The sequence below is a fragment of the Tinamus guttatus genome, unplaced genomic scaffold, assembly GCF_059628265.1.
Source record: "Tinamus guttatus ecotype Peru unplaced genomic scaffold, ASM5962826v1 Tinamus_guttatus_pri_ptg000047l, whole genome shotgun sequence".
In the NCBI taxonomy this organism is placed as follows: domain Eukaryota; kingdom Metazoa; phylum Chordata; class Aves; order Tinamiformes; family Tinamidae; genus Tinamus; species Tinamus guttatus.
In genome coordinates this window covers 1,302,276-1,374,364 of record NW_028288581.1, presented here as the reverse complement: position 1 = coordinate 1,374,364, position 72,089 = coordinate 1,302,276, and the positions used below count along the sequence as shown (strand labels likewise).

Below are 72,089 nucleotides of genomic sequence, written 5' to 3'. Positions count from 1 at the left end.
TCAGCTGAATGCTAAGCACCAACAGTTGCAGCAGAAGTGAACGGGAACTGGGCTTGTACCTTACAAAGACCTAAAAATTCCTAGGCATTTTGAAAACCAGAAAGGCTAAAACAAAATTAGACTCTTTTTATTTTATTTCCATGTCTACACTCACAATATGTAAAAGGAGGACAATAACACCACCAGGGTGTCGAAAAGATCCTTTTCAATGAGGATCTCATTTTGGTACTCTTTTTCTCTGCAAATATTAATGAATTTGAGATCCTCATTGAAAAGCCCATGAGAAAATGAATGATTCTCTACTTAGCACAGCATTCAGATGGTGTGCAGTAAATAATGAATAGGGCACACATTGAAAGATGAGTCTTAAAAGAAATATTGAATAACTACCCACTCACTGAGCTCTGTTCATCCTTTCCCAACTCTGCATTCTGCTATCTGCACTTCCCTTGATGTGTGTTAAAGGAAAATAAATACTGTCTGACTTTGGAGCAGCTGAGTACCCTTAATCTCAACTAATTTTAGCCTATAAAATAAGATGTCCATTCTGTGCTTCCTCTCTAGTCAGTGAAAAGAGATAGGTACCTTAGGTAGCCATTCATCACGCTACCTCTGACATTTTTGTTATGATGGGATTATCACCGTCTGGTGGTGTCTGTCTCCTTCCTGGACACACAGCTGGGGAGTGCAGAGAATCAATTTGGCTTAGGCCTGTAGCACTGAGATGACTTCAGTGTTTATAGGAATCCCACCCTAAATTTCAATCTGACTGGTACTGTGTGCTGTCCCAAAGCCAGTAGATCATTTTAACTGCCTTGTTTTCCTCCTAGTTTTCTGTGAATCAGGATCTGTTTTGCACTGTTAAGTAAAGGTGCTGATATTGGCATTAGCCCATCATTGACAAGATGCTTCAGAGATGCCATTCATGTGGCAGCTGGAGAGTGATGGAGCAAAGCTGCGTTAGATGCAGAACAGCTGCTCGTGTTGAGTGGTATTGACTGAAGAAAGAAAGATCTTTCCTTTTCTTCATCTCCCTGTTTGTAGAGGGCTCCTTCATAGTACATGTGCTCTTTGGAGAAAAGTACATCATTTAAAGAGAGGTTATTCTTCATTAGTAAACAAGCATTTTTTTTCTTTAATTCCAGGCTTCATTCATTCATATCACAAACATGACCTTTGTATTATTTCAGGATGAGAAATCAAACATATTGCACAAACTGTCAGCAATCATGCAGAACTGGTAGAGAAATTTTATTTTGTGATTAATCACATATGTATCTTTAATCTAACATGGAAGGGAGAGATAAAACCTCAAAGGAAATAGACTTGGCTGCATTTAGACAGGAAAAAAAACAGCCTAACAAAAATTCTTCCAGGGATTAAATTTTTGTTATTTGTTCTATGCATTGTCTTTTTGGTATTAAAATAAAGCTGTGAGGGCTTACCTCTGGTATTATGAAGTAATGAGTCCGGATTTAAATATTTTTTGGTTCTCATGAAACCAATTCTGAGCTCAATTCCAGTTCTATAATATTTGCCGTTGGTTCTTTTGTCTTTCCTGCCTTGTTATTACCATGGCATCTTTTGTGAATGAAATTCATACTAGTATTTTTCTGACAGTAAAGTTGGAGAATTTATTTTCAAAGGACATTTCAGACGCTGTAGAAAAATATAGAATAAAGAGGTTAATTAATAGCATGCTCAACAATCAATCATCTTCAATTAAAATTTAGCTATAGTTAATGTAGGCATGCAGTCACAAGTCTCTGTCAGTCTCTGTACTCTAGGGACAAGTTGAATACATAATGCAAATCCACCCTCCTTCTCGTCGTAGTATTAATATTCATTCTATTAAATTTTCATAGTAGATGAAGTTCCACATTTTACTTTCTAACAGTAACTTAACATAGCAGGTTTTAAGCTGTTCCTTTCATTTGTTTCTTCATTCACTGAGCACTTAGGTTTCTTGTGTCCCTGATCAGGCAAATACTTTACCACTGCTTACACTAAGCAGGTCTAATGCATCCTATAGTCAGTGCTGAAAACAAATCAATAAATAAAATAAATGACCAAAAGAGACATTACCCTTGATAACTCCTCAGAGCTCACTGTTCACTGTGGCTTTAAAGATATTTTAATAAAAAGTGAGGTGGGTTCTAATCGACATCTCTGTTGCCTCTAGAAGTCAAGTTGAACTCAAGAAGGACATAAACAAGAATGATATTTTAACTGCTGTTAAGATACACCTGGTTTTATGCTTCTGTGGTGATCTGCAAAAAGTTATTGCTTGTAGAGTGGGATAACCTGTCGTGAATCTCAATAGACTGATTTGAAATGGTCACCACTTTCGATGGTCAAAATCTTTACTGAGGGTTAGTATTCAGGGATTAGAGTGGACCACATTAATGTCCTTCATTTGCTTCAGTGGAAAACTAGCTTGAACTCAACTACATGGCTTGGTGCTGCAGTGGTTGAAGAATCCTCATGCAGTTTGTCCTGCTGCACAGAGGGTGTCAGAGAGGGATCAACTGTCCATGTCCAGCTCTCTGGTGACAAGTCACCAGAGAGTCTTCAGGAGAAACATTTTCTAAATAATACCGTGCTTTGAATTTGTTTTATATCTTTCTGAAGGCATCTAAGGTAGTGAATGGCATAATGCTCAACCACCATCAACTTGTATTTACTTCACTGATTAATTAAACTAGCAATTTTACCCGCACATGCACGATGCAAACTTGAAGCTATGAACAGCCATCTTTTTCTGGGTTTTACGGTGCTAAAGGCAGCAGTGCCTACCACACAGATGCTTAGCACTATCGTAACACTGTCTGCAGAAGGAGTTGTGTGAGTGCTCTTTAACCTCCATCAAAGTCAGCCTGGCTGACTAGTGCTAACCACCTTCCGCTAGCAGAGCTGCTTAGACGATAAAACTATGAGTAAAAGGCAGAAATAATGAGCTGAGAAAGAACCACCTTTTGCCAGAACAGCTGCTTGGACAACTATCTGCTACAGCAGAGGATTTTAATGTGGAATGGTTGCAAGAAACTAAAGCACTCTCATAAATGTTGATACTCGATGATATTAGTTTGGATTCAAGAAGTTTTTAATGATTGATGGCATTCAGGAGAGTTAATGGTCAGTCACATACTTGCCATCAATAGGCAAGCAATAGGATTGCTACTCATGTCGGAGGCAAAGATTTATATAATGTATCAAAAAAACAAAACAAAACAAACTTGCTTTTTAAAACATGTTTTGATCAGAACATATTTTTTAATTTGAGCTTTGTGGAGTGGAACAATGGACTAATTGATTAACCTTTAGACGTAGCAAGTAGATTAGATTAGATTAATTTTAATACACTATAATAGTAACTCATCAGTCCTAAATTACATAATATACCCTTTCTAAAATGCTGTTTTAAATATCAGATATTTTCATTTACTGGCAATGGCTAGTTTGAAAAGAAATGTCGTATTATGTGGTTAACTTACTGAAATGCATGATGCAGCAGCAATAAATCAAAACTAAATAAACGATTTTGTTTATCACGTAAGACATTTCACTCCATGAGTCCAGGCCTTAATGCTGATTTCTTTCATGTTGACCTTTGCTCTGGTCAATTGATTCTGCTGTCACTATCTGCCAATTTTCCCTATCTGTTCACGCCGCATATGCTGTCCTCTCTGCTGTATTTTTCACCACGTGGGCTTCTTTGTCTTCATCAGCTCTCCTTCTGGTAAAGCTTTGTACTTAGCTCCAAGCTAAGAATCAGTGAACTCTCCCTTATTTTTTTTACCTTTTGCTGGGCAGGGGGTTCTCCTGAAAGGACTGTCAGGTTTTATACTGTGATGTTTCACTTTGCTGTTTTTTTTTTGATGTTTTCACTTCTTTCCTGCTTTTTCTTTCCCCAGCTCTGTTTCAGATTAGTCTACGGTAACATAAATTATTTTTTACTTAATGAACTAAAAACCTATGGACAGATATGTCGAGGACTTTATGAGATCTGGACTAAATTTTGAGCAAGAATGACTTATTGTTCTTGAGTGAAAACCAGGGTAAAGATAGCAGTTTTATTTAATTTGGTATTGCTAAAAGATAAGCCTAGAAATGAGAATTCTTAGAAACCAAACTACAAAGAACTTTGCAAGAACTTATGAGCTAAAACTCTAGTGTCATTTCCTTTCTTCTCTTCAGATTCTTCTTTCTTCTGAAACATTCAGATTTTTTTTTCTTTTCTTTTTGCCATCATCTCAAACAGGACTAAAGAAAATACACTCTCTTTTCCTGTATTGAAACAAAGTGTGTTTTGGGTTGCCAAACAGCACACAACTCATGCTATTCCGAAGTAGATTTCTGAGTGACATTTTGAATTATGTATTCCCACTATTGTGTCTAACCCTTTTCCAGTCTCTAATTGTGGGTCCCTTTTTGTGCATGTTAAGTACTTTTTCATCTTGACTGAATTCTAATTTTATCTGAACCTTTGCAAGTATGTATGCTAATTATATAAAAAAAAATTTTGCATTCATTTTGAAACTGGAACATGTTTTCAACAAAATGCTTCAGTTTCATAAATGTGAAATTGCAACTAGTTCCAGCTTTGTCACTCAAAAAGATTTTTTAGGTTCACTCAAAAAAAGTTTTAGATGTTATATCTTCAAATATACTTATTAAAATAGACATGAAATTTAATCTTTTTGGGGGTAGTCAACAGTAGCATTCTTGTTCATAAGACATAAATCACTTTTAAAAGACAAGCATGTATGCATTCCTAACACAAACTGCGGAATAAATTATAAGACAAACCTAGGGGAAAAAAAAGAGAGAGACACAGTATTCTGGAGTAATTTTAAGAAATCATTTTGAAAAATAGTCACAGTGTTCCCTCTACTAATTTTTAGGAACTATCAAAATGTAATTGAATTTTAGTTTTATATATTTTAAATGATCTGACTCTACTTCTGATTACACACATAATAATAGGTATTATTTTAAAATGAAAGGAGCTACAAGGAAGATAGCCTTCTAATTATTTCTCACCTAGTACTACAAAAAGGGACAATGAAATACAAACGATCACTTGAAGACTTAAGTGCTTAGTTATTAAATGATTGAAAGTATAAAGGAAATAACTAATTTTAAAGTCAATTTGAAATGTAATTGCCCATTATGCCATCAGTGATCCAGGCATACTATGATTTACTAATGAAAAATTCAGTCTTGTGTTAGGAAAGAGAAGACTTATGTCATTAGCTGCTACACCTCATTTGCATTGGTTTTCAATAGAGATAACTTGATGCAAGCTGGAGAGAGTGCATTATTTTGAACAATTCAAAAGTTGTTTAACTTTATTACAGTGGTTTAACAATGAAAAAAATTGACAAATACATTATGTTTTAATTTAACTGAATGTAGGTCTTTATTACAGTCCTTTTGTAGATAAACTTAAGCTAAAATTATCTTGTAAGTAAGTAAAATTAACAGTGTTCCTCATAAAAAAGACAAACACAGTAATAACTTTCTACAATTTCTACTGTGACAATATACAGCATTTCACTATTTCTTGAAATCAAACAGGTATCAGGATAATCGAAAAAGTTTCTAGAACAATGTACTGAGAGAGATTAATAGTCCGAACTGTTTCACAGAAGAATTTCATCAGTCTGTAGAAGGGATGGTAGTGTTTTCTTCATTTTTGATTACACACTCACACATGTATATACATACCATAAAAATATACATATATATATATAAAAATATATAAATGTGTGTAAGGAAAAGTATATATAATATGTGTGTGTATATATATAAATATATATATATATATTTAATGGTGATAGAGGATTCTGACATGAAGACTTAGACAGGTCCATCATTCTTGTATGTCTTTACTACCAGTTCTTACGCTGAGGAAAACTAAACCAAACACATATACTCAGGTAGATTGTATGTTGTAAAATTTTCTAACCACCGAAGAAAAAGGAGTAAGGAGCCCAAAAATGATTAATGCATGAACATCTGAGCAATGTTCAGACAATTAAGTAATAATCAAAACCTTCTTAAACATTTTCCTTGTGATATAATGGAACCTTTGAGCAATGCATTATTGACTTAAAATACTTTTGGCCAGCCTTACCCAGAGCCAAAGGGACAAGCCTATCTTGTAAATTGGTTGTTCCTGTCATGAAATTCTGATCTATCAGTGCTAAAGGAGTATTCCTCTGACACCACATACACAGGACAGAAGAATCGCCAGTCTAATTAGAAACTAAGTATTGATCTCGGAGCAGCTTAACATTTTTTTTCTTTTTCTTCTTCTTGCAGCCCATGCACTTTTTCCCTGAAAAAAAACTCAGGAAGATGTTGTTTTACAAGTGGAATAATGTCACTGAAATACCCAAATGTAAACTGTATGGGGGACATAATGCTTCCTAAGTATCTCAGTCACCCATGCTGCGGATAATGGTAGGACACTGAGACAATAACTTTATCCATATGTGTTATTTCTAGATTTTCCTCAGGCTCTGTTTGGATGGCACAGTCAGTTCTGTCTAGTACTGACCAAAAATACTGCTACATAATGCAGAATATTGATGTAGTAAAAGCTTAGTCCATTCAAATTCATTCTTAAAATATTGAGTGTTTAATTTATTTTATAATTTTATAATTTCATAATTTTATGTCAGTTCAGGTCTTCTCGCTCTATTCCACTCTGATTTTTAACTGAATTAAAGTCATCTGTCCTATTGCAATTAGCATAAAGCCAACATAAGTGCATTAAAATCCTCCTGAGTCTTACACTCTTCTTTTCTGGTAGCTCAATAGTCATGATCATTGGCCCACACCTAATTTAAATCTGCTCTCTTTCATTGGGCAATATAATAACAGGAAGACTTAGAATATTTAGCATAGGGCTTATGAAGAACAACTTAGATCAGCATACTTAAAAAAAAAAAATACTCAAAGAACTTTTTACTAAAGGGAGACAAAATTTCTTTGATCACAAAGACACTGCAGTCTTTCTGTTGGGGTATGTTTTCACTGTGAGTTGCAGCTGATCTTAGACCACACTACTCATGGAAATGTTCATTTTGTTCTGACATTGCATTCCCTTCTGCTTCTCTGTGCTCTGTGTGGCTGATCCCCCTGAAAATCAACCTTTTATTTAGGGTAGGATCAGCTTTTCTTTAGTGAGATCAGCAGACCGATCCAGATCACTGCATGAGTCAGAGCAGTAGGAGCATCAAGTGCCTATGACCAAGGGCAAGAGGAAAGAAAGAACTGCACTGCCAATGGCAGTGGCTTTTCAGATGATCTTAAGCTGATTGTGATATTGTGCATGTGAGGTGGTTATAATATCTTTCATTAATTATCTGAGGACTTTCAATCTGAGTTTTGATGCAGCAGTGAGCCCTTTTCCTGAAGCTGTAACGCGACCTCTGCCAAAAGAGTCTTTTGTTCTTCTTTACAGACTGCCAGTTCATTGGCTTAGGTTGTGACAATTTGATTGATTGAAGACTGAGAGGTTTAAGAAGGTTTTTGTCTGTCGTGATTTTAAGGAATATTGTTATTGATTTCTCTGAAATCACAAGTGAAAAGGACCCCCACCTAAAAACATAAAAATGCACCTGAAAATATTTTTCCAATCTCCTAAATGTAGAGGGATGAAATATGCTATATTTGCACCCAGGGAGCTAATAGTGCAAACAGATCAAAGGGGTGGAACATTCCTGGCGCATCAGGGTTGATCTTAATGAGACATTAAAGATAGAAAATTGGTGTGATAAAAGAACACAGGTTGGAATTATAAACATGTACAATGTTATGTGGGGATCTGGATGCAATGACTATATATTTGAGAAAGTAGGTAAATAAGACACAGTAAGGGAAGTCAAGGAGCAAGAGCGATACAGGAAAACTTCTGACCAAAAGAGGTTTATTTTTTAGCAGCTGCAATTTGCTTTGTTCTACTTAAGGGAGAAAATGCTCTGAAAACAACCAATAAAATAAGATTTTTGATAACAGAATATGGCAACAAATATGCTTAAACAATGATAATTCCATTCGTTCAACTTCTTTTTTTTAAAAAAAAAACTCAAGTCTCAGCATCAGTAAGTCATAAAAACTTTAACAATATGTTGGCTCCTGACAGACAACAACAGATTCAGCTGTAAGTCAGTCAGGAGTCCATACTCACCAATAACACTCATAGCGAAGAATGGAAATAATGCACAACTCCATGTTGCTGTGGTTACAGCAATAGCAGAGTACCAGAGCCACTTTCTGGCTCGAGTATGGCCACATGAGCAGCAATAGAAGTAGTTGTGTTTACCTAGAATTACTCATAAAAGTTAAGTGACATCAACTGAAAGTACAAAATAAAAGCAGATAAAAGAATGTTTTGAAAAGAGCACTACTGGGGCAACTTAGGATAGCATTTCTCTCGTCCCCTCTGCTTTTCTGAAAGAAATTGCTGTCTCTTCATAAACTTGGCAGAACAGATACTAAGTTTGTCTTCAGTTGCCATAGTCTCAGGCTTGACATATTGCCTTAAATGGCCACCAGTTCCAATTTAAGATAATGTGCTGGACTGTGGGCTGGTGTGGCTGAGAAGTAAACAGGGTGTTTTTGCTGTAGGCATGGTAACATCCATAAAGAGGTGCAGCAGAGAGCTGGGGGCCGTCACTTCTTAAATGGTTGCAGCATGAATCACCAAAGGTGTCCTGGTGGCACCCTACTTTAAGACATCTTTAATACAGTTTGTTTGCTGTTGTTTACAAGTAAAATAGCCTTTTGCTTAATTCTCTTTTGAGGATAAAGTTAGCAATAAGTATCCTGAACCTTAATCTCCAGCATCTCATGTGGTAAACAAATGCTATGTTATACCTGGACAATCAAATTCCCTTCACTCAGTGATCATAACATATTTTCTTAGCACCTCTGTTTTTCTCTTTCTGAGCCTTATCAGCACAATAGCTAAAATGGATCCTCTTCCTGAGAAGACTGGCATGTTCTCATAACAAGACCAGTAGTGCAAACGTCTACTGCTCAGTAAATTGCTGAAAAATATAAGGAATAGAATTAAAAAGTTAATTTTCCCTGGCAATTTAATCCATCCCATTCACATATTACCTCTACTATTAGGATGCTTTACTTGACTTGCTATTTTACTCTTAATTTCTAGATCATACAAATCTGTAGTGGTTTATCTAAAGTTACACTTAAAGCCTCATTACATTCCCATTAAATTCAGCAAAAAATACTTTAATTGTTTCAATGTCTGACATAAGCTAAGACAGTTCAAACTGGTTTATCTGCACTGGTGTAGGTATGCCCTGCAAGCCTAAAACAAAAGCAGAGATTGTGTACTTACAATGTAACACAATTTAGGAACTCTAGAAATCTCACACGATGTCCATTTGATTCTATTCTTGTCACTGAAAGTTTAGACGGATGACATATGAACACATAAGGACATAAGGAAGCACATAAGCACATAAGGAAGTTATCTTCTGTAGCTATTTGTTCCTTCACCTTTCTTTTTTTTTCCCCTCTCCAAGTTTATCACCTCCTCAGGATAAAAGCAACCCAGAACACATGAGGAATAATTCTCCATCAGTTTAGTGTGAAGTCGGGTAGCTTAGTTTAAATTTTGGTGCAGGTGAGATTAAGATAAACTGTGAGATTTGGACTGAAGGGGTAAGATGAAGTCTTGCATTCCCTCTGCCTAACTCTTGCCTGGGAGGCATTTTTTTGGTCAAGCAGATGTTACATAAGCCATGACACCATTTAGTGTGAACTTTGTTTTGGAAGCAGCAGCACCTAAAGCACGCTAAAGATGTTTAAATACACACACTTCAGTATCCTTGTGAGGGTGGCACCTTTCTGTTTTCCCAATTTTGCTTCCTTTATTCTTTCTTTAGCAAAACTGTCGGGGTTAACACAATCTGCCAACACATGCCTGTGGATAATAGTAGCTTCAGCCACCACATATAGACCCGGGAGGAGATATACAACCACCAGCTAAAGTATTTAACTGGCAAGCAAGGATAACTAACCTTGGAAAAGCTGGAATGTGTTATCCAGCCACAGCTCTCCTGTCCCACTTGCACTGCAGGGATGACTCGAGAGTGAAGTCAGTGAACTGCTGTGCACTGCAGAACACTGTTATTGTTGCTGGTTTATTTTTCCAGACCTAAAAAACCTTTGAGTTTACGGATGTTTCCCAAGAAATCATGCCCTTCTTGGAGTGGGGTTAGTAAACTCAGAAATGGGGAGAAAACTAGGGCAAAACAGGTGGCTGAGCAGGAAATGTTACAGCCACATGAGCAGAAGCCATTCCTGCTCTTGAGTCAGTCCTGTGTGAGCATGAGTCAAATCCCTTAATTCTGGCAGCAGAATCACAGGAGGATTCTGCTGTAGCACCTCACCGGGGCTTCTAAACAACATTTAAAACAGAAAAACAGGTTATATTAAAAAAAAAAAAAAAAAAAAAAAAAAACAGAACCTTTTTCAAACGAGAGCAAAAGCAAGCTAACATCGTCTTAAAAAAGTGTTATCAGTTTGCAGGTCTGATTTAGTGGGAGATACTTTGTTTAAAATCAGCCACAGTCAACTATGTGACATTTAGCTTTCAGGACAGCTTTTCTACTTTTCCATGTGTCATGATGCTGAAAAGTTCTTAAAGTTTTTGAAAAAAATGCATCAAAACAAGCCTTGTCAGTGGAAGTAGTTATTTCAGACGTACACACACCCTGAGAATTGCATGTATAAAATCTACTTAACCTAGCACTACGAGCACAGCACTGAAAGGGAGTGGTATAGAAAGAAAGGGAAAGAAGGAATGCAGTGATTTTAGTAGAACATGTATTTTATGTCAAATATGAGGGGATAAAATGTGAGGGGCAACAAGACATTTTTCTTGGTGACCGAGGGTCTTCTAGATGCTAATAAGTGTTTCATATCCTTACAATTCCATTCTCTGTATGCAAAACTGACAGTTCTTAAAATATATTTAAGTAAGTTATTATTTATGAAGGCAGGCTGGTCATAGACATAATGAATCCAAATAGCTTTAGCCTTAGCTCAGTTCAATGTTATTTTCCGAGCTTCTCTCTTCACATGCAAGAGTCATGCATTTAGAGCAGGCTGCCTGAGGTCATAGACAGGATTTAACGAGTGCAAGCCTGCTTAAGAAGATCGATTTGAACTGAGTGGATACAGAGCCTTATTTATGACACAAACATAATCTGAACGAAATTGGTTTATGTCTTGTTCATGTTTAAGAGCACTGTGTGCAATATTTGCATTGGAAAATGAGAGATTTGCATGGGAGTGAATCACTAAAATTATTCACAAGGCATTACATGATTTTACAGTGGATCTTTCATAAGGGAATCAGGACGGATCTTGTGGTGCTGGTTTCAAAATAAAATTTGGATGCTATGTGTGAATTATTTTTTAAATTTCTTTCAGTAAGAAGGTTCTCTCACCATCATTTTGAATATAAGCATAAAACCTCTTATATTTCGCATAATGTACTTTGCTCTAGATGATTTCCAACCCATCTATCTATATCAGAGTGTCAGCAGAAGGCAGCAAACATGGGGAAACATGATTTAGGCAGGATGAGGAAGCAGCACTCGGAGCACATAAGGTCATCTCTTGAATAGTAGGATTTTCTGCTAGCAGCTGGCACTGCTGAATCTGACCAGTGACTGGAAGGCATTTTGCCAGAAGCTAGGACTTAAAAAGATCTTCAGGCTGGGGGCCACAAAACTGAAATGGAGAGGAGCTGATCAGCTCTTTTCTAGTCTTAAAGATAGGTCAGGGAGGTGACTGAGGCAGTGATTGATGGAGTTGGCACTTCTGGGTTTGTCTACAAGGGAAAGCTGCACTGAGGTAAATTTAATTAGCTTTGGGGCCAGTGTAGTTACCATGGTGTCCATCCTTTTTGTGCACCTTCTCAGTACAGAGGGGGATTTTTTGGTTTTGAACTGTCAGGAATATATGAAAGATAAATGGCAGAAATCATTCTTGCACTGTCATGGAAGTGGGCCCATGGAAGTTCACAGAATTCGGGCCAGGGAGAGCAAGAAAAGTGCTTTACCTGTATAACATGTAACAGTCCAAAAGTGCAAAATAAGCGGTACCACTTTCATGCCAGGATAAGCGGATTCCCCGTAAGTTTTTACTAGTACAAAAAAGTTGCAAAACAAAGCACTTCACTGGCTCTATTTATAAAAAACAAAGTTACTAGTTATACCAAACTCTATGTTTGTTTAAATTCATATTGTATTTTAGACTTTGTCAAGACTAGCCCTACATAAAGCCACTGCCAGCCACAATGTTAGCACAATGTCTTGTCCATACTGTAGTTGCTAACCAAATTTTAAAATAATATTTAACACATTTAAGAATGCAGGTAACAAGTCTGTTGATTTGGAATTTTCTTTACTGTTGAAAGGAAAACGGTTTTAACCTCAAAGTAACCAATGTGCACCAGCTATCCTGTTGCAAAAACACTGTGAAAATAATATATGCTTTAATTTTACACTAAGTTTGGCAAGGTCAGTCCCAAGCAAGAGGATAGGGCTGACTGTGTTGAATGTAGCTTGTGTTAAAACTAAGGTGTCCAGCACCAGCACTTTGCTATGTATTCAGTTTAGCATCTAGCATATATTAGTTATTTTTATGGGAAAAAAAGAAGGCAGCAAAGACTTAGCCTTTATAGCCTGTTACCTCAGATGGAATTATATACTCCATCCTCCAAAGAAAGCAGAGAACAGAGCTTATCCGCTTATCCAAGGGGCATAGAGCCCTCAACTCTATATGATACGAAACAGAGAACAGTACGTCCAGAGAGTTTCGTTATCCCAGGTGACGCAACCTGTGTTTGGAATAATCATGTCTACACAGCGCTCTGGAATCGTTATGTCTCCACAGTTGTTACAAAACTGCCATTTTGCATTCTCGGAAGATGCCCTGGTTTATTGCTTTGCCCATCTGTTGTTTTCCATGGTGCTCATTGTGAAAGACGCCCCCAGAAGGTAGTGGAATATCTCCCGCGATGTCTCTCGTTTCATCGTGATGCCGGAACCAAGCTCAATCTTCAAAGGGCTGTTAGGTGAGAAACAGCAAAGACCGCTAGTATGTCCCTCTGGGACAGGGACATGAGGGGAGCTGAAGGTGAACTCAGTGGGCTTCTGACGGAACTAATGCGAGAAATGGGGAGGATCAACATTGGGGCAGAATGGGGACAGGCAGCAATTTCAACAGCATTTGAGGATATTACCTTCCATGAGTTTTGAATGGAGAAATTTCCCTGTGCTCAGAAGAATGAAGCATGCCATGAGACTTTCCCTCAGCCTGATGAAATATCCTCACCCATTTTCATCAGAAGGTTCACTGTTCTCGTTTGGTAACCATTTCTGTGGAGAGAAATCAGCTGTTGGGATTACTGTGAAGGAGTTATGCACGACAACTAAAAAAAAATGCCTAGTCATATGAGCTGTAAACACACAGGCACTTATTGATGAGTATATGTTTTTGGAGGTAGCTAATTATATTTAGATCACCAATGTGATTAATATGGCTATTTTCAGTGAGGATCAGGCCTAAAAGAAGGCAGCATTTATCTATGATGTAGCAAGGGCTTCATTTTCAGAAACAACAGGCTGTTTTATGCTGTTTTTTTCTTTGGCATACTGGGTTTATTTTTTTTTTTCTTTTGAAAGATTATTGTAGATTACGTGCTAAGAACACTGAAAAATTGGATGCTGATTGGCAATTGCTGCCTTTTACGAGATTCATTTCCTCTATTTTATACAGATTCTGTGAAGGCAAAGTAAACAGAGGAAACACTGTGAGAGAAAGTAGTGGCAGTGTACATTTCCACCTGATCAGAAACACTTCAGTCAGACATGCACGACAATTTAGTTATGAAAGGAATGCAGATATATGAACAAAATGAACCTCCTCTTAGGGTAGAAGTTATGACTTTTGCATAGAGAAAGGATTTTAATATATCACATGTGGGGATTTTATTGAACTCTGCAAGGATTTTCGTACAAATCAACAATGCCATGAAAATCATTGCAGAAAATATAAGTAAGTTAGAGCAGAAGACTGAGGAAAAAATATTCTGTGCAGCTACAAAAAAACAAACAAACAAACCAAAAACAAAAAAAAAACGTATTAATTTGGATAGGTTGATAAGTTTATGGGGTCTGTCTTACTGTCTTGTAGTGTGGAATTTGAAACGCAAATCTTGCACCTGCAAAGTGCTGTAAGAAGCTGCTATCTCAATAAAGACATGATTGGAGAAGGGTTGCAAGACACAGTCGGAACAAGCTTTTTTCTCTTAAAAAACAACCAACAAAACAAATAAAAACTTGCCTTCTCTTGCAAAAGCCATTCCTGAAGGGTCACAACAACTTTTTGTCCCCTCCCTCTTCTTTATTGTCTTAAATCTAACTTTTTCCTCCCCCCATTTCTCCATCTTTTTTATCACTCTATTCTCCATCTTTTTTATCATTCTATTGAGTTGTGTACATAACATCAGTAAATATACTATCCGCTGATTTCCTTTCCTTTTTGCGTAGATTGGACAGGTGTTCACCTAGTGTTAGCACCTGCGGCCACAGTTGCTGCAATGTGGCATGGGTGGGAAAGATAAAAATACAGGTAGTTATTGCCCAATAAATAACCTCCTGTGCCAAGAACGATAAAATGTTGCTTTTTCCTTAGTTGCGCAATAACCAGGCTAAAATAGAGCACTATCTTTGCCTGAAGTTTTCTTTTCTACTATCTGTAGGTCAATATAGAGTCGACTTGCTAAATAAATAGAATTTGTCAGCACCAAAGATGAAAAATGCCTAAAATTTCTGTATCTATTGAAGTGTTTGTGTGGCCAGAGAGGGGTGATTTAATTAGTAATAATGAAGCAAGAAGCTGATGGTAAAATGAAAATGAGCCAGAAAAGTTATTTTACCATTTTTTTCCTGTCTTGTACCTCCTGGTACAATAAACTTGCCTTCTATTTAACAGGCCACACAGAGCTGCCACGCGGGATATGTATGAATCTGAGCTAAATGGTAGTATCAGCAAGAAGGACGAGAATGACGAAGGGCTTTTCAGCAGATTCCCTCTAAGAAGTGTTTTACATTTACAAGAAGTAAGTGATAAGCAGTCTTTAACATCATGGCACTTTAGAACCCAGCTGCAAAGCTAAATACTTTGCTTCTGTTTCAGACTCCCCAGTAGAGATACAAAAACAACAACAACAAAACAGTGTTGACTTAAGCAATAGTGATGTTAGACCCTAGTCAGTTCTTAAAGAAGATGACTTTAGTATGGAGGCTGTACGTGTGTTAGAGCTGGGGCAGGCTGGGCATCTTTCTGCCTGTCGGAAGACATAAATTCAAGAGCTGCTCTCAACCTGTGCTAAAGGCTGCCCACAGTTAACTTAGTTATGAGCATGTCATTAGGATCAAAGTATCAAAAGTGACCAAATCCATGATGTAAATCACAGCCTCTTGCATGTTACTTGCTACAGAATTTTACTTTAAGCAGTTAAACCCAGAGGCCACACAATAGTGGAGGACTCTGCAGAATGGAGATGCATATGTATTTTGCAACCTCTAGCTAAGCACCTGCTGAGGTATAACTGTTGTATACTGCATACAAAGGCACAGGCCTTTATGAAAAATGGCGGCACATTTAATTCTGATCTTATTATTTCTTACTATACACATCAGAAAGGCAGCATAGCAATAACCAGATTAGCACAAGCAGGCTCCAATGTTAGGATAGTCAATACTACTTTGGAGCTGTGTAAATGAAAGAATTTTCTATTGCAGCAACTGCTGTAGAACCGCAGCAATAAATTCAGTTACTCTGGAGATCTACACCACTTATACAGGTAGGTAGCCGCTGGCATCATGCTTTATGCTTCAAAAGGTATCAGAGGTATTCAGGCATTTGGCATAGCTGCATAATTTCTAATGAGTGATACATGTATTAGAGCTTCTTGGTTGCTTAAAGTCCTTATTTGTTAGAGATACATTTACAGCAAGAAGCTCTGATGCTGTGAAAGATTAAGTCTTTGTGGCATTTACTTAAAGTCCAGTGTTTCATGATTTCTTTCCTCAAGGGATATGGTAGTGACAAAGTTTTGGTTTGTCCACAGGCTTTATTAGTAAAAAGAGAGAGAAACAGACTAATACTGCAAATGCCTTAAAATAAATTATTTTATTTTTAAAAAATCAACACTTGGAGGAAACTGACAATTATTATTCATAAGAAAGGTACTTTCTGTCATTGGAATTGTATTTATTGTTACTTCTAGGGATTTCCCACTTACTTAATAACTGGGTTGATGACTACCAGAAGTATTTTGAGGAATCAAACCTCTACTATGAAAGTTTCTATTGAAGATTTTGTCTCTTCATCTTGACAGCAGAATTCACAAGCACACACACAAAAATCTTCACCCACTACTCAAAGCCTTTTTGAAGCAATTTTTGCGCCTAAACAGCTGTTTGCACCAAGTTAGTATGTTGAATTATTTTGCCAAAGTGATTGGTAGGTGCAAACAGCAACTAACCATAATCAACTTCAACATACACTTTCAGATGGTTCACTTATGGATTAATCATGCCAGAAGTTTCATTATAAATGGAAGCAAATCCTTTAAAATTTTTAAATTAAAAACTCATTTTTAATGCTTAAAAATTTCAAAATCAACATTTTGAAATGGGATGAAAATATAAAAAAGCAAATTAAAAAGTTTTAAAAAAGCAAATTGAGTTGTTTTAACTTAGTTAATAGCTATCTGAATTAGAAAATGTTTTCTTAACATATTTACAGTCTGATTCATTTGACAAAAAATAATCTTAAAGATCAGTAATATCTACTTGTAATTACTACTTGAATGTAAAGCTACTTAGTTAAGCACTTTAAGTTCTTTCATTAAATGTAATTAAATACAATAAAAACTCAGAGACTCATAGTCTAGCTTGTAGGTCTTTAAATAAAAGGAGTGATTTTAAATAATTCTTGTACCTTGAAAATTCAGAGGCTCAGTCACTTCTTCAAATTTTCCTCATGATTACATCATTTTTCTTCAGTTACAAAAGAAAAAGGACAGAAAAATACAGGTATGGATGCCTGCAATTGAAAGAACTGCATCAGGTCTAATCACTCTGGACTCTACACTGTCTGTGCCAAAAAAAAAAAGGAAATAAAAAAAAATGGAAAAAGAAAAAAGTACTTTAAGTCCTGATTCAGTTATCCAAATGTAGGTATCTAAGATGGGTCAGTTTCACTGAGCTCTTAATGTCTGTTTTTCTCTATGGACTATTAAAGCACGGCTACCCTAGAGAATGACCACTTTAAATTAAGATATCTGTTATCAAGCAAGGTGAGATGATGATACACACCCCATATAACTTCTGTGATCAGGAACAAGTATCTTCAGAGAAAGAAATATTGCCTCTATTAAAAGGCCTCCAATACAGCAATGTGTGCTAATGTTTGTTTCACCTTCCCTACTGCATTCGCTGAAACGTATAGATTGAAATTTCTATCACAAAGAATAACGTAGTATAACACTGCATCATCCACTGTTCTGACTCATGAGTGACTGATCATTAAACTTAAAATTACCACTTGCCTAGGTGTGTGTTGTAGAGATTTGAAAAAAAATCAAGATATGAATACAGTTTTCAGTGTTGAATAGTGATATGTGAATTATAACTATTGTATGCAATAGTACATTAGTATATTTGGTGTGTACACATATACATATGTGTATACACATATACTAATATCATGCTTACAGATAAGAATTATAGTTAAGAAAGCAATTGAAAACTGTAACAGTTATATAAATTAATAAATTTCACACATTAATAAATACAATTTATTGAGCTGCAAACTGACTATATCATTGAAAATGTAGGGTTGAACAAAACATGAAATATTTTGTTTCATTTTGGATAGATATAGAATAAATAAGGATGAAATTAGCCCTAGAGATGACATAGTTCCATTACTGGCTGTGGAAAAGAACGAAGCATTCAATGAATAGTTCAGTTTTGCATTTAGAAAGGAAAATATAGGGTCTACATTGCTACGATACTATGTATTCTGACATTCTCTGAAGTGGGGTTGTGAAGACCACATATCAACTTTTTTAACTGGCAGCATCAGATAATTTTATTTAAAGTTTTTTAAACAGAATTTTGTACTGGTGCTCATTGACAAAAACCCTTAGCATAGTGACATAGCCTTAGCATAGAAGTCCAAAAGGCCTAGAAAAATCTAATCCTGGCCTGATATTTCAAAAGCATAAACAGGATGACTAGGGTAATTGTAGATGGATTAAACTGACCTTGGTTCCATGTGAAAGAATGGAACAGCTGATACGGGACACTGTCAATAAGGAAATAAAGAATCGTAACATAGTTACTGCCAGCCAACATGACTATGCAAAATAGGTCATGTTAAACAAATTACATAGTGTTCTTATGACAGCAGAGTTTTGATTATTAGATTTGGTTAATAAAAGTTGACAAAATGATATCTTTTAAACTTTACAAAGCATTGGTTTTACAGGTCAACTTGATCAAAATATTAATGTCTAGACAAAAACAAGGAAGCATATATTAGGTGAGATTAAAACTCAAAAATTCAACAATTTATCAAGTATTGCCAGTGTGGCCCTACAGAGCTCCTTTCTTTCCCTGGTGTTACTTACTCAGTGTTTTTACCTAAGGCATGAGAAAAAACACAAAGTTTTAGTAATGTCTGCAAATGAGGCAAATAAAAGACGGAGAGAAAGGACGAGAAAGACAGATGAAAAACAAGAACTTATCTAGTTTACTTTGTAATAGGACAGAAAAAAATATAGCTATTAATATTGCCCATTAAAGGCCACGGACTTTGTGAAGGGCAAACTTGCAAGTTTGAGGGGAGTGATGATTCTAAGAAAATGGAAGGACAATTGTTAGCAGTCATTTTTTTAGTGTAAAGATGTCATGAGGTTGGCTAAAGCAATCTAAATATTCTGGGAGCAGTCAGAGGTGGTCTTCTAATAGGTACCATGGTCAGGCCAAATAAAGCATTTTGCAGAGAAATGCAGAAACAATGAAAGCTACCACTGAACATAAATATATTATTGTGTTTTGGACCATATGAAGTAATGTTTCTGGGATATATTGCAAACACAGTGAATGAAGAAATGCTTGGAAGGACTTATGCACATCTGCATTAAATGAGGTACAGAAAAATAGTATGGAGTTTCTTCTTGTGTTTGGGGAAATAAACTTTGGCTCTATTACTTGTAAATAAGATTTCGTAACTTTACTAATTCTTATGACTTTTTGAATACTTCTTAGGTTTTTAGTAAGCAGACATCCAGTCCAGAATGACATAAGATGCCCTAGACAGTGATAAAATGTCTCAGAAGCTTAATGGGAAACCCACCCTAATAGTGTCCTGCTTGTATTTCTGTTTTGTGGCCCCCAAAGGTTTGCTGCTAAAACTCACCCTTCACTTTCCTTTGGGGCAGACATGATCATCACAAGAAGTCAGAGCAGCTGGGCTCCCCGATCAGGAGCACAGATAAAATCTCCCTGATTTTCTACTGCTTTTTCCCATTCTGAGGGGGAAAGAAGGTGAAGAACCTCTGTAGTTCTCGTCATCAATCTTTTAGTTCGGAAAAGAAAAAAAACTGTTGCTGGTCATCCCTTTCCACCTTTCCATCATACTAAGGATTTTGTGAACTTCTCGTTTTAATCCCCTTTCTAAACTGCCTGTAACTCTTCCCTTTCTAAAACAACGACCCAACAGCCGGTGTCTTTCTTTTTTTTTCCTTTACCATCACCTACAAACAGTCTGTGAGGAGGGAGAGGGAAAAGAATGAAATGTCTCCATTTTGCTCGCCTCTGGTTTGCTGGCTAAGCATCTCTCCCACAGCTGTTAAACAGCACTCAGCCCAGACAGCAAGCGCAAACATCTTCCAGTGTTCAAATTTTCACCAGAATCAAGATGTCTTTGCCTAATGAGAAGCATTTCCTGAAACCTCGGTTTTGTTTCTGATAAATTCCAATGCGGTCACATATCCAGACAGGCAAGCAAACAAATGCATATATTTGCCTTACTTGGCCATCAAAAACATCGGGGATAAAGGCAAGTAAGTTAGTTCTCTAGAGCCCCCTTACAGTGAATTGAGAGAGACAGTTATTTTCTAAGCAAAATGTGTCCTATCTATTTTAGACTGTTATTCTATGATCATTAATTTCAGAGCTGCACATAAAGCAATATTAAACATAGCTTGAACGTTTCTTTTAACGTAAGTTGAATGTTTCTGTTAAATAAGCAGAGCACAGAGTATCGTGCCCATGCTAGTATTAGGGTTTTATATTGCCTTCAGGAGTATACATGATGCTCGAATTGGGTTAAAGTTGAGTGCTGAAAAAGGGTCCCCTTTCAGCATTTTGATGAACATCTCTGTATTTGACTGAACATTTTGATGGTTTTCCACAGTTGCATTTATGTAAAATGCCTCTAGTCTATACAGCAATAAAAAAAGGATATTCTCTTAAAGCTTTTTATAATGAGGAAAGAAAAGGACTCTAATGAAACTAATTTGCTTGAGACAAACTTGAGATTTGCTTGTGAATCATATGGGCTTATTTTCAAAAAGAAGGGAGCCTCTTCAATTGCTGTGTGTTCCTGAGTCTTACTCAGGAAACCAATCCTAGGGAAGACTCAGTTAAGATTTTATGATTTCTTTTAATTATTGAAATTCAAAGATAGGCAAGATATTTGTTTACGTTAATTTGCTGTGTGTATGCAGCGCAGTTAAACCCGCACATGGAAGCAACAAATCAAAATTGTAGACAGTTTTCAAAAGGGAGACTGAAAAACCTACTTTCATTTTCCCAACTGAGAGAAAAATAAAAGAGTAACTAAAATCAACAAGTCAGTAAACTGGGCTGTAAAATTGTTTCAGTATTATCAGTCTAAGGAATTAAGAAAGGAAGGATATGGAAGTGTGAATGTTTCGGGGAGTGTGATATTTAACTTGCTGGTATTTCTTTAAATATAACCAACTTAGGAGGGTGGCAGACAACTGTTCTTTTTTAAACCTGATTATCCTGCAAGAAAACCCACATCACTTTCTCATGGGCATTTTTCAGTAAATGTTCAGTTACCAGCTGACAGCCACCCATTGACTTTAAAATTCTCCGATCTTTTCACAATCAGTAGATTGTGTCTGTGCAATTTATACCTCTGGGATATAGTTACATGTTTAGCACATTTGTTGTTCCGGTGCATTTCTAAATAACGTAGAAAGAATCGTTTGGTTACAAAAAGGAACAGCATCTCAGGAAATTGCTGAAGAGGATATAAACTATTGGATAGCTGGATCAGCTGGGATCCAAGGATCTTTCACGGGGTCAAAGTCACTTATGACAAAGAAGTTTTGTTAGCAAACAAACCCAGAACACTTTGTACCAGAAACGAAAGGTGCTTTCAGCTTTCTGGAAGGTATAAGAAAGGATGCACCCAGGAAGTTACATTTTTGAAGGTTCTGCCAGGTCCTCAGACAGCTCCAGCTGAAGCTGAGGCAACAGCTTTTTTGATTAGGTTTCTGTAAGGCCTCTGCCTCATAGAACTGATCCACATTGACCATAGCTGCTTTCTAGAGACCACAGCAACTCTTGCAACATCCAAGTTGGAAAGGGTTTGGAGCTATTCACCTTTAAAAAATCCCGAAAGCTTTCCCAAGTTGGCCATTCTTTAGCCAGAAAGAATCACAGTTCCTATCCCCTCACATAATGAAGTAGATTTCTAAGTTCAGAAATGCCCTAAGCTTCTGGGATGCAGCCTAACTCTCCTAAATGGATAATTCAATCAGTTTAAGAGTGATACAATGGACATTTCCTGTTCTCTGAAGCTTTTGGGGAAAATACTCTAACTCTCCTACTTCGCTGATCAATAAGACACTTGGAAGGAAATAATGAAGACCTGTGGAACTGAAGTGAAAGACCAGACTAGAAAAAATAGAAGCATGGAGAACAACCTGGGGTGCGTAGAGACATTCTCCTGTTATATGATTGAATACAACATATGAAATTAAAAACATGTTCATTTGTCATGATTGCTTCATTCTGTGCTGTTACTAACGCTGTCTCTTGTGCCTTTGCTTAATCAGCAGTTTAACTGAAAGCACACTCTTCACTTGTATCTGACACTGTGGTCTCCCACTTCAGTAATGAAAATGTAATGTCCACATGAATATTTTATTAACATTAAGTGACCATTTTGTTCTATGTTCATGAGCACTCAGCGACCATGCATGAAACCTTTCCTTATTTTTTCTTTGTTTTGTGCGTATTACTTGACAGAAAATATTTTAGCAAGTTATTATTATTCTTTAGACATAATTGCCTCCAACCATTGCAGTGCTTGCTACAATACGGCTATTGGAGATACCTGCTCCTCCTGCTTCTCCCTCCTCACTCCAGCCACTTGTGACAGTTTCTGTAACAGGGAGTGTGCTGTTTGGGCCATCACGCCCATCAACTGGAAGAAGGATTTATTGATTTATTTGTTTTATTTTGATCTGTTGAAGACACATGAAAGGGTGTCAAATTCTCGGGTCAACAGCTTTGTGCTTGTTTTGGTGCTTGATGCTGCTGAAATTAATAGTTGCATCTAAACCGCGGATCTGGAAGAGGTGCTTCCGAAGATGCACGGCAAAGGTGTTCCCCCTCTCCTGCGCATACGTGCTGCCCTTCATTCCTTCCCATGCGTATGAGCACACCCGAACTCGTGAGGCTGCCGCTCCTTAATTCCTCCTCAAACCCCGAGCCTGCCCCCGGTTTCCACCGGCGAGGCGAGGGCTGCTCCCGCGTCCGCAGAGCTGCCTCCCCGGCAGCCCGACTCCCCACACCGGCAGCCTGCCCCAGCCTCTTGTGTATGTACAATATATACATTAAACAGAGCCGGGGGAGGTCCACCATTAATTACTCATCTATACAATGTCTAGCACAATGGGAGCCCGAGGCTCCGCTGAGTTTCCCAGACTCTGTCTAAATAATGCAGATAGATGATAATGCTCTTTGAAGGCAGCCAGTCCACGGCAAGGGCAAGCCTTTCTCATCTTTTTCACATAAAACTTCCATCAAAGCTGTACACTGAAAAGGAAATAATAATAATATTAATAATAAAGGCAGGCAAGATTTGCCTTTATAGTCATTATATTCCCCAAAATGCCACTTCACCTCCCTGGTGGTCTTTGTGTGTGCACAGATTAGGTCAGTAAAACAGTAAATGTTTAGCATGAGTAAGAACTGCACTGAGAGCACATCCCAAATAGTAAGGACTGACTAATAGCCATAATATTTCATAGTTTTATACTCTTTATTCTGCACTGTTAAATAAGCCCAGGCAAGAGGAAAAAGAAATAAAAAACCAAAAGTACTCCTTTCAGAAGTAGCACTTTGGGGACTTTTTATTAGAAGCACATATGATAGAAATCTGATTAAATGGGGCTAAAAGTAAACATGAGATCATTTAGACTATCACACTGTCCTGAGTCAGGACAACTGTACTGGTGTCATTCTTGATAAATATTTGTCCAGCTTAAAGTCCTCGGTGGGGGGGACTCTATAAAAACCCTTTGACAACCTCCTCCAGAACTTCATTACCCCTGCTGTTAGGAAAATTATCCTATGTCAGAAAAAAGAGCAGAGGAAGTTAAGCTCATTTTCTGAAGTTAAAAAAGAAAAAAAAAAGAGAGAGGAATAAAGAGATACTACCTAAAGCAGATGCAAAGGCCGTGTGAAACAAAGGCAAATAACCAAAGAAATTGTAGGGCAGAGGGGAAATCTGGATGCCTGAGATTCTTCTGCTGCTCCCAAAGCAGCAAGAAACAAAATGGAGAGAGGCAGGAGTGACCTACCTAGGAATGGAAGTAAAAGAAGAGCCTTTTGGAACAGAACGCTACCTGGAAAGGAGCAGAATTGAAAGAGCAAATCAAACAAAGCCCTGTCCTGTGGTGTTTGGGAAATGGGGCTTTTTTCATTTTCTGTAAATATTACATCAGAGAAATACTGTGTTCTATCATCAATGCGTTCTCCAGCAGAAATACCCTGAAAGCCCTGGACCTTGGCTGTCCAGGCAGGTCAGACAGTACATTGCAAGGTCTCTTGAACAGTCCTTGCTACAGAAGAAAGCCGCGAAAAAAAGGCATCATTTTAAATAATTCTTAGATACTTAAACATTCTTCCTGCATACAACAGAGGTACAGACTTCAACTGCTGTTTGAAGGTATTGAGTTGAACTGCTTCATGAATCTTTTTTTATGTTAATTGATTGTTATATTTTAATCAAACACTTTTTCCCCTTCAGCAAGTATCAGTATTTTTTAGATACACGACCACTGCACGCGGAAGAGGATTGCAGTTTTCCTCCAAAGCTCATTTATGTGTATATATATATATGTATATATATACACACACATATTTATGTGCTGATACCCACCCTCATAGAAGAGGCTGTATGGGATATCAGCAACCTCTTGTTTTCCCACTCCCAACCCCTTATTTTTACTTTCAAGACCTGGCTTTAGGGGGAAAAAGGAGAAAAAAAAAAGGAAGGGAAAGGAAAGGAAGGAAAGGAAAGGAAAGGAAAGGAAAGGAAAGGAAAGGAAAGGAAAGGAAAGGAAAGGAAAGGAAAGGAAAGGAAAGGAAAGGAAAGGAAAGGAAAGGAAAGGAAAGGAAAGGAAAGGAAAGGAAAGGAAAGGAAAGGAAAGGAAAGGAAAGAAAAGAAAAGAAAAGAAAGAAAAGAAAAGAAAAGAAAAAGAAAAGAAAAGAAAAGAAAAGAAAAGAAAAGAAAAAGAAAAGAAAAGAAAAGAAAAGAAAAGAAAAGAAAAGAAAAGAAAAGAAAGAAGAAGAAGAGAAGGGGGGGAAAAAAATGAAGAAGCAGCAAGGCAGTGGGGGCGGAGGCGCCGTTATAGCCGTTATAACGCGCGGGGAAGCGGGGGCGCCAGCGGGGGGCAGCAGGCACCAGCTCCGGGCGGGCACCAGCTCCGGGCGGGCAGCTCCGCGCCCGCGGAGCGGGGCCGCCGGGGAGGGCGGGAGGGAGGAGCGGGGAGGACGCGCTTCGACGCGGGAGAGAAAGGGCCAGAAAAGACGTCCCGGGAGCAGCGCGGCGGCGGCTGCGCCCGCCGGCTGCGCTCGGTGCCCGCCGTGCCCAGCGGGGGCCCGCCGGCTGCGCTCGGTGCCCCGCCGTGCCGAGCGGGGCCCGCCGGCTGCGCTCGGTGCCCGCCGTGCCCAGCGGGGCCCCGCCGGCTCCCGGCCCCGCTCGCGGCACCTGCCGCATCCCGCGGGACGCGCGGGGAGTTGCGCGGCCGCAGCCCCGAGCGACGCAGCGTGGAGCCCTCCGGAGCCCGGGGGGCAGCGCGTTTACCCGGGAAAGCCATCTTCACCCGGCATCATCAACAACAAAGGGGTATTCTCAGGCTGTGCTTTCTGCGTCTCTTGGCCCCGTGTACAAAGCCACACACACATGTATGTCACAGGAGCAGGAAAAACGAACTAGCAGACCAGGATCTTAAAGAGGGAGAGGGAGGGAGATTGTAACTCCTGGAGTTATTCTTACTATAAAGAGATGAAGCATATCGTGAGGGGTTACTAGATGAGCAGTAACAACAAATTATCTCACAAAACTTCCTATAAAGACGGTGCGACCTCCCCTCCAAAGGACACAGACTTTGTAGCTGGGTAGTAGTGAAGTTATGGCACATTAGCACTCAAAGAAACTGAGAAAGGTTAGAGAGAACAAAGCTGACAGGAACCCGTGTCCCTCCACAGTAGGATTATGAAATATGTAACCGGAATGACACTGTATCACAAGTATGCACATAAATGGACAAGGGGATAAAGTGACTTCACGTATTTACGCAGAAGTTCAAGGACATCAAAATATAAATCACTCAAATTTGTTGGAACAGATAACTGTACCCTTGATAATGTAGGAAAGTGCTGCTGACGCACATAATCCTTCTCTACCTTTTTTTCCCATGGTTTGACTACCACCAGCTTTGCGATCCTGGCAGCAGGTGGACAGCAAGAGCCAAGCCAAACACCACGCACGGCCCTTTCAAGTGTTACTCCTTACCCTCAGAGTGAAAGGTGTTTCAAAATGAGATTTAGACTAAGAACAAACAAACAAAAAATGCATTTTCAAAGGGTGTGTCAGACTGTGAAGTTCAACCTACTCGTGCACCCAGCCCCTCCGAAAACGTTTTGGGTAGCCTGCCTGGGACTTTGGGCAATGTGCAAATACAGCAACATATTCATGGGGCTTGCACAGAATCAAGCTTCCACGTGTCAGCAAAAACAGTTGGATGTCCCCAGAGCTACCACTTCTATCTGACCAAGAACAAGCAGAATTTTTTAGCTACTGTTCAGTCTTTCCTAGCAAAATTCACTAATAGCTTGAGAGCATCGCCTAAAAAATCCCCATTGCTGACGATTTTTATCCTCCAACCCTCTAGATCAGTAGCCAAAACATATTTAGATATACTTTTATAAACAAATAATCTCACACTCATTCTTTTGTTACACAGCTAATGAATCCAAAATATTCTAAGCATGAAAAAAACTACTGAAATCAGATTAACTTTGTGCTAGCAAAACTACATGTGCTAGACCCAAACTAAACTTCATGCTTTTCATAAGCAAGGTATATACTTTTCTCAACATGTTTCTGCCAGTTTAGGGTGGAAGGAGGTAAAAAAAAAATGATATGCTGATATGATATATGACTGATATAACTGCAGGCAAATGTCCCTAACATAGATAAGAAATTTTGACAAATCTGACCATTATCCAGGATAGCTTATTTTTCTTGGAGCCATAAAGAAATGGCTGGAACTGGATATACTGGCAAAAACATAGTTTAGCAGGCATGAAAGATGTTAATACTAGCACTCCACTGCTGGTTGACTTCATTGGTATAGTTATATTGGCAAAGTATTGCCAGCAGAAACCTCATACGAGAAGATAAATGTGGTGAAATAGCGATGGGGCAGGGTGATATGGGACAAGGAAAGGAAAGGGAGAGGTAGAGCGAGCAGATCATTTTTTCTTTCATCATGGTGGAATTATTCCATAGGGACGATTTAAGCAACAGCATTTTAGGGCTCTGACAAACATCTTCTGGCAAATCTAATGCTGTTACTGAAGATGTTACTATGCCTAGTTGTCCACCCCCATGTTCTGCCCAAAATTACTTGGTAGAAGGAGCAAATGCGTGCTGTGCGTCAGCCACCCAAACTCACAGCCTGCCTCGTCACTGAAAACCCACTTACGTCGGAGGTGGATGCTGCTCTGTTGCAGTACGCAAAGGAACAGCTGAGGCAGAGACGCGCCAGCCTATGGAAACGGCGAACTGTGCAGAGAAGTGGGATGGACTAATGGGGTTAGTCCATTTAGCTTAATTACACGCCAGCATAATTACATTGGAATGACTGGGAACATTTTCCAGATGGGATACAGTTGGGAAAAACAGTTTGGAAGAGTTCAGAGAAAATTGTGAATGAAGAAGATCACCGACGCAAGCTAGGGTTCTTCCTTCAAGTGTCAGTCATGAAACAGCCGTAGTTTCTTTCTCTGAAGTTTATGGGCCCCACTTCTTCTGTTCTGCACTGAAGACATGCATTGAAAAACAAAACTCATAACTGATTATAGAAAAAAGATCCTTGTTATGAATCATCCACTGCTAAAAAAAAAAAATGCTACTCCTTACATAAATGCTAGTAATATAAAGTATAAGTGTCCACCTAGAATTTTACTCTATGCTTTTGTCATGTCAATTGTTGGCTAATTTGATTTTGCTGCTATAGTCAGGATATCCGAATGTTTATTATTTATCATACAGTGATGAGTAACATTAAAATATCATTGAAACTGATTCATATTCGTTTTCACATGTCAAATGCGAAATGTTTTCCCAAGGTCAACAAGCATGTATCTTAAACTTTGAGCAAAACCTTTCCAAAGTGGCAAGAAGTTTCCAGACAAATGGCTCCTCTTGGGCCCGGATTGCTCGACTGGGATAAGTTACGTAACTGATTCAGTTACTTAGGTCTTCAGTAGTCTAAATACAGGTGACAGACACAGGTAGGGAGTCAGCTACTCCTGATTTCTCACAGTAAGGTTTTGTTTTGTTTTGTTTTCTCATGGAGGTCTGGTATGCAGTTGTGACACATAATCTAAATTTACTGTCTCTTACCTGAAAAAAAAAATACTCCATGCATTTTTCACATATAGAAATTGAAAAAGGTTACCAGGACAGTAAATACTGTAAATACTCCCTTTTCCTGTGAGGAGTTGTCCGGGCACAGAAAGGTCACAAGTACCTTGCCCAAGGTTACTCAGGGAAGGGGTAGCAGGGCGACTGCAGCGGCCCCTTCCCTGCTCCTGGAAAAATGTCAGCGCCGCCAATCTGTAGCAAGGGCTTCGCAACCCACCCCCTCGTGTATTTTATTATCGTTACTTTTTTACTATTTATTTACAGGTAACTACTACTACCTTATATGTAAATGTTAGCACTTCCCTGCCAAAGGAAGAGCTCTTTCTTAACAAATACTAAATAAATAAATAAATAAATAAATAAATAAATAAATAAATAAATTTAAAGCCACTTTTACGGCGGCGCACTGCTATTTATAGTGAAGTGGTCCTCTCCACTCCCCGCTCCCTCGCTCCCGGTTACAGACGCTGATTTCTAAGCGGGTTTTTATGACCCAAAGCGCGGGGATTTGCGCGGCGCCGGCAGCGCGGGGCGCGGCCTGCGCGGGAGCCACCGCCGCCACCCCGGAGCGCGGGGATCCCCGAGCCGCCGCATCATCTTTTTTTATTTTTTTCCTGCTCATTTTTCTTTCTTTTTTTTTTCCCCCTCTATTTTTTCTATTCTTTTTCCTCATTTTTTCTCTCGTTTTCCCACCACTACCATCGCTTCCCTTCCCGGCATCGCGGTGCGTTTCACGTCGCACGAGCAGCGATTTTCTCCCCGGGCGGCAGCCCGCGGGGATCCCCCCGCTTCCCGCCCCGACGGGGCGCCCCTGCCTCCCGCCGCGTATCCCCCCTGCCCCTTCCTCCTGGTTCGTGACGAGGGGGAGCCCATGGCGATAAGCCTCCTCCTGGTAAACAAGCCCGAGCGCTCTCCCTGCGCTGCAAAAGCCGCCGGGAGGAGGGAGGAAGGGGAGGACACGGACACCTCAGTCACGGGAAGGGGACCCAAAAAGCCAAGCCGCCGCAACAGCCTTTTTTTTTTTTTTCTTCCTCCCAGATAAATAAATAAACAAACAAGGCACTGAGCGCTGCGTGTCCCCCCCCCCCCCCCCTTTCACGATTCATTACTTAATTGCCTCGATGTGCCGTAATCCCCCAGTGCGGCGGGGTTCGTTTCCAAAGGAAACGCGAGCGCTGCCCTTCTTCACAGCTAACGCAAAACGCCGCGATAAATTAATTTATTTAATTAAAAACGCGTAAAGCTCTCCCCGCTCCTCCCCTCCCCTCCGAGGTGGCCTTTCCTCGCCACACACAACTAACAGCGGCGGGGGAAACGAGCCGCTGATGGATGAGGGACAGGAGCGGCGGCGGCTGCTCCCCCCGCCATGCCGGGGGGCGGCTCGCGAAATGGCGGGCGCGGGGGCGACGCGGAGGGGGAGCCCACGCGGGCTGCGGGGCGGACACACGCAGGGAGGGCGGACACGCAAGCTGTGCTGCGTGGGTGTGCGCTGACACACTCCGAGGCGTGGGAGGACACGTAGTGCCGGCGCACGGAGGGAGGCGGTTCGTGCGCTAACGGGCGGCGGCGGCGAGGGGGTAGGAAGATGGATGGTGGTTCCGGCCATCTCGGCGACCCGGCGCCTTTTGTGCCGCGGGGACAAAAGCGCGGTCGTGCCGCGCGTGAGACATCGTGACTCGCCGCGCCATGGCCGCCCGCTCCATGGCCGCCCCCCTCCTCCCCGCCAGCAGCGCGCGGGGCGGGCGGGCACCGCTCAGCCCCCATCGCGCCCCCGCGTTACACAACGAGGACCCCCCTCCTTGCCGCCGCCACCTCCAGCTCCACAGCCCCCTCTTTCCGCCCGCCGTTCCACAACCCTTCTCTCCCTTTTGGAAAGAGCCCTGGAAGTGCCCGTCCCCCCGCCACAAGGGAGTGCGCTGCGCTGCCGGCTCGCGCTGGGCTGCGCGGCCGTATTCGCTCCTCCTGCGCTGCTCGTGTTTTCGGCACGCGCGGCGGCAGCGCAGGGCCGCGCACGGGAGCCGCGGGGAGGGCGGGGCAGGCAGGAGGGGGCCGCGCCGGCCGTGCCCGCGGCTGTGGGCGGGAAACGCCGCCGCCGGGCGGGGGGAGGCGCGGCCAAGCGCTCCGAGCCGCCCAATGGCCGCGCGCCGCCCCGCCCGCGGGGCCCGCCCCCGCGGCGCCATTGGCGGGCGCCGCTGTCCCTCGGGCGGCGCGGCGCCCAATGCGGGGCGGTGCCGGCGGGCCCGGCTCCGCGGCCGCCCCCCCGCCGCCCGCCCCGTCTCGGTGTGTGAGCGTCTCGGTAACTCGGCGGGTCACGTGTTGTTTTGCTCTTTAGTTCAGTCACTCGGTGCGCGATGTGTTACTTACTGCTAAACTCCTACCGAGGCAGGCAGCAGCCGCCGCCGCGCCAGCACCGCCGCCAGCACCACCAGCAGCACCACCAGCAGCACCACCAGCAGCAGCAGCGACGAGACGCGCCGGGGAGCGCCCGCGGCGGCAGCAGCAGCAGCGGCGCCGCTTCCCGAGCCGCCGAGCGGGCACCGGCAGCGCCGATTGCCTAGAGGCGCCGCCGGCAGCAGCAGCCGGCGCCGCCGCGCTCCCTCCGCGGTGGTCGCCGAGGGGGGAAGCCCCGCCGCGCTGCCGCGGCTCGGCCGGGCCGCGGCGCGGAGCTCGCCCGCCGCGGGGCCGGCGATGGCGAGCCCCGCCGTCCTGGGGCTGCCGCCCGCCGCGAGCCCCCCCGCCTGCCCCAACCTCAACAACAACAACAACAACAACCAGGGCGTGCGCAAGTGCGGCTACCTGCGCAAGCAGAAGCACGGCCACAAGCGCTTCTTCGTGCTGCGCGGCCCCGGCGGCGGCGGCGAGGAGGCGGCGGGCGCGCGGCTCGAGTACTACGAGAGCGAGAAGAAATGGAGGAACAAGTCCGGGGCGCCCAAGCGGGTCATCGCCCTCGACTCGTGCCTCAACATCAACAAGCGGGCTGACGCCAAGCACAAGTACCTGATCGCGCTGTATACCAAGGACGAGTACTTCGCCGTGGCGGCCGAGAACGAGCAGGAGCAGGAGGGCTGGTACCGCGCCCTCACCGACCTGCTCAACGAGGGCAAGGCGGCCTGCCAGGGCTCCCCGCACCGCCACCTCTCCTCGCCCTTCGCCGCCTCCTGCAGCGCCGCCTCGCTGGCCGCCGCCGGCGAGGACCTCAACTACGGGCTCATCACGCCGGCCGCCGCCGCCTACCGGGAGGTCTGGCAGGTGACGCTGAAGCCCAAGGGCTTGGGGCAGAGCAAAAACCTCACGGGCGTGCACCGGCTCTGCCTCTCGGCGCGCACCATCGGCTTCGTGCGCCTCAACTGCGAGCTGCCCTCGGTCACGCTGCAGCTCATGAACATCCGCCGCTGCGGCCACTCCGACAGCTTCTTCTTCATGGAGGTGGGGCGCTCGGCGGCCACGGGGCCCGGCGAGCTCTGGATGCAGGCGGACGACTCCGTGGTGGCGCAGAACATCCACGAGACCATCCTGGAGGCCATGAAGGCGCTTAAGGAGCTGTCCGAGTTCCGGCCGCGCAGCAAGAGCCAGTCCTCGTCGTCCTCCTCCTCGGGGGGCGCCGCGGGGCCCGGCGGCGGCGGCGCCTCCGCCACGCACCCCATCACGGTGCCGGGGCGCCGCCACCACCACCACCACCACCTGGTGAACCTGCCCCCCAGCCAGACCGGGCTGCTGCGCCGCTCGCGCACCGAGAGCCTGGCGGCGGGCAAGGGCACGGCGGGCCGGGTGCGCACGGCCAGCGAGGGCGACGGCTGCCGCCTCGGCTCGGCCGCCGGCAGCCCCATGAGCCCCGGCCCCGTGCGCACGGCGCTCAGCCGCTCGCACACGCTCAGCAGCGGCGGCAGGACGGCGGCCAAGCTGCTGCCGGCGCTGGCCGGGGGCGGCGCGCCCGGCAGCCGCTCCATGTCCATGCCCGCCGCGCACTCGCCGCCCTCCGCCACCAGCCCCCTCAGCCTCTCGTCCAGCAGCGGCCTCGGCTCCGAGCCGGCCCCGCTGCACCAGCCGCAGCGCCCGTCGAGCGGCAGCGCCTCCGTGTCGGGCTCCCCCAGCGACGCGGGCTTCATGTCCTTCGACGAGTACGGCTCGAGCCCTGGGGGCGATCTGCGGCCCTTCTCCTCCTCCTCCACGGCCAGCAACCGCAGCAACACGCCCGAGTCGGTGGCCGAGACCCCGCCGGTGCGGGAGCCCGGCGGCGCCAGCGACCTCTACGGCTACATGGCCATGGAGCGGCCGCCCAGCGGCCGCCTCTGCTACCGGCCCTGCCCCGACGCCGCCGACAAGGGGCACCGCAAGCGGACCTACTCGCTGACCACGCCGTGCCGGCAGCGGCCCGCGCCGCCGCCGCTCTCCTCCGCCTCGCTCGACGAGTACACGCTCATGCGGGCCACCTTCGCCGGCAGCGCCGGCCGCCTCTTCCCCGCCTGCCAGGCGGGCGCCTCCCCCAAAGTCACCTACACCCCCTACCCCGAGGACTACGGGGACATCGAGATCGGCTCCCACCGCAGCTCCGGCAGCAGCAGCACCAACCTGGGGCCGCTGCCGGCGGCGGCAGGAGGAGGAGGGGCAGGAGGAGGAGAAGATGATGGCTACATGCCCATGACCCCCGGCGTGGCCGTAGCCCTAGGGCAGGGAGGCCGGGGCGGCGATGACTACATGCCCATGAGCCCCACCAGCGTGTCCGCCCCCAAGCAGATTCTGCAGCCCCGGGCCGGGGTGGGTGACGGGTCCCCCGGGAATGGGAGCAGCTACAAGACCAGCTCGCCCGGGGAGAGCTCCCCCGACGACAGCGGTTACATGAGGATGTGGTGTGGCTCCAAGCTCTCCGTGGAGAGCTCGGATGGCAGGCTGAGCGGCGGCGACTACATCAACATGTCCCCGCGGGAGCCCCAGCACGGGCCCCAGGCTCCTTCCCTCACTCCTCCCGACTTCTTTTTCGGCCCCTCGGGGCACGGGGCCAGCGAGCCCGGCAAGCCCAGCTGCTACTCGTACAGCTCCTTACCCCGCTCCTACAAGAGTCAGGGCCCGGCTAAGGACAGCGACCAGTACGTGCTCATGAACTCCCCGGGGAGGATGATCCCCGAGGAGGCGGCGTGCGGGGCGGCCCGGTGCCCCGCGGGCGCCCTCGCTCCCTCCAGCCACACGGTGCCTTCGCCCCTGCGGCACAGCCGCACCGAGAGCTTCCTGAGCCAGCGGTGCCAGCGCCTGGCGCGGCCCAGCCGCCTCTCCCTGGACACCTTGCGGACACTGCTGCCCAGCATGAACGAGCACCCGCTGCCCCCCGAGCCCAAGAGCCCCGGGGAGTACATCAACATCGACTTCGGCGACGCCGCCGTCTACTCTCCCCCCTCGCTGCCCGCCGACAGCCCGGCCTCCTCGCTGGGCTCGGGCACGGGCCAGCGGCGCTCCCCGCTCTCCGACTACATGAACATCGACTTTGGGTCGCAGTCGCCCTCGCAGTCGGGCACGGTCTCGGTGGGCTCCCTGGAGGCGCTCTCGCCGGGCTCTTCCTCCAGCACGAGCCAGCATGACGGGCGCTACCTGAAGTCGGCCGTGGGGGTGGCTTGCCTGTCCAGCCCGTCCGACAGTGGGGATTACACTGAGATGACCTTCGGCATGGCCACCACGCCACCCCAGCCCATCGCTCAGAAGCCAGAAAGTGCCCGCGTCACGAGCCCCACGGCGGGGGTGAAGAGGCTCACCCTCTCGGGGGTGGAGGCGTTCATCCTCTCCAGCCCTCCCCCCGACCCCAACCGGGGGGCCAAGGTGATCCGCGCAGACCCCCAGGGGCGACGGCGGCACAGCTCCGAGACCTTCTCCTCCACCACCACTGTGACCCCCGTGTCCCCCTCGTTTGCACACAACCCCAAAAGGCACAACTCGGCCTCGGTGGAGAACGTGTCTCTCAGGAAAAGCGAAGGCCTGGAGGAGGAGCAGGGCAGCAGCCCCATGTGCCGGGAGACCTCGGCCGGCTTCCAGAACGGCCTCAACTACATCGCCATCGATGTGGTGGACGGCACCCTGGCGAACTGTGACAAAGCCAGGTCGAAAGGCAGGCACGTGCTGAACGGGGGCATCAACGGGCTGGAGACGAGCGCCTACGCCAGCATAGACTTTCTGTCCCACAACCTGAAGGAAGCAAGTGCTGTGAAAGGTGAGTAGCTCTGTCCCACAGCCATGCATCGTGTCGCTCCCTACGGCATTACATGCTCCCATGCAGGGTGCCCCCTTGGCCCTTCTTAAGATTTCCCAGACGGGCCCCCTAATAAAGAGTGTTGGAGGATCCCTCTCTCTTTGTACAAGAGAAAGTTTAATTTGGGGCTATTTCCTCGTATTTAAATTCTGCTGCTGCGCTATTTTGAGTGTGTGCACCTGGACACTCCAGTAGAAGGTAATGTTGGCACAGCTACTGCGTTTGGGTGACTTGAGAGTTTTCTTACGTGAGATTTTTGAAAAATGTTTGGAAAATGTGGCCCAAATAGTTTATGTTAATGCAGCATCCAGATAAAATGTGAAACGTAAAAATGATTGAGTTGAAAAGAGTGAGGGAGATCAGACAACAACAACAACAACAACAACAACAAAAACCAAAACACCCCTTGGCTGTCTAGCTGGGTAGGTCTATTATAACAAAATGAGAAGGATTCATTTAATATCTTTTTAAATATCTCTTGCAAAAGTTTAACAGAAGATCATATTAATCACGGTGAAATGTTCTATCTAAAAAAGAAAAATCTTTCCAGAAGTCACGGCCCCTTGTTTTGCACATTTTACTCAAAGGCCTGCCCCACCGTGGTGTGTAACCACGTTCCAGCTGGCAGTTCAGAATGTGAATGACCAGTTGGTTGGCTTGCTTTTAAATGGACTGCAAATGCCCAGCTTTTCAAAGACAAAAACAAACCCAAGAAATCTGCAACTTAGGGTGAGAGAGAATTTGTATTTAAATTCTGTAGCTGTTCCTTTGTTGAGGTGCTAGTTTTGGTGTAAAAAAAAAAAAAGGAGTAAAAAGAGAAAGAAAGAAACAACCTCCACCCCCGAACTGCAAGCCACCTCCCCTAACAAGTGAGAAATTATAGGCAAGTGAAGAGCACTAGCTGAGGAGGGCACAGAGCAGGCAATCTGTCAAGGATTAAAAGTTAATGACGAGGCACTGCGGGGATTCTCGTTGCTTTTGCATTTATGCAAGACCTGGTACTTTAAGCCTGTGTGTATATAGAGCTGTAATGTATGTTTATAGCTGTAGCTAGCTGAAACGACATACGATTTAGAAGTAGCTGCTTGGAGGTGCTACAGGTATTGCTTCTGTATTCATGGTGCTGATAGGGGACATGAGTTAAAAGCAAAAAAAAAAAAAAAAAGCGCCGGTTTGTAAGTTACTTACAGGGTCTTTTTTTCTCTCTGTTTTCTTACTAGCTAGTTGATTTTGAAGAAGAAAATATTTTCTCTTTTGATAGGAAGTACAGGAAGATGGAAAAGATGAGAGCTCCACCGTTTGCAGAGCAAGCTTTGAACCTAATTAAGACGAGAGGATTGTTGAATGAAATGTCAAAGCTTTAAAGGATGAACACTTACTCTGAATGACTTGGAGGGCTGAGGGCAGAGCATTATTTGTTAGTCGTTTTTAGCTTTGCTGAAGTCAGATTCAGGATTCGCATGGCTCGACTAAAAACCACTGAATGCTGCGATTATTGGTTACTTTTGCCTTATAAAAGTCAAGCCTTGGAATTCTGTTCCAGGACACATAACAAACTATTCTGCACGTTTCTTTGCAAATTGTTTCTTTCTTCTTTTTTTTTTTTTTTCCAGAATAATTGATTTTTTCTTGAGCCACCTACAGCCCCAACTGCAAACCAAGCCCATGTTGGGAAAGAGCTATTTCCACAACATTCTCCAAACTGCTGACCCTAAGGCAAAGGGGGGGAGCAGGGGGAGGGGAGGCAGCTGCAGAGAAAACCTGGAGTGGATACGAGTTCTCTCAGCATCCAGGCTAAAAGCAGAGGGAATAAAATAGTCAATCAGTGAGGATAAGCAGGAGGAATTGACTCCCATCCTGCTAATGAGGTAAACAAAGGGGTAATGCAGTAAACACAGCGATGTTAATTTGGTGCATGGCGTACAGAGGAGAAGGTTTAATTCTATGAAATATTTGACAAACAGTGGTTATAGACTTGCCTTATTTTAATATTCAATCTCTGTGAATATTCATCCTCCCTGTTTCCCTAGGAAGCTTATAAATGTAGACCACAATCAGAAGTGTTCTGGGTAAACTCTTTAATCTCTACGTAGGAGGCAAAGCTGTCCTCTCCACCACTCTGCTTCCCTGAAAAACGTGTAAACCTATTGCGCCTTGTTACAGCTATTCTGCTCGGGGATTACTGTAGCCAATATCAGGGCACGGTGGTAAGAAAACAATTCGCACAAACATAAGTCAGCAGTGTTCTGGGTTGCATTTTAAAAGCAGGATTTCGTGTTAACAACAATATTTGTGGCAGGCTAACCAGAAAATTAACAGCACGGGAAAATAGAAATATAAATAATTCTATCAGTATAAGTAGAACCAAGCCATTCACTTTTGCAAATACCCATGTTTCTGTTTTGGTTTTCATTAGGATTTCGCACTGGAGTTTGTTTACAGAACTGCTACTGCCACGGTTAAAAGATCGCTCGGTTTTGTGCCAATGCATTTAAAGTCCAAAACCAGTAATTTGACAGATTACTAAGACTCTCTTGTTTTACAAAGAAACACGTATGCAATTTAAAGAAAAATGTATTTTGAGTGTAAGCAGGAGTAAACTCTGTTTACTATTGTAACACTGTAGTAATTCACGTAGATTTCAGGAAATCTCATTTAGCAGAATGAATTAATAGTTTGCACAAAGAGAGCTTTGCCATGTATGATCAGCATTGTTTATTTAGATCTTTTCACTTCTTCTGAATTCTGTTGTATTATCAGAGTTACTGAGTGGGAAGTTCTGCTGCTTCAAAACTAAAGAAAAGTTCAGAGCTATTTTACAACAGTGGAGAATGCGCTTTTGTTGTTTAGTAACGGGGACAAGAAAAGCTCTTTCAGAGATACTGGGTGTACAAGTAAGCTTCTTGCGGGGGGTTTATCGGTAAAATAATGTTTCCATGAGTGTAAAATACTTGTTAAAAATCGATTGGAATTCTTTCTAAGGGTCTGTAGCAATAGAAGTGAATGTTTTTCATGTGGGTAACAAGACTTAAAGGAAATTATTTATATCATTTGAAGTAATAAGGTGGTTGGCTTTCATGTGTGGCTTGTCTCTGCTGTCAGTAACTTATCTCTGCTGTAGGGAATGCTGTACTTTGGGAATTCTCTGTCCATGTTATCCTGTTGTGACAAGGGCAAGCTAGTACAAACAAAATAGCTGTCAAAACAGAAAAATTAAAAGATTGCTTAAAATTATCAGTTTGCTTAGTTCTACTGTACTCTGAAAGTATGCGCATATTTAAATTAGCGTCTGAGAAACACTTGCCTTCATCTGATATGTAAATAAAATAAAACTGTGACTGGTCAGTGGAAACTCTTGTTACATGCTGATAATTAGTTTTGTTCTAATATTGACTGCTTTTTTTTTGTTGTTTAAAGAGGTGTGAACTGTATATGGTTTTTATTATTTATGGAGACATTTATGCTAATTTTCTTATATAATGTAAATTATTTATTTAAATGGATTTTCGACAGAGTATACCACTGAACGATCTGACTTTTTATGGTGAAACTTAGCTCTAGCTGATTTAAATGAGAGTTTTACCTTGATTTCAGCGGTTGTAATCTTGACATTATTGAGTAAAATTCCCTTTAGATATAGTGCTTTTTTTTGGAGCAACTTTGAAATCGGGAATTTTGCCTAACTGTTAAAACATCAGACTTGGGTGTGATATCTTCAGTTTTTGTTTGCTTGTTTGTTCCTACAGCCACAGTGCTCTGTAACCTTTAAAGGTTTCTGCATAGTCTAGTAGTTCTGGTCTAGTTTTCTAGAGCTGAACAAATACTGTGTATAATGATGAAGAAAACTGAGGGTTGTTTTCGTCCTATTCAAGTTTCTCTTCTCTTGGTTTATTTAAAGAAGACTTCATCTGTAATGCATCTACTTAAGGTAGTAATAAGGTGATTTGGGGTAATGATAATGAACCCTCCCCCCTTGTCAATTAGCTCTTGCTTTTGTGAGGGTTCTGTGATTGCACCTAACCAATAAAAAGCCTATCTTAAGAAATCTCTTCCTGTGTCTTTCTAATGGCAATTTAGATTATTTAACACAAAACTCGGTTCCTCTTTTTTTTTTCTGTCTGAATTACTTTGTACGGTGAATTATATCAAGATATTTTTTCTTTTTAATATGACAACTGCCGTAAAGTTTTGCTTTGCAGTGCAGCATGAGAGTGTATGATTGCCCCTTTTGCAAGACTTGTATTCATTTGTAAAAGACTTGTTAAAAGTATTAAAATAATTTTACGTTGTGTTAGGAATCTATGCATCTTTTACAGTCTTTTTTTTTTCTCTTTAGAATAAATTATTTGTAAATGCAGTATTTTCTCTTACTGATATATTCTGTGAAGTGAAATGATTGCATCAAAACCAGAAGCTGAAAGAACTCGACTACTCTGAATATCACACATAACTTAAGCTTAGAATTAAAACTGTAGGTTCTCTCTTAACAGCTCTGGAAATGCACTTTTCTTTCAGATTGCATTTTACAAGTGACCAATTCTAAAGGGTTAGGTACCAATCTGGCAATACTATTCATGAAGCACAAAATACTAAATTTATCTAAAATTAATTGAAACCTTTTATATTTTAAATTACGATGATTATATGGATCTCAGCTTTTTACAAGCTGGTAGGATGTTAAAACATGTAACGTGTATTAGACTTTTATTTTGCTTTATACTTTAAATTATGTGCAACTATACTGCTCGTTTAAGGAATGTCATGGTTACTTTGAGTCATTTAAGATAAATTGTTATAGACTAAGTTGAATGGTGGGTTTGTTCTAAAATGAGCCAGTACAGTCATTGCTCAAGGCAGAGGAAATGCTTAGGTTGATGATTGCTTCTGATTACTTGATTTCTTTCAAGATAGCTACAGAGACTAACGTTCACTTGCAAGTAAAATGGATAAAGGAATGTTCGAACAAAAAGAACATTAGCACATCCTTTATATGGTGTTTTTTTCTAATAAGGAGAGAATAACTTGCATTTCTTTATACTGGATTTAGTACTATTCTTAAATAGCATTAATTACCCTGCCATGCTGAAGTGTTTGAAAAGTTGAAACACAGCAAGTGTTCACAGAAAAGTTGTTATCATTAGGGTCTATAATGAATCTCTCCCCCCTGCTTGGCAGTTAAATTACAGTAGAGATTCAGTTCAGGTTATTTTCCATTTAAGCCAAATCTTCTCTAAAGCGAGGACGCAATTTTATATGTGTATAATATTAGGTAACCAACATACAAAGAAATGTCTATATCTAATTTATTTTCAAGCAGTTGAGTTATGGCATGCCTCTACACTGGTGTTTCAATTGCCTGCTCTGCGTGTCCAGGTATGCCCCTATTCGGCCCTGCCTGGTAGCCATGACTGCTTTAGCAGAATTCTTGGAAGTTTTAATGCTACATTTGCAAAGCACGTTTAACTCGTACAAAGAGAGTTTAGCAGCTTACTTGGTAAATGGGGTGTGTAATTATGAGGGTTTCAGGACTGCCGTTACTTTTTTGTTGATGTTTCGTACAGTGTTTGTTTAAAAGTGATCTGTGTATATCCATGGAAACCCACGGTATCCATTGGTTTTTGGAAGTTGGTGTACTGACCCCAGAGTTCATGTGTGTTTTGTTGGCCTGCTTGTTTGGTCTGTAGTTACTTTTTGTTTTTTAATTGTGTATATGTGTACGGGGTCAAGAGTGGCAGTCTTGAGAGCCAAGTTGGGTTAGGTAGTTGTCTTGCTGCTGGTTGTTGAAACAGCTGGGTTTTGTCCTGGAGGCTTTCCAGAAAGAAAACATTTCTTTTTTCTCCTTTGGTGGTATTTGCCTCAACTGGCTTTAGCTGCCCAAAATGTAGGCACCTCGAGTGAGATATCTATGGCAGGAATTTGCCTCTGCAATCGACTGTATCTCTGTCAGCACAGGTGGTGTTCGCAGCTTTTATGCTAAATTAGTCAGGATCAATCTTCCCCTTAATTATAGGGATGTATTTGTATTTAAAGCAAAAATTTTAGGGCTAGACATTGTAAAACCTGACTCGAAATTTAGTGAAAATAATGTAAAGGTTGCCCACGTCTTTACAGAGGCCTGCTTATAAACAAACCCGTACGGACCTTTTTGAGCGTTAAAGCGTTAGCACAATAGGGTAACTTTGGGGGCCCATCCACAGAGCAGCAGCAGCCGTGTGGTGTAATCTCCGCTCCCCAGCCACTTAGGCACTAGTGAGTGCTTCCCTCCACAGTAAGTGCACGTAGATCCGCGTGGAGAGGCCTTGCTTCTTGACAGAGTAGGTGACAAATGGGCTGCTAATACTGGTTGGAGGGAAAACTAGCAACTAGCAAACTGAGAGAAGATTTTCAATCTAATTAGGAGAAATCCACTTGAATATCTGTTTAAAAGTCCAATGGCCAGACTCCAGGGCCTGATGCCTATCTGTTTTTTCTTATTTTCAAAATTTGTATAATCTTTCCGGAACAAGTGTTTTTATTTATTTATTTTTTAATCGGCGATGATGGCTCCAAATAGTATATAGGGCTGCCTTAAAAAAGCAGTCAAAAAATCCAGTTCTTGTGCAGTGATATCCCACACCTTTTATAAAGAAGCAGATTTTAAATTGGAAGTGGGGAAATATTTTCTAAAATAACTATAAGCACTTTTTTTTCCCCCTCAAATGGAGATTTTCTCTGTTACCTCAAATACGAACGCTGCTGGAGTGCCTGTTTATTTTTATTTATTTATTTATTGAAACTTAGCCAACCAAATACAGAAAGACTTAATGAAAACACCCGAACCCCAGAGCTAAGCCCCCAACTCGGATCACGATATCTACATTGCAAAATAGTAACGTAATAGCTTGGTTCCGCAGATGAGGAATGATTCAGTGTTTTGTTTACATTATTTGTCAATCTCTCCAGCATCCTAGAGGAGAACACTTCCTTCCTGGCAGATGGCAGCCCCAGGGCCATGCACCTGCCATTACAAGCCCTGCACTAGTAATCTGCCCCAGCATCACTGTTGACAAAAGGCTAATGATTGGAGACGGTCTGCCTGGCAGCCTGAACAAAACAGGGACGTAGTTGTCCTTCAGCGAGGGATCTTAGGAAGGACGGACGAGATGCTATACCAGAATTATAATGGAATTTAATTTAGACTTCCTCGGGCGCGTTTGTAGCATGAGCCGCTGGTAAGGTAATTATGTTGCAGAAAGTGAGCTGCATCTCCAAGAAGGGATTTTCTGTTGCTCCAACACAGTGATACCCTATGCTGTGTTTGTAGCTCTGTGCAGATGTAAGAGCACAGGCATCGTTTAGCTGGGGGTGCCACAGTGAGTGGGTATATTGCATTTACTGGAGGTCTGCAGTCCTCCTGCAGGGTCAGGTCCAGTGCCCTTAGATGAGTCCAACGCTGTTAAAAAGCAGGAATGTCTCTCATTTTTGTATGGATGCTGTGTTTGGTGGTTGCGCAGTGCCCTCCTGTTTCAGTGACTTGATTGGTAATGCTGCATGTTGTTATTATGTCAGTAGGCCAGGATCTCTTAATTTGTCCTGTGTTAGCCTCTCCTGTGCATTTATGCTTGTTTGCTCTTTTTTGTTTGTTTGAAATGAAATTGGGAGGCGTTTCTAGGGGACGCTACCCAAGGCAAGGATGTCTCTGAAGTAGGCCAGGATGTTCTTTGCTAAATTTAAAAACTACCCAAATATTACCCAGAGTTTGTAGAGTATTAAGCAGGATTACATGACGCACGGATTAGACATTGTTGAGCAGCTTGTTTTTGTTTGAAGGGGTCAGAAATGGAGGCACTGGGGCTTTAGTGTAATGCCGAAATAGCAAACTTGCTGATTCCAGAAACAGCAGAAGTTTCTTAGAAACAGCAGAACAGAGTGGCCAATTTTCATGCTGTATAATTTCTCCAAGTGATGGAGATGCTTAAAGAAAAAAAAAATAAAAGTGCTGTGGTGATGAGTATAAGATGTGAAAGTCCTTGTTCTGTTTGGTGCTCTCAGTTTCAGATCAGTTACACAGTTTAAAGTAGATGAAGAATCATGCTAAAAGTCAGACTTAAGATAGAGGACTTCACTTCTTGTAAGTCAGAGACGAATCATAAATTATATGAGTAACAGTTGGAAATTGTGTCAATGAAAAATGTTAAATTGAAAGGAATAAGCTCTAAACAGTTTTATGTTTGGCTCTTGGAGCGTGTTCTGCCAGGCAACGTACTATTTAAAAAATGGTATTTCAGCCAGTCCTAATGTCCAGTTTAACCCCTCATTAAATTGGATACCATTGTTAAAGGTCTAATGTGTAGAATGATAACTCAGACTTTTTTTTTTTTCTTTTAGATCTAGGCTTTTGCTCAGCGGGAGAAGCTGAAGAATAGATTGAACAGGACATTCAGATGAAAGTTTTCTGGGGGAGAGTTAAGCTTGACTTTTACTTTAGTGTAGGAGACAACATACAGTTGAGTGGTGGCTTAAGAACAAGAAAACATTAACAGTGGCTGAGTTGGCTTTCATTTATGGAGATAAGTGAGACTATAGAAAGTACTTGCAGTAACCATCAGTCCTGCATTTCAGCATTATATGTAAGAAGTAAGAATAGAATTGACACATGGATGCCAGCGTCATCTGATTTCTGTTCCGTTCGTATGAAAACACTTCACATGACCAAGCTGCCTGCTTAAACTACCGTGTTCTCCCAGTGCTTGAATCGTTAAGAAATTATGGCACATTTCTCCTCCAATTCCTTCGGCAGTTTTTATATTGCTGCTTCTTTTTATTCCCTTTCAGTGGAGGTTTGTTTTTCTTTTTGTTTATAGTGTTGTAATGACATCTGTAGAGACAGTTGTGGAAGTATCTCACTTCCAAGTGAGAGGGTAGATTTACAGGGATGAACAATTTCCTATAGAGAAGCAGCAGACACTCTTGAAGATGCTGTTCTTGAACTAGAACCTACAGGGAAAGAGAGAATACTGAGTGTCATTTAAAAGGTAGATAGATCGAATCTGGGATCACTTGTTTAAGGAAGAGTTTTCACTGATTCCAGAGGAAGACATTTGACAAGAGAATTGTGAAATCTGGATCTGTAGGGTGGAAGTTCTTAACAGGCAGTTCCACTCAGTTGGGCTGGAATACCATTCATTTGTACGACATAAACATTTGAAAGTGATTGCATTTAATATTAAAGTTTGTGAAAACTCTGAGAAGGTCTCTTTGTAATAAAATTATTTGCAGTTAATTAGTTTTGATCTAGTATTGCAAAAACTTGGAACGTTTTCTGCAAGTTTGATTCCTTATCCAAGTGTAATTAATGAAAGGGTACATAATTTATTGAGCAGCAAAGTCATACTGGCAGTCACAAAATTAGTGCTCTACAACTTTAACAATAGTTACAGAGCAATGGGCACGGGGAGGAGCATTAAGGAAACATCTATATGGTCTGGAGGCACAGAGGACTTGAGGGAGCTTGCAGTGAAGCTCAGGTGTGAAGGTACTTCTGAATGTGTAATCTCAGTATTGCACCAGTCATTGCACGGGTGTCAGAGACCCCGGCTCACACGAATGAGTGCTGGGGTGAGCGTGTTTTCTTCGTGAAACTCCTCCCTAGCAAGGTAACTTATCATTGCATTGCTCTGTTTTTCATCCATAAATATCAAATACATAAAATCAGCTTCTAATTGGAGTAGTAGCTGGTGTCTTCTAAATAAGTAGTAAATTGTGTGGGTACTCAGCAAACGAATCAATAGTAATCAGTTGTTGAATGATGGCCAATAGGGTGGTTTCCAGATACAAATACACCAGTTTGTTTCAGCAGTGAAAGTGATTTCTAGACCAGGTCTTCTCTAATTCTTTTCCATTACTATGAACGTTCAAGGGGCAGTAAACTAAAAGCTGTTTACAATATTAGATGGTGCATCTACGAATAATAGTAATAAAAAGAAGAGACATCATGAAGTCACATAGCAAAAGTTGTAGCTTTATTGGTATTGATCTTAGTTGAACCAGAATTTGGCCCTGAAGAAATAAGTTGCTAGACTCCATTATTTTTATAAATGGATACTTGGCCGCCCTAGGAAAAGGAGACATTGAGTGAGCACGGTGAAACTGGTGCGCTTTGATGCGGAGATGTTCAGAGACCACGCTGCCGTTTCACAGCATCGTCACAAAAGGTCGCCCGTGGAGCGCGCTCTGAGTCTGAGATTATCCCCCTGGACGTGAAGCGGCGTCACCCGTCACGGGCATGGCGAGCTTTAACTTGCCATGCTGCCCGCGTACGCGCCCAGGCATCACGAGGAGAGAGAGAGAAAGTACTGCACAGATTTCTGCTCTGCTCACCTCTCGTTAGATTGTTTTTTTTCTTTCATTGTGGCTTTAGAAGGAGACAACATTTCAACCAGATGATTTTTAATGAAGAATTCTTTGCATGATGCTTTTGTATACTCTGGCTCCTATTGTAATGATTGTCCCCTTGCCGTGGTGGCAGTGATGGTGTAGAATGTGCAACTGGGATTTAGCTCTGGGACCTCAGAGGTGGGAGGCATGGCTTTGCAGGGATCTGGGTTTAGAAAGGTGTAGAAATCATGCTTTGCTGGAGGCAATTGTTTTAACTGTTCCCTACTTGGTGAGTTTAAAATGGAAAATACTGAGCTCTCTTGAGGATGGATGGGAAGCATTTAAAAGGAAGAGACAACTCTGTACTTTCCATCCTGAGTAGAATGAAGCGTCTTATCGTTAGTCAGGTATCTCAACTCTGGAGATGATGTGAGCATGAAGAAATATTTCTTTGCTTAGTGTTTCCTGTTTGTTTCAGATCTCGTCTCCTTTGTCAGGCACACACAGGTTTTGTTTGTCTCGTTCAGGTGCTTTCCCATGCACTCTGCAAAGAGCTGGCTCTTCTTCACTCCGCTTTGCAGGCAAAGGGCTTCCTGGTCCTGCAGAAGATTGAAGAGCAGTAGGCAGATAGGTCTGTTATTCAAACTATTTAAGTTTTTTGTTGTAATCCTTTTTCTTTTTTTAAATTATTATGTAAAATTATCACTTTTTTGAACTATGGGTAGCTTTATCTTACTCAAGTGTGTGTACACGTGCGTCTGCTGCACTTGCAGTACCTGAGTAAGATTTTGTTTTGCTTCTGTAGTCTAAGAGACAGTTGCCATTTGATAGATGGGAAAGACATTTTGGTATGCATAACAAAATACATTAGTTGGCTATCCACATCATACACAAACATGGCAAATTCTTACCTGAAAGCACATTTGATAAATGGCAAACTGCTTTCCAATCTGTTGAAGAATAAGCACAATGCTACAGTGAAGTGCATTCAGTAATTGCCAGCTAATCCAGGAGCGGGAAACACTTGCCAAACTCCATGATGTAGTTTAGGAAAACAATTAGAAATACGGGGCATCCTGTTAATGCAGAACGTAGCATCCTGGGGCTGTGACAGAGACTCTTGGAATGGCCCTTGTAACTCTCAAGTTCCCTTTCTTCACTGGGTCAGATGCTACTAGAGCTTTTATGGCTAACATATATGTTTGTATGATGGGTATGGTGACACCTTTCCTGAAACTTCTCATCTTACTGTGACAGAGTTTCCAAGATTTTTTCATGGCGGGATAGCGTATCACTCGGGAAGTTTGGGGCCATTTCTCTTCTTGCTCCCGGGTTGTCGTAGATCTCTTTTTGGACCATTTGTGGTCTTTTGGAATCATAATAATTACTTGGATTAGTCCCTCCTCCCCCTTTTAATTTCAATTAGCTACTGGAAATGAGGGTTTGTAATTCATATAAACTGCCAACTCCAGAGTGGTCTGTGAACTATAATTTGGAAACATCTGATATGGGGGAACCTGTTGTTTACATGCTGTTTGGATTGGCTTTATATTACGTGTCTTATGGAAATGTTTTCCCACTTAAGAGATTTTGTCCATGTTTTATACCTGCTGAATAGGAAAGTATTTCTGCGGTCTCTTTTATCTTAAATGTTGGCTGAATCTGCTTTTTTGTTGTTGTTGTTAGAGACTTTTGATGGCTGTGGGCGAGGCTGAGGCATCAAGCTGGAAAACATTTTTTAGAGCTGCTCTGCCTTTTATTATGCCCTGGGTCGGTTGGTTTGCTTGTGTTCCTGCTTGTAAACAGGCATCCTGTGAGGGCTACCGAGAGGGTTCGCTATGATTGTGTCGCATAGGCTGTTCGGGGCTGTTTGCAACCAAGGGAGCATATTTGAGAGGAGACAGTTCAGTCCTTGCAGGTGTGGTGGAAGCCAAGAGGGCTGGGCTGTGTTTGAAGGACACAGGAGTGTAATTAATGGACGGAAATACCTTCTTTTGAGGCCAGTTTATCAACAGCCACATGACTTCAAAGTTTTTTGGGGGTATTAACATATACATTCTGCAAGTAGAGTAACTGCCTATTAGAAAACTGAGTGAAGCTCCTTAGTTCCTTCAGTGTGAGTTTAGTAAGCACATCTCCAGTACATAAAAGGAGTAGCTATTCTCATTTTAGATTTCCATATATATGCGGGTTTTCTTGTCTAGCCAGAGTTGTTGCACCACATATAGCACTAATAGGTTTGGCCCACCCTGTAGGCACCTTGTTTGCTCCTCGTTACATGCCTACCAAAACAATCCTCTTAAAATGAGGTGTAACTTCCACAGGTAGCCACTTTAAAGCCTTTCCACTACTGAAGAGGCAGGGCAGACCCAGTCTCCAGTACTGAAGACCCAGGGCTGATATATACCGCTTTCTCCTCCCTGGCTATAGAGGGAGCCTATACTCTTAGCATACATGGCATAGCGGGCTTCTGGACGGCCAAGGTTTGGTGAGATGAGTCTCGTACTGAGTTTAGTCTATTTTAAGCAAAAGGTCTTGAAACGAGACTGCTGCTTGCTGTGTATCAGCTGGATGTGGCTAAGTGTTTCTGCCTGACCTAGGCCGTACTCTCACTGGTTAGTTTATGATGTATTGTGCTTGTTCAGTAAATGTGAAATTAAAAGGGATTTGTGTTTTCTCTAGCTATGCAGCTGCTGCACTGTTGACTGAACGCTTTTCAATATGTTTCCTGGTCAGTCACAATACATGAATTATGGAAGGAGATCGTGTCCTTACAGCTTGGAAACAGCCTCTTGACATCTTAAAGGCATAGGCACCTCTGGGGAAACACTCGTGTTTTGCAGAATATTTTGTGTGGGTTCTGTGTGCCTCTTCTGTTCTTTGCAAGGAGCGTTTCTCAGACAGCATCCTGGCTTTCCTAGGGCCTCACCTACCGCACGCTCTCCCGCAGGAAGCGCTAGCTCTTTATTGTGATTTCCTGAAATGATCACAGCACCTACTTGGGATGTTCTCAGCATCTGCAGAATGCCGGGATCTTGGCAATGGAAAAAAAAATGCATGAGAGTCTCTGTATGCTGGAAACTCTCACTGAAGTCTAGGGGAATTCTCTCCTGAGCATCAGTGGGACTGAAGCCAAGCTTTGTCAAAGTGACAAAGATGTGTTTTAATCTGTTTGTTCTACAGAAACTGTCCTGGCAATGTAATACAATGGTAAAAGATGATGATTCAGTTGTTTAGTCATGTGGGCAGATACACTGCTGTAAGTAGAATGTATTTTTCAAAATGTGAGGTATCGGTGGACCTTTTTAAGAGAAGTAAGCCACGGTGGTTGTTTATAAACATAAATACACTCCATCAAGTTAGACCTGCAATAAAACAAAACAAAACCGAAATGCATGTGTGAAGGGCACCATGAGAGGAGGAGAAATAGACCTCTTGATGGAGTACAGCTTTGTTTATGTAAATATTTAGTGAGAGCTCTGGTAATTACAGAATAAAGTCCATAATGTGCTCTGGAGTTGGCAATATGGAACATAAATGATATTATTTTTCGTCATTCTAAAAAGTGACTTTGAAGTTTTGAAACAAATGTTATAGAAGCACCCAGTGCTTTGAGAACATAGTATATTTCATATTCAAACAATAAGCAAACTTTTTTTTTTTTTTAAACTTAGGGAAGCTCACATATTTTGTGCTTAAGGTCTCACAGTTAGACAACAACACATATTTTGTTGTTTTTCACGTTGGGATTTGTTGCGTGTCTCAGTATTCTTGCTTGTGCCTTAGGGTAGGTTATTTTATATCTGCTTTTCTTAGCTGCTTTTCTTAAGAGTAAAGCTTTGGCATCTATTTGGTCTAGCAGAGCAGATGAGTACAGGGTTGTTTCACTTTATGTCTCCAGGTAGCTGTTAGATAAGGAGGATTCAAGATGCGTGCAGTGGAGCCAGGGACAGTCGTCTCACTCATTCAGTACAATTTGTGTTTCTTGCTTGAGAAAGAAGTAAAATGTAAGACAGAAGTTATCATTCTGCATGCTTTCCACTTTCACAAATTAGTGTAGGACCAACTTCCAGTTCTTAAACTGGTGTTCTCCAGAGATAAATTTTACACACCAGAATTACTTTCTGAAACGATTTCCCCCCTACTTTCAAATGAAGTATCAGTTAGCCTCCAGGTATGATATGTGGATGAATATTTGTGATGCCAGTGTGCCAAAAATACCTCCTCTCCTTCCATATCTTAACAAAACATTAGCTTCTGTAGGCAATATGTCCCATATCTGCTTCAGAAAGAAGTGCTAGTTCATCTAGAGATTAATATTTCAGAGCATGTTATAAAGGAAGTTACAGGTGCTCTTTAAACAAAGTCTGTTTTTAAAAAAAGAACACAGCATAAAAATAACATTTTTTTTAGTATTCTTTTCAGTATTCCTCAGAAATACAATCATTGCAAAGAAGAATACCATCTAAATCGAAAACCAGAAATTTAACAATATGTTCTTTGAGACATCCTTTTGCTCTGATTACTAGAGGTGTTTGCCCGTTTACTGAAAGAATAGTCGGAGAAATCTGATGAAGGGGGAATGAAAGTCTGTTTTCAAGATGACCTTGTGGCTCGCTGAGGACTGACAGGTATTAGGCGCCTCGTGAACCTACCCTTGAGACAGCGGCCGCGGGCCGCTCTCCTGCTCTCACAGGCTGGGGCTGCGGGGCTGTCGGTGGAGCCCCCCGACTCCTTTCGGATACAGCCGTAGTCTCTTCACACATAGCAGTGTGTCCTGCTGTGGCTGTTTTCTCTCCCTGGAAAACTGTTTCTAAGGGTTTTCTGACTTTCATTTGGGGTTGTATAGATTATGTTTAACAGCTTCCAAAGTTGTAAAGAATAACGGGGATACAGTAAAATGCATAAATGTTTGTAAGATATCACTGTTGTACTCGAATGAGCAGAGAGAGAGCAAAAATGTGTTTGACCAGATAAATTAAGCTTCTAGTTCAAAAGATCACAAATACTTCTCCTGCAGAGGTATTTTTAAATTGTAAAAAATATGCTCACAGATCTAAATAGGTTCTCCTCTTTGTGCTGAGAAGTGCCGAACCTGCTGGTTGCTTCACAAGCCAATGACCCTCTGTAACTTCTGCTTGGAGGAAAATCTGCTGGTTATGGTGGAGCCGTGCTCCTTATGTGTGATGAACTGGTAAAGTTTTGCTTTGTTTTTGTCTGTATTTCTGCCGTCATGAACGAATTGAAGATCATCTGGCAACAAGTAAGAATATGTTTTTACAAGGTTTTATTATATAGCTCTTTTTCTTGCGAGTTTAAACTTCCCAAGCATTTTGGGGAAGTGTTTTAAAGGCTTTGAAAATAGGGCGACTTTAGCTTTATTAAAAAATTATTAAAAAATTATTAAAAAAATTATATTATATATTTTTTTTTGGTGCAAAGTTTATATATGGTGGATGGAGTTACCAAAGACAAAAGATTAAGGGTGTAAGCTGATTTGTGTTGCTGTATTCACAAGTAGACTCATATGAGTGTATTTTTAAAAGAACAGGAATACTATTACATACAATTAGATTAATTGCTGATGAGAAATATTTAGCCATTTAAAGATTCTCAGTATTGGTACTTTGAAAAATTTGAAACTGTGAAAACCAACTGCTCTTTTTTCTGTGCTACAAAACAGATCAGCTCAATCTTCTTTAAGTGTGTGGAAGAAGGATTCTAACTTGGTCTCATGAAAGACTTTAAACAGTTGGACAGAAAAATCCTCAAAAAAGGAGGAAAAAATATATAATTTGTGTAAAGACCTGGTTAAAATCACAATAAATTTTAAATGCTGTGTATATATCAAATGAAGACCCGTTAGGAGCCTATGGAAAAAGAAAACATCTCTTTTCACCTGTTTTATGTTTAATCCGATAAGTATATATTTTAGATCAATGGGCAAAGTAAATAGTGAGCTTTGAGAAACACTGGGCATCTACCTGTAGATACTTTTCTCTTTTCCTCCCTTAACCATCATCTATAAATACTGTGTAATAGACTTTCCAGCAAAGCGCTAGAAACATACTGTGTAATTTTGGTTCTCTCAAGAATTTTGCAGAAAATGTTGGCTGGTTGTACAGAACTTTCCTTCCCAGTTTTACGGGATTCTGCAGAAATGTTTAGGAGTGTTTATAATGTACTCTCAGAGTGTAGATGGGAAACACTCGTATGGAAAGTTACAGTTCCTGTTGCTGAGTGTCCCAGTATGTAGAATACATAAAGGACATTGTGCGATGATACTTGGCACAGTGACTCCTAACTGAACAGGAGACAGCAGCTTTACCGGGGCTGTGTGGAAGGTTCAGAACGCACAAGAGGAAATTATTCCTCACGGAGCACAAAGAAAGGTTTCAAGCTCTGTATTACAGGGTGCTAAAAGTTTCAAGGAGGGGAGGCTACACACAGTGAGTCAATAACAAATATGTTATTGGAGGCTGGATGAGTGCTTGGGAAGTATCTCTGTATTGTCTTGTTCTTATACTCCTGCTTAGGCTTCTGCTTGTAACCACTGTTGAACAAAGAAACTGGGCTAGAGGAGTCTTTACTCTGCTTCGTTATGGGTGCTGTGGTGTTATCTTGCTCCTTTCACTTCATGGTTTTTAGGAGGGTGTTTTTTTTTTGGGGGGGGGTCTCTTCTTCCTGGAAGATGAAACTTGGGACTTCTTGCCCAGCTTCATCTCTCTCTTGCTCCTCTGTGATTAAGTGATTAACAAAGGTGGTAACAGGAAAGATTTGTAGAAAATCTTTTTTTTTTTTCCAGCTCCGAGGCTGGTTTGCTTAGTGTTCATTTATATCATACCTACCTGTCATTCATACCAGATTGTTCCTCTTAGCATCCTCACTTTCTGTCTTCCTTCACTTCCCATATTTTTCTGCTGTGCCAGAGCAAGGAATCACCAGCATTTGTCTGCTTCAGCAAGGACATCAGGGCTCAGGGAGGCTTCTTCAAGAAGCATCTCTCTAGACACATATCCTGCAATGAAAATCTAAGAGCTGTAACAATCACCTACCAGTTAGTGCATGACCACCCGGTGAGTTTAGATGCCAGGTTGGAAGCATAAGTGAGGCATATAGTGCAAGGGGTATTTCAGTCTAAATGGCAAGTAGCCTAAAAAGCCAGTTTGCACAACAGGTGGCAGCTGGTTGTGAAAGCTGAGGAGAGCCTTGTGTTTTAAAACATGCCACTCTGAAGATAGATGCCTGCCCTTATGATGCAGGGGTGCTCCAGCCTCCGTACGGACTTTGTAAACCCGAAACCTCTTTCAGTATTAGGTGCCTAAGCCCTTTTGTCAGTGATGGAAGCAGGGATCAAAGAGCGTGTGGAGAAGTGTTTTTGTTCCCCTGACCGCAATATTTCAGTGGCCAGACCACTCACCCAGTACTGACCTGCATCCATTACCTTTCTGCCTGAAAAGATCTAAATCCTCTTCCTTCCTGCCCCTAGCATGTTTCAGCCGTATATTCTTTGGCAGAGTGCTCTCATTCTTCCTCACTGAAGCATTTTTTTATGGAATAATTAGATAACCCATTGTAGTGGAAAGCCAGAGTGCACATAACTCCCCACTACTTACATGAGGCTTTATGCCTGTTTCCATGAACATTTAAATATTTAATATGAGTAATTCCTCAATTTATTCACCGGAAAATATTGCTTGCTTGCTTTTTCCCAGGTGAGAGAGAGAAAAGGCTTTCAGCCCTTTGAGAGCATCCTGGCATTGTGTGTTTGGGCATGTGGATGAACATAGTCTTAGAGGCAGCTGTTGGCCATCGGTATTGGACACTGCTGTCTAAAATGGCAGTCATTTTCTCACTCATGTATCTAACCTGAAGTCTTAATCTGCTTTATCCTTTTTTTTGCCCCTGCCACTTATTTGCAATAAGTCCACCAACACTGACAGAATTTCAGTAGGCAATGTGTGAGACTATCAGGCTCTACCTGCATGAGCTCTTTTTCTTGTCAGATCTCATAACCCCTGTTAGTGATGCAATATGGAGCAGGAGAGGGACAAATAGTGTGTAAGCGTGTGTTTAAAAGGGTATGATGTTCTCTGCTCTTAAGATGATTGCTAGGTCCTATGCCTCACAGGCTCCATGATCTTTCATAACCTTACTCATTTAATCCTAATGTAGGTATATAAAATAGGGCAGATGGATCTATGCATAGGAGTGCCTGTTTCTTTCCATTGCCTCTAAGAAGCTAGTCATCCCAGCTCCTTGCAGGGTGACTAGGTCAGAGGTGTAAAGGATGTTGTGGATGCCTCAAGTTAGTCGAGATGAATATCACCTAATACACCTCTGCTGCAGGGACAGGCATGCTCATTTGGTTGTTTTGGTTGTGTCTGTGAGGATGGGGTTGGTAGGCAGTACAATGTATTAGTCACGAATCCCATCCTCCCTCACCCTTCATCACTGGCAAGGTGAGCGTGTTGTTTTGCAGAAATCAGTATCCCTTAGGAAACTTCCAGCCTAAAACTGTATGCAAAGCGGTTAATATGTTCTTGGGAAAACTCCTCCCCTCACACTGCTGAAGGATCTGTAAAAATGAAGCCAACAGTCTGACTGAGACCATGTTTCCAGTGTTCTGGTTTCGCATCTTCACTATTAAAAAAAAAAAAAAAAAAAAAGGCAGATACAGTTGCGTGGTTGTGGCCACCAACCAGGAGTGTTGCCTGTTTTTCCACGATGGCTAAATCCTGCCCGAGTGAGCTGCAGAGTGGCTCTTTGGCTGGCTGCCACAGGCTAATCTTTTCAGTGGCGTGTTTCCTATGTGCTTTCCGCATCTACTTCTTTGTGCTCCATCCCTCTTGGGAACTCCCAGTGGAAGGCCAACAGGACTATACTTTTTTTCTTATGTTTTGTTTGCTCAGAGAAAGCAGCTTGACCTTGTTTAATTTCATTTAACATTTTTTTTAAGCAGTAGTATTCCCCGGTTGCAAGGGAAAGGGTAATTGAACAAATTTCAAACAGTGCTTTTTTTTTTTTTTTGCTTAATTTATTTTATTCCTAATCATGGGATTAAGTCACATCTATACAAACTTGTTTAATGGTATACAGCAACTTTAGCTCTGAAATTAAGAGATTCAATAGCAAATGTATTAAATTAAACCTGGAAAATGAGCATGTCTAGTTTCTTAATTTCAAATTTAAAGTGCCTGTTTTTGTTATAATTGATATGGGAAATGCATTTCCGGACTAGCACTTTAGCTATAAATTAATCGTAATGGCATTTGTAAGTTTAATCCTTTATTTTCCGCAAAATTACATTTTAACGTTCAGTTATTCATACTAGAAAATCTATGAGAACCTTGACAAAATGGTATTGAAACGCAAATTATATTGAATTCTGAAATCAAGTAAGTGTAGCCCTCACTGTCATGTGTGTGTCTGTTGTAGACTCAGTTCCTTATACTCTAGTGAAAGATGACAGTGAAAATAATTCTGGCATGCGTGCAAATATATGGCATTAAATGCAACCGTCCTTGATTTTAGTATCTTTGGGAGAAACTTAACACTCATCAAGAATTGTGGGAATTTGTCCACATCGCCAGATGAACATTTTATTCTCCCATGTGTGTGCTGGGAAAAAAAGAATAATATAGTTGTAAGTGCTGACACACAGCATCTTTTTCGGATGATCTGGTGGTTTGTTTCCCACTTTAGAAGATAATATCTTTCTCCTTCTTCATATTAATGCAATTCAGTCCATTTTACAATTTTAACTGTTTGATCAAAGTGCTATAAAGCTCATTTTAATGTAAGAAGCGGTGTCCACAAAATCCCGATTTGCTTCTTTGGAGAAATTGAATAGTTTTACTATTCAGGTCACAAAGAACCTGTATTGACCTGGTACCCACTCCAAAATTCATAAAACAGCAACTTCCAAATAACATTCTGTCCTCTTTCCTAGGGGAATAACAAACCAAAAGAGCATATTTAGATAGTGGCAGCATGTCTCAAAGTCTGACTAACCATGACTTGTTTTGAAAAACAAAAACAAAACAAGATGTCTTCTTGATATCATGGTTTAACTTGTTTCTCCCACTGAACCTGGAGGTGTTTTGTTTTGGATTGATATTATTCATGGGCTTAGTAAACTCCTAGAGTGTACTTCTTTGTTGTTTTGCTGTGAAGTGCTGCTAGGGCATCGCTTTACCTGCGATGATGGCCATGATTCGGATGATTAACCGAATGGGATTCGCGTTCCCTGGCATTACCTGTGAGTCATGTACCGTAGCGAGGCACATGAGTGGCTCTGTTATCCTTAGTAGCACTACCTGTGTGCTTAATGCTAAGTATATTACTGAGTAAATTGCTTAGCGGTGGTCAGAGCTAAGTGAGGATTTGGCTCCTGTTGAGCAGGAGGGCTGGGGAGCCGCTCTGTGTGTTTTCCCGGTGCCTCCCGTTGGCGACGGCGGCTGTGCAGTGCGACGCACGTGAGGGGAGCAGCACTAAGCGGCTGAGCCCTCTCGCACTGCTGCAGGTGCCACGTGGGCGCCGGCTACCGCGCGGGGCCCTGCGTCGCGATGCCGCCTCCCTTCCCTCCTCCGCGGCCGTCTGACGCTGACCGCTCTGGGCACGGGGGAGCGTTGCCAAGGTGCGGCAGCGTAATCCCTGCGTGCGCCGGTAAACCGATCTGCCGCGGCAGGTACAACGTGCCGCGCTCACGCGAGCCGGCGGGAGGCCGCGGCTGCCCGCGCCTTCTGTGGCGGGCCTGCTGCCGCCGGGCACCCCGCGGGCCGCGACGACGTTCCCCGCGGGCCGGGTTCGCTCGCTTGGGCTCCAGCGCCCAGCGGGCTGGCCTGAAGCCCGCAAAGGTAGACGCCGTTAACCTTCAGCTTCGGCTATATCAACAGGATTGCTCTTCCAGGAAAAGTTAGTTAGCAGGATCAGAGCCCTAATCGATTTGGCAGGCGGCACGGGGAGGGGAAGCAAAGGGACGGAGCCGCGGAGCCATTTGCCTAAAGTCACAACGTGGAGCAGAGCCGGTTGTGCCGAGCCCAGAGCTTTATCTGCGCTAGCGATCGTGCTGCCAGTTGAATAAGTGCTTTGCCATGAGCCACATGAATAGCTGTTCCTGTTTGCATGCTTGTAAGCAGAGGAGAATAATTTTTAGGAATTAGGAAAATTCTTATTCATTGCTTGCCGACTCTGAAGATTAATAAGCAGGCTGAATCTTCTTTAATTGACCAACTATTGTATTCTCTTCACAGTATATTTAACAATCTTTGAGTATTTAGTGGCTTTCTAGCAATTTTTGCGTGTGTTTATTATGTGTCCTATTTCACAGGATGCACTAGTGGGATCAAAGGACTTTAAGTCATTTTGGAAATTCAGCACTAATGATGGATGTTTTCTTAATCATAACTAAAAACATTTGGAGAAAATTTGTGCATTGAGATAGTGTTGTATTTTGTATTTTGAGTTGTGTGTGCCTCTGTGGGGGTGATGCTATCAAAAATGTGTTTGTGTCCCATATGAATATTTGGCCACCACGTAAAAGCAACGTATCCTTGTTTGGATTATAGTCATAGATAATAAGTGAAATGTTGACATGAGATAGGTATTAATGATGTTAGATTATTAGTAGCCATTAATGTCAAAGATATTAGGGACTGAAGTAAAAATTAGCAGTGATATTGACATAAATTGTCTTTAACTTCGGCTTGAAACTTGCTATTTATTTCTTAAAACTAGGCTTGTTATGAAGTTGACACTGGTATTATCTGTCTTACATGGTAGTTATGTCATCAACATAGACTCTTTGAGTTCATCATAGCCCTAGGCTCTTAGGCTTAGGTTCACAGTTCCTACCATCCACCTACAAAACTGTGAGATCTAGGCTTGGAATTGCTTTGAAGCAGGGACCTCCACACCTTCTCCAGTTTATTTCTGTCTGGAAAGTACCTGTTGGGCAGCCAGGGCAACAGCAAAATTACTCAAGCGCTAGTAAACCTCCCTAATGACTGTCTTTGCTTGGCATTCTTCTTGAAGGTAAATGTTTGTGTTCTTTGCATGAACAAAATCTCTCTCTCTGATTTTTCCGTTTGAGCACAGGATTTTTTTCTTTCCTTTTTTTTTTTTTTTTTTTTTTAGCTATATTTGGCTTTCACTATCACATGGTCTCTTTGATGGAGTGGTAACCTAAATTCAGTCAGCAGGTTGATTTCCATTTGGAATAGAAGGAATAGGAAAACAATAATGCAGATTCCCGATGTATCCTCAGTTGCTCACTTGTTTGCCCACACACATCCTGCTCCTCTGAATGAAAGGTGGAACAACATGGTTTGATAGGCAGTTCTACCCCAGAAGAGGGACCTCTGCTCCTGCTGAGAGCCGTCCATATTTCCAGTTTTCTTTTGATTCCAAACTACAGATTTGCAGTTTACAAAACACTTTGCAGACGTAGTTTCGTGTTATAGGATCATCAGCATCCTCAGCAGCTGGATTTACAGTTCACCAGCAGCCAAAAAGAAAAAAAAAAAGAAATCTTGCTTACCCTTCACCCTTTCTAAATCCTGCTTCTTTTTTACTAGCTTTCCTATTACTCCATCAGCTCCTTCTTCCTCCTCTTTGCATCTTCCCCGTCTGTCTTGCTGCCAGCTTTGGGGGGTCCCTTGGTTGCATCACAAGCCAATTAAGTTCCTAATTTGAAAAACAAAACAACACAGCTATTTTTATAAGCTTGAATATGTAGAATTGATTTACTAATCTGACCTGAGAAGTGGCACTAAGTAAATGGCAAGGAACAGGAAAGAGGGAAGGAGGAGAGTGGGGACAGTGAGATATTTTCCTTTTGGTCTAGGCAGGCTATTAAAGTCGTCTTAAACTGTATCATGAAACGAAATCCTAAGTAACATCTCAATAAACTGATCATATAGCAGATCCAATTGAATTTGACAGGACATATTCATTAAGTAAACCTTTAGCTTTTGTGGTTCAATAGCAATTTAGTAATTCTCACATACGTGCCAAGATATGTCAGCTTCTGATTTTGTATAGTTCTGAAGAAATTCCTTGGTATTGGTTTATCAGCTGATGCTTATGTGGATTAAAACTTGCTGATATAAATACAACATCAATGTAATGTTGCAGCTGGGATTGTATCAGGATATGACACTTCATTGGCAGCTTTCAAAATGAGATGTTAGTGTTTTTAAATCTTACAGACTCTTGAGTATTTTGATCACTATTGTTTATGCATTTCTCACTTTTAAATATTACAGAGCACTGGAAAATTCTATATAATGAGGAAAGTGCTAAAGAATACTGATTTTTAATGGTCATGTTAACAAATCATCTTAGTGTTGTAAGTTAAGCAATATGATCATGTTGCATTATGGCAGTGGCATGCAATTTCCATTAATTCCTTGCAATGAAAAAATACCAAGTGGGTCAGCTGGGTTCTTTAAAATAGGATAGGTTGCTTTATAATCAACTTTATAGTTCTCCTTGACTCTTTAAAACAGCTTTATAGACCATAACCTGGAGAGAATACCTTCTGCTTGTTTTGTACTCAGGGAAAGATTCTTCCAAACAAAAGTGTAAGCAGGGAGTACAAGGGCGTAACCTTCTAATATAGTTATCTGATTTGCTAGATAGTTATTATTTCATAAAGTAAAAAGGCAGGTATGTGAGCAATTTGAAGCAACTGTTGTTTGTAATGCCTGGAGATAGACAGTGTTTGATAACACTAAGGCAAAAGAAGAGCTGAGTGGGTACCTACTTTCTGCGATGTCTTTTTTCCATGCTGTTGATAAAAGCGAATGAGGGTCACAACTTGAACTTGGGGTGGGGGTTAGGTTTCCTAACTGATTTTTTCTCCTCTGTCTTGCTAGCTTGAAGGACAGAAGCCAGAAAGTCCTCTAGAAATGAAGCACTATTTGACTGGGAAGATTGCCTTTTATTTCCTTTGCAAATCTTATGATATATGCAAAATATGAAAGCAGTTATTCTGTAGTCTTTTCATGAAATCCCATCTGAATAAATTCTTTATGGTATTTTTGTATTATTTAAATCTTCGGTAAGATTTTGTTGCAGCTTTTATTGACTTTCTTTCATTTTTCTTTTCAGAGTGAAGGAGTTAGTTTTATCACCATGACCTCAAACAACAGAGTACAACATTCAAAGAAGCTGCTCGGCATTTTTTTTTTTTTTTTTTTAACTGAAGCTGCTTAAGGTTTACTTTTGCTGTTATCGTTGGTCCGGACAGTTACTTAACTTTCAAACTGTTGTGGGCTAAACTGTACAACAAATCTGCAAGGAAGGGAAAGCAACCTGCCTAACTCATTACCTGTCATTGGCATCTACAATACCATTTTGCTGCTGTTTTGACAGAAGTTCAAGACGCTCTTTAGCTAGTTGGAACTTTTCTGCCGGCCTCTTTAACTACAGGCCAATGCCTTCATTTCCTTTTTCTGCAAAGACAAACTGTATTTATTCTTCGGCATATTAGGAGATTCTGTAATACCTGCTAAAGCAGCGAAATCTGGTATTTACTGGCATAATTTCAAGCCTATCACAGTACTACCTCAGTTCAAAGTAAAGCCGGATTTGCAGTGTCGGTGTGCGGCAGGACCTCCTGTATCTCTGTGCTGAGTATCTCAAGAACAGTCATCGGCCTTACCGAACTCGTACCGAGCTGCTGGGTGGTTCTCGATCCCTAGCTGCAGTGTTTACTTATCAGGCAAAGCCTGACGTGGGCACTAAAGAGCCTAATATAAGACAAAACTCCGTGCATTGGACTTGGGGCGAAGGATTAAGTATAGTTAAAATGTGTAACTTAAGCAACATAAGTTAAAAATATCAAACTGTATTGGGGGTATCTCTCTTTACCTTTGACACACTTGTTTTATCCTCTCTATGTAGGTGTTTATGTAGGTACTTCAGATTGCAAAAGCCTTTTCTCCTATTTACAAACTCACTTTTGTCAGCTAACCCTGTCCTTAGCTGCATTTCTTGTAACCAAAAATCCACGTAGACTTGCTAGAAATGCAGGGATGATAATGGATGCTGGACGGATCGAAGCGCTAATGTTAACACAGTATTACCTTGCTGTTCAGAAAGTCCTGGTACTTGCCTTCTGCCAGAAAAGTGGCATTGCAGCTACAGGCATTATTATTACGGGGAAAAGAAGGAGCATTGCAGTCACTTATCCAGAGCTGTTTTCAGGACTACCCATCTATCACGTTTCCTGTATTCTGCAAATACAACCAATGTGGTGGCTGTTGTCACAAATATCATATACAACTGTTGCACCAGGCTAGCAGAATGCCATGCCACCTAGTTTCTCCTCTGGTAAATCTGTTGAAGAACTCACATACGTTTTAAGGGTACCTCCCCAGTGCCTGCTCTTACAGTCATATAAGTATTACTAGGCTATCTGGATTACGTGAGTTTTTTTTTTTTAATCCTTATGCTAGGTGGAACCTGTACATCACTCTTAATGCATTATCTTTTGGAATTTTTTTTTTTTCTTTTCTGTGAGGAAGACAAGAGTCAGTGTCTTACAAATGTAATGAATGGCAATGCAGTCTTCCTGCTTACATGCTGACTTTTTTAGAACTGAGGATTGTATTACAAGACAAAGATGAATGTAAAGTAACTCCTTCCCTAACCCATGGCACACCTTATTTTTCAGTGTAATTTTCTGGGGTTTTAAATCGCAGCAATGCGTAGGCTGTATAATATTAGATCTAAAAATCATTTTAAATATCTAATTTATCTGTTTGGGCTTTGGGATTTTTTTTTTAATGGCACTATAAAAGGTTCTAAAACATTCTAAAATGCTGCTTGTTGAGTTCTGGAACTAGAAAAACAAATAGAGTTGATGACATTTTTTGTCAGTCCTTCCCTCTCCCCACCTTTGCCACACACACAGTAGCACTGATTGTGGTACCTGCTGAATACAATGTTTTAACTCCTATTTTGAAGTAGCCCTCTGTACCAATCCTGGAATCACGCCACTAAAAGAAACGGCTATTATGCATACAGCAACTTCAAAACAAAAACTTGACTATGTAGTCAGTTCTTCTCTATCCTGTATATTTCACAAAGGCATATGCAATACTTACATTCTTAATTTAGTTTACAGAATGGAACCAAAATGTATAAATGTTATGTTTGCTAAAACTTCACAATGTATATTGGGTCTTTGTACATTTTGCCTGACTTACCTTAAATTTAAAATATTTTTTGCTATATAACCAGTTATTAAGCAGTGTTTTCTTTATGGGTACGTATTGTTTCTGGATATCAAGATGTTAAATATATTTCTTGCTATTGTGATATGACAAGAGACTTAACTTATCTTGCTGTGTCTTCCAATGTACACGCTGTATATAAGGATAAATGTGATGCTGCTGGAGACCAGAATAAATGGAACTAGAGTAGTGTATTGTATTTAGTCTGTATTGATCATGGATGCTCTCCTTAATAGCCATATGCAATAAAATACATTATTTATGAAAGGAGTAAAGTATTTGTGCGCTTGTTTTCTCTAGGGTGGTTGCTTTTTTGTTGTTGATATAAAATCAGCTTGATCTTTTCCCTTTAATGTGAAACACACTTTCTTTTACTAATTCTTACTGTTCTGCAGATCTTTGCCTTTTTTCCTTACAGCATTCCTGAAAAACAGGGAATTGCTTTAAATCTTTTTTTTTCTTATGAATTAAAAAACCTGTATTTCGAAGGCACAATTTTTACATTTAAGGAAATAACTAGGAACAGAATTTCGCCTTATTTTTTAATTCCAGCTAAAAAAAAAAAAAAAAAAAAAAAACTTTCATCCCAATGATGAGTGAAAAACTGGGATTCCTTCCAGGAGTTTGTTCAGAGAAAGGGGACCGACTTGCCTTTCATACCGAGTAGCCCTTTACACTGGCACAGAGGGAATGGGAGCCTATTGCGCTACCTAGGACTAGTCTGTATTTCTGCCTTTTGTGCAGAGCCCTTGGGCACGGTGAGGGGCACCAAGCGAGCATTAGCGACTAACTTGCTTTTGGGCAGTAGGAATGTTCCCTGTGCCCATGTAAATGACATGACCTTGTTTGTACCTGCGTAAATGACCCACTAAAGGGCCAGTTACTCCTGAGAGGAAATTGGGGTTATCTCTTACACTGAAGCAGAGCCCTCAGGAGGTAGCCAGGGTCAGAGATCTGTTGCACTGCTTTTTGTGTGTGTGTGTATATATATATACATATATTGTTGCCAAGGGACAGGTGCTGTTGTTAACAGCTCACAAATTGTATAGACATGTTTCTAAGGGCCTCAAATATGACTATAAAAATCACATCAGCTGCTGTAACACTGAGTACCTAATCTATGAACTTCCCACAGCAAACAAAATCCTTGCCGAGGAACATCAGTTCCTGGTATGCCTTGTTTTCCTTCAGTGTCATAAGCAAACACGTCAGCCAGGGCGTGTGCTCCAGGGGGTGGGCAGTAGGCTCAAAACACGGCCGGCCTCCATTTCGCAGCAGGGCCCTGCTGCGCTGCGCCTCGCTCCGGCAGCGGGTGCCCGAGCAGGCTGCCTTGGTGCCGCACGGGAGGCCTGCCGGCACGGCGGGACACGAGCTCTTAGTGCAGCGCTTCCAAAGTCACTCGGAATGAAACTCCATCTTGAGACGTGCTTTTTGTATTCTCTTGGAAGCGTCTACCTCTAAGCGGCCTGGTACCTTCGTGGTTACCTTACTTTATGCTTGGGGGAGGGTTGAAGGATCGTATTAATACAACTTTTTTTTTTTTTTTCCCCTTAGAAACACAAGAACTTGCATCATTTTGGCAAACTCGGGTTCTTTTTCTGAATGGGGCATGGATCAAAAAGGTAGTCTTGTCGCTGCAGTAGGATCATCCTGTGTCCATTGAAATGTCAATATAAGCCCCCAAATGAAAACCAAAATCACAAATAATGAATATGCTGCCAAAGAGGGGGCATCCAGTTCCTTCGCTCCATCTGTCATCACCATCTCTGCTGTAGGTTTAGCGGGAGGAACTGAAAAGGAACCCTGTGCATCTCACAGTGCCTGCATCCTTAAAGAGCTACAGCACTTCAGTTGCTTTAGTCTGAGATGGCTCCAGAGAATTACTTAGAACTATCTTAAAGTACCTTGTCCCTGGCTGTTGTCACAGGTCGGTGACAACATAAAATGGGAGCTTCTGGAAAGACATTCAGAAATCCAGTGTCACATTCTCCGATGTGTTTGATTTCCGATGATCATAGCACAGGAAGCCTTTGAACACTCAGGCCACCCACAAGCACAGTTTTGAGTGAGCAAACCTGCTTCCAACCTGAACAAAATCTGCACTGACCTGATTTGCTGCTCCTGAGTCCTTGTATAGTGACCGTCCTGCTCAAGGACCTCAGAGCAATGCATGGCTTCCAGGTGCACTGGGAACCTAGATTGTGAACCTAGAAAGAACCACTTTCTGCGGTTATAAGCACAGGGAAGGGTTTCTAGGCATCCTGGTGTCACTATAGGAAGGAAAGAGGCTACCTAGACCTTATACCTGTGCCCTGGAGCTTAGATGCTTTCCCAAATTCTCCAGTTCAGAGTGGCCCTGGAGTCCACTGTTACACTATTGCAGTAGTCTTTAAATAATCAGTGTAGGAAAAAACAAGGTGTTTTCTTAGCACTTGTTGCTCCTGTTTAAATCCCTTTCTGTTCTGAAAGATGATGGGATGAAGAGAAAGGGTTCAGATCTCAGCTGCATTCATTCTGTGCACTTTTGGGACTGTTCTGAGGGAGGAAATATGGCTGACTTGGCTCAATCTTTATCCCTGGAAGAGCCATTGCTAAAGGGAGCAGATTTGGCCAGAGATGCAAGTCTTCATACTCTGAGAGAGGCAAGTGCCTACCAAATATCTCATGCACCTCTGCTGCTTCAGTCTTTCCCAGATATCTTTTCCACCTTGATACCCTTCAGTCAGCTTTTGCAGAAACATCAAGACTCACTTTTGGACCTGGCTTTTCCTAGATGAGGATAGTCCCTGAAAGGATCTGCAAGTAGAGGCTATATTTAATGAATATAGGAGCTTTTTAGAAGCCCTAAATATTACACTTACAGTTAATAACTGGAATTTCTTATTTAAGGGTGTAATCTGTGATATTTTAGTGGGAATATGACTTTTGGAAATGTAATTCTTTGAAGTATCTATCTCAGCAGTTTACCAAAATAATAGGGGCATAAGATGTCGCCATCCACTTTTGAAAGTAGAGATCCCTGATTTTTATTACTACGATGTTTAAGCAAAGGATGGGGAAACTATGGCCCCTGGGATGGATATGATCCATAAAGTTGTTGCATCTGAGCTATGGCTTCGTAATTTTTTTCCTGTCATTATTAAGCAACACAGTGTAGCATATTAAATGTGTGGCTGCCAGGAGTTTTTGAAAAGTCTATTTGATCCTTAGTATTCCTTCACATCATAAAAACAATCAATAAATAATAAACTGAGTTTAGAAGCTATGTTTAGAAGATGAGTTCTACTGACAAAATGCCAGCTCTTATCTGAAGAAGAGGATGTAAACATCAGGCTATGTTTACGTATTTTAAATGGAGGATGCAGAGGCTGGAATTAGACACACCTTGAGACAGCTATTAATATGAATATCAGATTCTAGATAAATAAGATTCACATGTTTGAAAACATGCTTTTTGGAGATGGGCTAGTAAAATGAAGCCCCTACATTTGATGAGAATTAAACATTAAAATAATATCCGGTGTCAACCTCTGGAATTTCTGCTGCTGCTCCTAAAAAAAAATCTCTCATTAAGTACAGATCCTGTCTGCCAATGTGGGTGTATCCAGGCAGTTATTACTTCCCTATTTATGTGTTAACCTGGATAAGCTTTATTGCAGGTGAACATCCAGGCTGACTGTTCTATTTTAGACTACTTAAAATATCTATCTATTTTCTGACAATGGAAATTTTGCCTAAGCAAGAGGGTCCAGACTGTGACCTTGCAACATGACTTAGAATTTCTTAAAGCAAGTGTCCTGATGTGTATTCCTAATTCAAAATACCAGAACAAACGATGAAACTTGTGTATAAAGGGATTAATTTACTACATCTCGAACCGGAATATTTTTGCATGAAAAGAAGTCTGACATTAAAACAGCAGAATTTATATTAATTAATGTCCTAATGCCCCTAATTCCCTAAACAAGCAAACAAGTAAGATTCCCTCATCCAGACATAATGTTTTATTTATATTTTTTTATTTTTTAGATGAGGTGGTAGGTTGTGTACTAACTGTGGAAAAGTCTCACAGATGTTCCCTGTGAGGTCTCCAAGGTATAATCTGAAATTGTGATGGAACAACATATTGTAATCCTCTTTAACAGAATAGCTACTCCTACAAAAAAAAAAGTGTATATATAAATATATATATATATATACCCACATACATAATTTCTGTAACATCAGCCTATAACTGGCAATTGACCTGATTTAGAAGCAGATGCTGAAGAAAATTGAACTGGTGAGATTGGTAACTCTCAATGAAAACTCTACTCATTTGCTCAAGAGTGCTTTTATCTAGTTAAAAGAAACTTAGGCGTGCAGGGGGAAGACCCCCTGGGCCTCCCCCAACCCCCTCTGCCTCTGCACTGAGGCTGGTTGAGGTGACCTTTTGTCATCAAACCCTTGGGACTCGTGTCTACATCCTCAAAAAGGACCAGAAAGTGTTCCTGTATGATAAAAATATTTCCCGTAGTTCATGTAAAGATGTATAAGCCATAAACAAGCTGTGGAGATAAGGGAAGAATAAGGGACATAGCAACTACCCCTCCATATGTATCATCTTACTAATCTTTCCCTGTGATCACTGTGAGGTATTTACTCCTTTCCTATGGAGCAGTACTTACCTCAATTACCCTGCATTTGCCGTGGGATAAGGGTATAAACACAGGCTGGCTGTCACGGTGCAGAGCCGGAGAAGTAGTTCACACTGAGCTCGCCCATAGTAAGATCGCTCTGATCACCTACAAGTGCCCACCAATTGCCCTTTTAATGCTGCCAATTTGCAGTATAAATATCACAAGCTGTTGCACAAAGATAAACCCTGGGGCCGCAGCCTTGGTGGCTGCAGATTAGGAATGTGCCACCATTGCTTTCACAATGATTTATTACAATCGAAGGTTTGACTTGGAGGTGTTTGGGAGGTTGTTTGAGTTTTATATATATTTATATATATACATATATATATACACACATACACACACATATATATACGTATATGTATATATATCCTTATGACCTGTGAAGACCTTTTTGAATATTGTAGTATAAGTTTGCCAAAACTTATACTCAATACCTCAAGAAATGTAATTATAGTCAGTTATTTATTGTGTCTATCTAAGTGTTCTATATAAAAATCTTGATTTTTAAGTAGGATACACTCAGAACATTTTTTTTCTTCATTCCAGACCTTGCAATGACTTTCCATTTTCTCAAGGCTATACTGCTTTGAAATGACATTTTCTGTTGTTCCTGTTCAATATGTCAATACAAGCAGAAAGGAATTTCCATGACCAATCTGCACTTTTAGCCAATGAATCAATAAAGCAATCCAATATTAATTTCAGCTGCAGATAAATGATTGTCCCCCGAAGGATTTCAGAAGGGTAAAGGTTAAAATTTCATCTTATTTATCTAAAAAAAAACAAATATTGAAGTAATTCTACTTTGAGTAGCCTTTTCTTGGTAACAGAAAACATGACAAAAGTGGAATAGCATTTTTCCTTTCTGCCTTTGATGCAGTATGATTCATATCCCAGTGTTGGATTCTATATTATTATTATTATTTATGAATAATGATTCTAATATTTCACAGGAAACATTTGGACAATATAAAATTTTTATTACTTTATTGACTTTGTATTTCTCAGAAGTCAACAGACCCCAGGATTTTTCTGTTCTAAAGAAGTAAAGAAAATGAGATTTATAATTGAACACTTTCAAAGTTAGAATAGCTATATGGCAAAGAAGTTCAAGATAACTGTAATTTTCAATTTGTAACCCTGCTCTTTTCTCATTTAAGAAGCACATTTGTTGTGTGGTGTACGAGAACTACATTGCCCAGTTATGCCTGTGATCCGCATTGCCCATTTACAGAGCTGCAGAGGAGGGGAGACATCGAGGGATCGTGGTTAGAAGAACCCCTTTTATGTTTGGACTTGCCTTTGGAACCTCCAGCCTGTCCCCGCTATAAATTCCAGCAATTTTCTTGCATGTAGAGTGTGACTTTCCTCAGTTTGGCATATAAAGGAAGCCTGCACCCCTTCTCAGTGCTGGTGGATTCATCGTGGATAAAGTTCTCCCATGCCGTTCAGCCAAACTGTTTTTATCAATGGATGCTCTACTAAGTGCTTAATTAGGCTTGGTACTACCGAAGAGGTCTCTGGGTTTGTGTGTGGTCAGAAACAGCTCGACAGCTGTCAGCGTACAGATTGCTGTACCCTGGGAAGCGGGGGGGATTTGTTTATTTATGTGGTTTGCCATTAGTGGGTCACTGCTGTGCTTGTCCTCTAGCACAGAAAATCTGCAAGGAGAAAAAAGCTTGTCACACGAATAAGCACAGAAATTTAAAGGAGATCTCTAATTTTTGGCAGCTACTGAAGATTTCATCTCCCCGCCTCAGAACTTAAACTGTGTCTCTATTAGTGCACGCCCTGTTAGTTGGTGTGCCTGAGGCTTAAAGCTCTCTGTGAAGCTCTTTCTGAACTGCTCTCTTCAGGCATTAATTTGCAAGGTGGCTTCAAAACATGACTGATCTGAGGAAAAGAAAAGGTGACTTTTCATACTCCCTTTTGTATTCCAGGTTTTTTTCAGGAGGCTTCCAAGGCAAGAAATGAAAACTTCGGCCTAAGCGGAGCGCATGGCCACTGGAGCATCCCTGCAGCCCTAGCTTTGCAGAGGCCGGGTGTAAGCAGCCACAGTGCTCTCAGACTCCAGGGCCCATCGAGCTAGGGGCAATGCACCAGCTGCTCACTCTGGCTCGCAAGCGAGCGTGGGCAGCTTGATGTCAGCGAGCGTCAAGCGCAGGCCGCACTGCCGCCCTCTGCCCTGCTCCTCGTCCTGCTGCAAGGGCTGGGCAGGAATGGAGAGGAGAGGAGGGGAGAGGAGAGGAGAGGAGAGGAGAGGAGAGGAGAGGAGGAGGAGAGGAGGAGGAGAGGCGAGGAGAGGCGAGGAGAGGAGAGGAGAGGAGAGGAGAGGAGAGGAGAGGAGGGGAGAGGAGAGGAGAGGAGAGGAGGAGGAGAGGAGGGGAGAGGAGAGGAGGAGGAGAGGCGAGGAGAGGAGAGGAGAGGAGGAGGCGAGGAGAGGAGAGAAGAGGAGAGGAGAGGAGAGGAGAGGAGAGGAGGAGGCGAGGCGAGGAGAGGCGAGGCGAGGAGAGGCAAGGAGAGGCGAGGAGAGGCGAGGAGAGGAGAGGAGGAGGAGAGGCGAGGCGAGGGGAGGCAAGGCGAGGCGAGGAGAGGAGAGGAGGATGGCAGAGCTGGTGCGTGCAGCTCCCCCACGGTCACTGCTGCTAATGTGTGTGGCACAGCTATCACTCAGATTGTGTCTGCCTCATTTGCAGCACTAAAGAGGCTTTATCAGCTGCTCCACTCTGCTTTCTGGGATCCCCGGCTTCATTTCCATGCATGCCTCCTTGGCGAGAGGCCAATAGTTTGTTTACCTCTGGAAAGAAGATTCATTAATATGTTTTTCCTGTTCTGGTTTATTTGTGTGTCATTTACCCTGTGTAGGCAATTTTGCTTTCCTAGTGTTTTTGTTTGTTTGTTTGTTTGTTTGTTTGGAAGTGGGGGAGGTTTGTTTTTATCGTTGATACATTGGTGAGTTAAGTAATTATTTGCAAAATGAACAACACACTGTTTGTGGTTTCAGGATTTTTTTTAAGTTTCTGAGTCAAGTTTTGCTTACTGTTATTTTTATTCAACTGCACTGAAACCAACGGAATTGCTTAGTTATACCTGAGACTGATATTAAGCCCACTGTAATTGCTCCTTCGTGCTTTCTCTCAAACCTTCTTTAAATGGTATATTTATGTGATATATCCACCACTGCTAGCACTGGTGATCTGCAAGAGGACTAGATCCACTGTGAACATTAACAAAGCTCAGGCAAGGTACTGCTAAACTGCTAAGAAAATATCATTTTCTCTATAACTCAAGACATTCAAAAGAAACAGTGCTGGAGATCCTGATCTCCATTAATACCTACACTGCTGCTATAGCTGGTGGTGCTGTTTTAGAAAAGACGTAGGATTCAGATTTTTGTCTGTGTAGATAGTGCCTGACAGGTTGATCAGACTGAAGTACTGAGAAACTAGTAATTTCATAACTTTTATTACGCTTTCCTAACTTTCCTAGATGTAACTGTTTGTGTAACTGTGTTTTTGTTGTTATTTTGTTTTGTTTTGTGTCTTTAAAGGATGAAATAACGATGAAGATATCCAACCCTTTGGGTTATATATACCCCAAAAGATTTTTCAAATTCTCAGTGTATTTTTTTTTTGTATTCTGAGGGGAGTTGTGAAATGAACAGATATGAATATTAGCTTTGCTTATAGCGGATACAGAGTTGTTTTTAAGGTGGGGGAGTAATGTCTGGGGCAATGCACTGCACAGTGAAAGACAACCCGTAGCTATCTGGGCTTGGAGAGCTGGTCAGGTGGATGGGAATCCGTGAGGCCAGATGCGCAGCATATTACGAGGACTTACAGTGGCTCTCACGTGACTATTTAAAAACAGGAGTTCATACAAAGCAAGAAATACAGTGCATGCCATTCCGTTCTTCATATCTTAGAGCTTAATTACATCTTTCCTACAACCTGACAGTTTTAAGAAAATATTTTAATCATTTAATTAAATACATTCAAGCTTAGATTGAGAGAAGGAACTAGTCACTAAATTTTGCCAGACAGATCCTTTAAGTTTAGAGCCACTCTGTCGGTAAATGCCTGTGATCAATTTCCTCTTCCTATAAAGAGGTAGCACTGGGACTTCAAAGATTTGTATTAAAAACATCTCTGTGTTTCAGGACAGAAAAAAAAGCGTGATTGATTGGTTCTGTCAAAGAAAGGAAATGCTTGTCTAATTAACACTCATATTTGCTTTCAGGTAAACCCTTATGCACTACAACATAATGACCTTTTCTTATATAATCAGGCTCCTCTTTTGCTAGGTCAGTGGGTCAGGTTTGATAATATCACAGTATTTTTGACCTGCCCTGTGACCATATTGATTATTTTTTTTTAAATGTTCCAAATTCTCTTTTCAAAAGGACACACTCCAAATAACTATTACATCTTGTTGTCTATTTGACTATCTATGTTTTAAGTTTAAAAAATGTTTCCTTGGTAACTAGACTTCCTTGTCTTCCTTGTCTAGTCTACCCACAGAAAACATGCAGAGGTCACTACATATTGTTCAAGGATTATTGATATGTTTATTAAAAATATTTAATGTTTTAGACTTTTTAGTGAATTTTAAAGGGCTTCTGAGAGACAAAAGAAAATTTCTCTCCTGCTCCCCTTGCTCCATATAAAGTGAGAATCTTCACATGTGATCCTAAAAGCTATCGTAACAGGAGACGGTGTAGTCCCTTAGCTAGAGGAAACTCACTCTTCTGCTTGACTCTCTTCTCCATTACAATTTTGTCCTAAATTCCTCAGAAGTGTTGTCAGCTGTAACACCATTTTACTGAAGTTTTTTTTTTTTCCTGTCTATGAATGCTACTATTACGAAAGACATTCGAAGAAGTAGGCCGTTTGTGGCACATCTCTGCCCTGTCGTCACATGGCTTTGTGACGGGCAGCTATTTGGATATCCCTGACTGGCAATTTGACTCCCCACACCCAGACAATGTACATTCATTGAGCCTTGGTTGCCTGCCACCGGGCCCATCTGTTGGGTTGATTCTTTGCCTATTTAAAAGTCAGTCAGACAGGGGTGTAAAGTGCCAAGAAAATGTGAATTGAGAAGGGGAGTCTGTACAACACTGCTGGCAGAGCATCTTCAGCAAGAACCTTCTCCTTTGTGGCAGCCATCGCTGCCAGATGCCTCCCTACAGTAGATTACAACTGCTGACATTTGTGTACCAAGAAAAGGATACATGAAGCAAAGGAGGGAAGAGTTTTTCGCGGGGTAACCTTGGCAATTTGCAAAGCAAGCTGTGCTGCCACAGGTACCCAGTTTGCAGCACAGTTAAGAGATGTGTGCAGCTTGTAGGGCTTTAAAATTTGCTTAGTAGGAATGAAAGTGCATTGTCTGCACTAGGGTGAACTTGAGAGAACCCGAGACAGACACATTGCACTCGAGAAGTGACCAAACTAACGAAACTCCAAAAGGCCAGGAATGGGATTTCTCCTGCTCTTCTACACAGGAGATCAGTACAAGAGTGTTCACCCTGCCTGGGGGATTTTTCTGAATGCAAACTATAGTTTCTAAGATAAGATCCTTTAAGATAGATCGTCTTTCTCCTAGCCACAGTGGGGTTGTACAATGAAGAGGATTAACTTATCTTTGTAACCATTATAATCCAAAACAGGAGAGTGTCAGACACATGAATGCTTGCAATCCCATCCATAAATATGTTTTTCACTTTGCATCTGGCTGACTGAAGTTATTTTATCTGTGATATCACAAATTTCCCTTGTGATATAATCAGGCAGAGGGAAACAAATAGTCTCTAACTCATGCAAATTCTATTAAAAGACAGACAGGTTACTATTAGCTATTACTATTACTAATTTTGTGTCTATCTTTTTGTGAACCTGGGAAGGGAGTTTGTGACAAGCACCGAATGCAACAAATTAAGAATTGTCCAGTCTTCTTTTTGAGGGATTGTGGCAGTGGAGAGACAAGCTTTCAGGCACTAGATATCTGTGTAATCACCCCCTCTTCTCTTATTTTCTCCTTTTGATATCTTTTGGCTTATGTCTGATCCCAAGCACAGAACTCTAACTTCAGTTAGACTGGGATAAATAATACTAAAGCAGTGCTCCATAAACTGTGCCTGATGCTGCACTCTTCTTTCTCTGACGGCTCCAAGTAGCGCCGAGGAATCTGGTGCTCAACACATTGTCTCTGAGCCAAGAGCTAGGGACCACTGCCTGA

At 41.9% G+C, this 72,089-nt stretch overlaps 1 protein-coding gene across 3 annotated transcripts; it reads left to right on the top strand.

The window, feature by feature from the left end:
- Nucleotides 1–31,026: 31,026 nt before the first annotated feature.
- On the top strand, nucleotides 31,027–59,588 carry IRS2 (insulin receptor substrate 2). 3 transcript variants are annotated; one of them, XM_088538439.1, is made up of 2 exons: nucleotides 31,027–34,531; nucleotides 59,042–59,588. In XM_088538439.1, the coding sequence occupies exons 1-2, from the start codon at nucleotides 31,027–31,029 to the stop codon at nucleotides 59,044–59,046; spliced, it is 3,510 nt and encodes a 1,169-aa protein (XP_088394565.1). In that variant the 3' UTR covers nucleotides 59,047–59,588. The 3 variants fall into 3 exon arrangements, with proteins under 3 accessions (XP_088394565.1, XP_088394551.1, XP_088394557.1); XM_088538425.1 differs by lacking the exon at nucleotides 59,042–59,588 and adding an exon at nucleotides 35,832–38,615; XM_088538431.1 differs by lacking the exon at nucleotides 59,042–59,588 and adding an exon at nucleotides 35,791–38,615.
- The last annotated feature ends 12,501 nt before the right edge of the window (nucleotides 59,589–72,089 follow it).

Bases quoted from the DNA above. Each gene is read 5' to 3' on its own strand.
- IRS2 (XM_088538425.1), top strand. From the start codon at position 31,027: ATGGCGAGCCCCGCCGTCCTGGGGCTGCCGCCCGCCGCGAGCCCCCCC. The intron at 34,532-35,831 runs GTGAGTAGCTCT...CTCTTTTGATAG, and splicing joins GGAAGCAAGTGCTGTGAAAG to GAAGTACAGGAAGATGGAAA.